Source organism: Eulemur rufifrons, chromosome 5 (assembly GCF_041146395.1).
Source record: "Eulemur rufifrons isolate Redbay chromosome 5, OSU_ERuf_1, whole genome shotgun sequence".
In the NCBI taxonomy this organism is placed as follows: Eukaryota; Metazoa; Chordata; class Mammalia; order Primates; family Lemuridae; genus Eulemur; species Eulemur rufifrons.
In genome coordinates, this window is record NC_090987.1 from 42,595,026 (window position 1) to 42,667,114 (window position 72,089).

At 45.4% G+C, this 72,089-nt stretch overlaps 1 protein-coding gene across 1 annotated transcript; it reads right to left on the reverse strand.

Annotated features, from left to right (window-relative positions):
- Window positions 1-19,000: 19,000 nt before the first annotated feature.
- Window positions 19,001-52,782, reverse strand: COLEC12 (collectin subfamily member 12). Its single transcript, XM_069468200.1, has 8 exons — window positions 52,735-52,782; window positions 45,578-45,676; window positions 43,857-44,903; window positions 31,909-32,397; window positions 30,864-31,000; window positions 29,556-29,665; window positions 20,562-20,707; window positions 19,001-19,314 (listed from the first exon to the last, which is right to left on the reverse strand). Exons 2-8 carry the CDS (start codon window positions 45,663-45,665, stop codon window positions 19,295-19,297), a joined length of 2,037 nt encoding a protein of 678 aa, XP_069324301.1. The 5' UTR covers window positions 45,666-45,676; window positions 52,735-52,782; the 3' UTR covers window positions 19,001-19,294.
- Between the last annotated feature and the right edge of the window lie 19,307 nt (window positions 52,783-72,089).

The following is a 72,089-nucleotide window of genomic DNA, read 5'->3' on the forward strand; positions in this document are numbered from 1 at the left end:
TGTAAAACACCACAAAATTTTGAGGATTAAATAAGGTAATATATGGACATAACTTAGAAAAGTACATATAATTAGATCTCAATGAATGTTTTTACTATTATTATTACTATGGTCTTAGTAGCCATTCAAGCATTCATTTCATTTATGTTTACTTACTACAGACCCTGCAGTGCACAGCAGGGGCCTCATGCAAAGATGAATAAAGCATTTATCTGCTTCCAAGAAGATGGCTAGATGTTCACCAAAAAATCATTTCTTCCTTGTCTTGGGCATGCAGGAAGACTACATTTCTAGCTTGCAGGTGGGGATAGCACATAACTAAGTTCTAGCCAATGGTTGATGAGAAGTTTTACATGTCACTTTTGAGCCAGGCTTTTTTTTTTTTTTTTTTTTTTTGAGACAGAGTCTCACTCTGTTGCCCAGGCTAGAGTGAGTGCCGTGGCGTCAGCCTAGCTCACAGCAACCTCAAACTCCTGAGCTCAAGCGATCCTCCTGTCTCAGCCTCCCGAGTAGCTGGGACTACAGGCATGCACCACCATGCCCGGCTAATTTTTTTTTTCTATATATATTTTTAGCTGTCCATATAATTTCTTTCTATTTTTAGTAGAGATGGGGTCTCGCTCTTTCTCAGGCTGGTCTCGAACTTCTGAGCTCAAACAATCCGCCCACCTCGGCCTCCCAGAGTGCTAGGATTACAGGCGTGAGCCACCGCGCCCGGCCTGAGCCAGGCTTTTTAAGAGGCAAGTGTGCCCTCTTCATATTTATTCTCGTTCTTTTTGTTGTTGTTGTTGTTGTTGTTGTTTAGACAGGGTCTTACTCTGTTGCCCAGGCTAGAGCGCAGTGGCGTCATCATAACTCACTAAAACCTCAAATTCCTGGGCTCATGTGATCCTCCTGCCTCAGCTTCCCAGGTAGCTGGGACTACAGGTGTGAGCCACCATGCCCGGCCACTTGTTCCCATTCTAATGTCTCTTTGCAGAAGATGACAAGGCCCTAGGAAATGGCACAGCCACAAAACAGATAGAGCCTGGGTTCCTGAACTCATCACCATGTGGAATAGAGCTGTCAAACAACTAAGAAGATCACCCTCACACTGAATTATGGGCAAGAAGTAAACTTCTATTTGTCTTTGAGCCCTTATACACTTTTTTGAGAGTCTGTTTGTTGTAGCAACTAGTGTCATCCTAATTCATACATTATTCTGATAACTGTAACCATGATGGAACTCATGAAAAGTGTGGATGCTTTGCAATCAAGTATGCTGTCTAGTTGGACACACACTTTTCGGAGCACAAGGGTGGGGAAGAAACTAGAAAAACAGAATCCTTTTATATCTTGTCTTTTCGTTGAAGCCAGACCCCTTTCCAGGTCTTCCTGATTTCACCATTATGTCTCGCGGGCCAGTGTTTCCTGAACTCTCCTCCATCATTTTCTTTGTTTTTAAGGCTCCCAGGCAGCAGCCTCCTCAGCTCAACCATGAATGGCATGTGCTGAAAGTGCTGATCCCTTTTTAATATCTGGGTCATGCTTTGTGTGTCTTTCTGCATTAGTGTGATTAAGAGCTCTTGCTTTGGTTCCTTTCGCAAATGATCCATTGGTAATTTGTACAGTAGGTCAAAAGGTTGGTTCTACCACAGTTCATAAATAACGTGACTTATTAATCAAAGGAATTTCACAATATACAAGGCCGTATTCTGTTTCTTTCAAAATAAATTTTGTCATTATTTTTCGAAAATGTTTTTAGATTCCAGGTTAATTGCACATCTACTTCCTGAGACGAAATACCTTCCTTTCAATAAGTACTTTTCTGGAGTGCATAGCCTACACTTTTACTGTTATTACATAGCAAGAAGAAGTAGTGGTTCCCATACTGTTTTATCACCATCCTCCAGCCTAAATTATAGATTTGACGGAGATACTTCTTACGACACTCACAAGCACCCAATTAAAAAGTCCGCATCTGCAGCTAGACAGACCTGTGCAGAAGAGGCGCCAGGGAACACTGCTTTGGAAGGTGCTGCTCTGATTCAGGGCAGCTCAGGGAGGCCCGGCGTGGGTCGGTTCCAGCACGGCCCTGCTCCAGATGTCTGGAGGCCGCCCTAAAGGAAGGTGTGGGTGGTGCCCAGTTCTCTCCTTTCTCAGGGCACTGCCAGCCTGCACCCTTGGCTTGAGAGGTGTAATAACACAACTGAAAACAAATCATAGCCCCATTTTTACCTGCAGTTGCCAACTGTCCTGGATTGACCGTTCTCATCCCATAAGCAAGCCCGAATCTCAGAGAAATATAAGCATTTCAGAAATATTTGGAAGTTTTCTTTCTTTCTCTCTTCTTTTCTCTCTCTACCTTTTATATATATATATATATATATATTTTTTGAGATAGAGTCTCACTCTGTTGTCCGGGCTAGAGTGCCGTGGCATCAGCCTAGCTCATAGCAACTTCAAACTCCTGGGCTCAAGCGATCCTCCTGCCTCAGCCTCCCGAGTAGCTGGGACTACAGGCATGCGCCACCATGCCCGGCTTACTTTATTTATATATATATATACATATATATATATATATATGTATTTTTTTTAGTTATCCATATAATTTCTTTCTATTTTTAGTAGAGATGGGGCGACGGTGGGCGGGGGGGGGGGGGGTGTCTCGCTCTTGCTCAGGCTGTTCTTGAACTCCTGAGCTCAAACGATCCGCCTGCCTCGGCCTCCCAGAGTGCTAGGATTACAGGCGTGAGCCACCGCGCCCGGCCTTCTCTCTTTTTTTTAAAACTCCCAAGCTCCTAAACCAAAAGAAGCCAATCCTTCTTAAGTGGCTGTATACAGATTCAAGTCCCTATGTTGATAACATTTGCTATCAGGACTTTACATTTTAAAGTAATATTCTAACTCTGAAAAAAAAACTTACTCTTTTGGCAGGTTTACAGGAAATAAATACTCACCATGTGAGATTTTAGAAAAAAGGAAGGGAAATTAGTCACTCAATACTTTGAAGCATCCAGCAACTTCTAAATCCCTGGAAAAATCAACACAAGGCAGACCTCTTGCAGATTTCTTAACTCTTCTATTCTCCTAGGAATGCCAATCTCTCAGCTGGCTGGAACACGACTTGTGAGCCAGGATTGGTCCAAACCAAATTGTGGTTTTTCGATCTTCTATAGCAGTGGCTTTCAAACTGGCAGTAACAGCCGCAGCCTACAGCGTGCCCCCGAAAACTGGGCAGAGTGAGTCTGGCACTATAGACATTTGTATGACCTATTCTGCGAGGGTGTCATGTTCTGGCCAGTTGCTAGAGTAGTAGTGACCACCCACTGGGCAAGGAACTTACAGGGGAAACTGTGCATTCCCTGCCTAGCCCTACTCTCAGGGTGCGTTGCCAAGAGAATGCATAGACTTAAGTGCCAAAGAGTTTCACTCACATCACATACCTGCCCCGAACCTACCATGGCAGAAAGGCTAACCAGCTACTTACCATTTTTCAGGACAGTGGAAGAGAAAGATCACAGGATCTTGGTGCTGGCAGAAAATGGACAACCACTACACTATAGCCCCTCTCATGATGGTCCTAAGGATAGTGTTGAGGGATAATTCCACAGTGGGCAGAAATGCCAGCAGGACACTTGGTGGCTCACATTATGAAGAAGGAGAAGTGGCCTGAGAACAGATTGGCATGGACTCTGGGCAAGGGTGAATGGCTTGGCTGCTTGGTCAGGGCCCAGAAGGAACCGGATTGGAAGATCTGCGACCGGGAAATCTGGGGAGAGGCATGAGCATAAACCCGTGGCTGTGAACACAACATGTGTGTATCTTTGTGCCTTGGATTAAATTAACACCCACGAGAGAACTCCCACTATGGAGGAAGCTCTCGACAATGAGGTAGACAGGATGTCTCATTTCATGGATACGGACAACTAATGCTGAGCCTTTAATATGACACCATTTTTTGAGGAGACCAGACCGGTCACTTGATGGTAGATTGCTTTCAATTTCAATTTGTCCTTATCAGAACTATTATAATAACCTACGCTGCCCACGTGTCTCTGTTAGCACCACCATCCATGGGCTTACAGGGTACCTGATCTATGGGCATCGTATCCTGTACAACATTGTGGCAGTGGGCACCGGGCTGTGATGTCCTCTGGTCTTATCAGTTACGTGATCATCCGGAAGTAGCTAGTGTAATGGGAGGGTGGAGAGACAGTTTGAAGGCTCAGCTAAGGTGCTCGCTCCGGGGCGATGACCTGTAGGGTTAGGCTGCTGTTCCCCAGCGTGCAGGCTACGCACTGAAACAGTGGCTGGTGCTGTGCTCCCGATGGCTGGAACTCACAGGTGCAGTAGCCAAGGTGGAGAAGCGGGTTTGGATCCTCTCACCATCACGGCTTCTCAAGCTTGCAACTTCAGGTTCTGTTCTATTAATGATCCTGCTTTGTTTCCCACAGGGGAGACCAAGCAGTCACAGAACCTGAAGCTGTGACTACTGCCAGGTCATTTGAGGCTATTCATGTCAGTGGACAAACTGGCAAAGAAAGGAATTTTACTGCATTGATGGACGAGATAGACCCTCATTACCAAGAGGAGCTGGGGCTGCTCCTACAGAATGCAGTGTGACTGGAACCCAGGGGACTTGGTGGGGTGCCTCTTGGTGCTTCCATACTTAGGGGATAGCAGTGAATGGGCAGCTGCAGCAGCAATGGCCACATGAGGCTGATGCCCCTAAGCACTCAGGGTTGGAGTTCTGGGTCTGCTCGCCAGGCGGGCAGCCTCGACTGCCCAGAGTCCTGGCCAGGGGTGAGTGGAGTCAAGAATGGGTGGTGGAGGGAGGAAGTGAAGCCTTTGTCTCAGGAACTGTTTTCCAGAGAACGCAAGAATGGCCCCAACAACTGGCGCAGGATCTGGACCGTGAGAGGGAGGTCCCCTGTTGTTGATGATATGAATCTTTGTTGAGCATATGAATGAGGAACCTTGCCCTGTGCTCTGCTGTAAAGGTGCTCCAGTTAATGCGTGTTTGAGAAGGGCTGAGGGATCTCAGGAGAGTCTGCGTGTTAACATGGCGCTCCCAGCCCCCGTTTCAGAGAGGTTCTCCACGCATCCCTCCCGCAGAATCAGGGGTGTCGTAGGGAAGGCTCCCACGTAGCTTTGGCAGTGCACCAGACCACCTCTCTGCTCGCCTCCCCAAGCCACTGTGTCGCCAGCAGGAACTCATTATTCAGGCAATGCGGAGCGACAGAGAGAAATCCAATCCTCAGGGCTTAACCATTTTCTCTTTCCCCAATAAAAAAGCCAAGTCACACATGGCTACAATTCGGATGCAATGTCCCTTTCACACTTTATTGCGCCACACATAAGCCAGTTGAATGTTTTCGTAAGTGACTGACTGCATTTCATTTTTTAAATTATCCCATGTACCTTATTCCGATAAATTACCCAAATAAGCAGCAAGCGTAATATAATTATAGTGTTGACAGTGGTCTAAGGCTCAGCGAGATGAAAAATTGCTTTTCCTCCACCCCTTCATTTCTCTCTCCTGAGATCAGCTGGTTGGAGAGGAATTCTCAACATATGAGCTATTTTCTTGAAATGTAATCGTCGGCCTGGATGGGCCCAGAAGTGTTTTTGCCTAGGGCCTAATCGCTAAAGCAGAGATTTTGCAGATAGGCTCAGAAAATCTCTCAGCCTTTCACTTGGTTCCCATCCTTTTTGCTTCCTTAGTCTTGACATATTAATGGTCTGGCTCAGTGATTCTCAACTCATACGTTTCCAGGTCATTCTTGAACGCTAGAATTTTCGGTGGCATACCTGAAGGGATCGAAATGCTCAAAACCACAGTAACCGAGTGAGCAATCGCTGCTATTGTGACTGCGTGCAGTCACTGCTGGGGCCTAACACTTTCTCACGGTGTCTAATGAAAGCATCGCCGGTTATTGTCTCATTTAAAAGGGTGGTTTTTCAGGCCTATGCTGTTTGCGAAGATCTTTTTGCTGCCCTGACCTTTCACTCACATGTTTAAATAAGTACAAAATTTGCCTATGGAACTGGCCCAATAAAAATAGACATTTTGCTTTCTTATTTACAGAAAGTTGCACATAGCTCTCGCTATATCGCCTTTCACAAACCATCTCACCTCTGTGTTTCATCTTTTGAACATGTCTGTTAACAGTAAGTATTCAACTTGTACCAAAAATGAAATTTATACCTTGATCAATATTTGGCTGCACGTTGGCCATGGGTTTGTGAGATGCCACAGTGCTACATGTGACCCACCGGTTAAGAACCATAGTTCTCTCCAGTCATGATGATTCCTGTGAAGACAGAAGTAAACGGCTTACAAGTTATGTTTGTTAAGATAAAATTATCCAAAACTTAGGTAAAAAGATGCATGTGCATATCCATGCTATATCCATGCAAATGTCATCCTGCAGTGTTGGTCAACAAGCCCAGCTGAGGACCTTCTGGCCTCCAGGGGAATATAACTGGTAACTATGTCGAGTGTGGCTCGAACTCTGTAAGGTCACTGTTAATGAAGATAACTGGTAAACTGCCAGTGATTTTAGTCCAGGAAAGGGGCATTTGCTTTCTGTTTGGCTAAAAATGTAACTTCAAAGGTTATTCCTCTATTGCCCTGTAGGACAGTTTTGTATCTAATTTACCAGCTGTATTCCAGCAACTTTTATTAAAATAGACTTCGTTTTTTAGAACAGTTTTAGATTTACAGAAAAATCAATAAGATAGTACAGAGGGTTCCCCTATGCCCTGCACCCAGTTTCCCCTATTATTAACATTTATGAGAACTCCACCCCATGACCTAATCACCTCCCAAAGGCCCCACCTCCTGATGCCATCACCTTGGGATCCAGGATGTCACCATATAAATTTTGGGAGGACACACAGACACTCAGACCACAGCACCAGGCAACAACTCTGTGGCCATGTTGGATGTGAGCGTTTTTCATAAGACTTGAATTCTCCTGAACTACTTCTTGGGAAGCAGGTTATGGTCTCACTGGCCCTGGAGGCCTTCTAAGGTCATTTGGGGTTTTTCTCTCCCCTTCTGCCCAAGGTCTTTGATCCATGGAGCGGCCCCTGCGCAGGGCACGTCTTGGAGACCTAAACTTTGGCTATAACCGTGCTGATCCTTCTTTCCACAATCATTGAACTCTTCTTTTTAAGTAGAGAAAAATGTTTTTATATCATCCTATGTTTTTTCCCCCTTTTCTTTAGTTCATGCTGTAAACTCCACTGAGTCCTCCAGGATCCTAGTCTGTTAGAAGTTCAATATTTTTTGCAAAAATTTTCTTTCTGAAGTCCCCTGCCTGCTGCGGCAAAAAAAAAAAAAAAAAAGCAGCTTTGTTTTCAAGCTATTGTCTCCACTCTAGGCTCTAAATAGTCTAATTGGGAACTCACAGGTGAGCAGTGATTTCTTTGATTTCAGCATTTTTGACTTTCCTCTGAGAACAGTATGCATAGAAAACTGCTTTCATTCTGTTTGCTCATTTCTCCCTAGAAATTAGCATTATGAAAAGCTCAAGATCAGATTAAATACAGATGAGTGTAGAATTCTGTTTGTTTTTTTGCCTAAGTGACAAAGGAAAGGGAAAGGGCCCAAGAAAGCAGCGGGAGATGTGGCTTAGATAACATCTCAAACTCTCATCCATGCATCCTCACCTGCAAGCAAACGGGGTCCTGTGAGGCCGGAACGGAGCCTGAGACGGCACTGGGGTGAGGCCTGGGGGCTCGGGACTCCTGCCAGGGCTGCCTGACTCCAAAACAAACACCGGGGCAGCGGGCGGTGGGGGGGTGTTTTAAAAGGAAGGAGTTTTTGGTGTTAGCAGTTTCAAATGCTGCGGAGAGATGCAGAAAGACAAGGATGACGACAGAGGTTTTTGTGATCAGGGGTCTCTGGTAGCTTCTGCCAGGGCTGTGGTTTGCTCCAACACTGGGCTGGGTACAACGCTGGACTTCCTCCTACCAGCACAAGATTGCAGGCTCAGAAAGTCTTGACCCTGCGGCCACATGCACCACTGTGGTGTTGCTGATTGTGAAGAGCTCCCAAGGAGTGGTGTGTCCTAAGAACATTTTATTCTGAGTGTCCATTAGTAGAAGGTTCTAAAGACTAGAACATCAGCAAGGACATACAGTACTTGAGCATTTCATGAGATGCCTGGGTAGTGGAAGGTGCCAATTGGAAGAACATAACAAAAGAAGGTGTTGGAGTGAGTGGATAAAGGGGTTTGAGTGAGGGCATGAGGGTGCCCCCAAATTCCTTAGTGAGAATCATCCACAAAAGAGGAGACCCACAGTTGAAAGGGCTATTGACTCTGGAGACAGGGCCACCCACGAAAGAATTCTTTTTTTGTTTGTTTGTTTAACTTTTGCAAACTTTTCTAAATAAGTGGTGTAAGTTTGCAAGCCCTCTCTAGCTGTGTAAACAGTGCCAAGCATGCAGTCTTTGTTATCCTACCCTGGGAGGGCGGGCCACTGCCTTTGTCTTGGAGCAGCGGTCCCCAACCTTTTTGTCACCAGGGATCGGTTTCATGGAAGACAATTTTTCCATGGTTGGAGGCAGGTGAGGGAGGATGGTTTTGGGGTGATTCAAGTGCATTACACTTATTGTGCAGTCAAACCTCTCTGCTAATGATGATCTGTATTTGCAGCTGCTCCCCAGCACTAGCATCATCGCCTCAGCTCCACCGGCATTAGATTCTCATAAATAGTGCACAACCTAGATCCCTCGCATGCGCAGTTTACAGTAGGGTTTGTGTTCCTATGAGAATCTAATGCCGCCGCTGATCTGACAGGAGGTGGAGCTTATGGGGAGCAGCTGTAAAGACAGATGAAGCTTCACTGGCTCACCAGCCACTGCTCACCTCCTGCTGTGCGGCCCAGTTGGTAACAAGCCACAGTCGGTCCATGGTCCTGGGGTTGGAGACTGCAGCATCAGAGGACAGATTTTATTTTATTTCTTTTTTTCTTTTGTTTCCTGGAACTGTCTCCTAAATGCCTTTGGGTGAAGTATTACCCTCGAAGGTTTTTGGCTGAAGCCTGCCTTTTCTCTCCCTATCCCTTCCCCATCTCTTCTGTCGGTTTTGTGGCTTTGGGGTTTTACTAGATGTGAGTGTTCTGCTGCAGGGCCTATAGGGAGAGGCTGATATCTTGCACAAAGCCTGCGGTCTGCGTTCGTGTTCCTAACCTGAGACAGGTGCATTCTGAGTGGAAACGTGGACCTAGACGGGAAGGAGAGGGGCGCTTCTGGTGGGCGCTAGATGCATAAGGGGTGCTCCTGCATGGGGGCTGAGCTTTAAAGGTGACATCTGGAGGCAACTTGCAGCCAGGAAGGGATGAGTCCAAGAGACCTTTTTGTCCTGGGGTCCTCTCCAGTGGCAAGCTCTGGAATACGGGGTGCCCTCTGCGACTGCTTGCCTTTTCTTGTGCTCCAGCTGTTCGTGCAAAGCCTTCTGCAGACTGCTAACCTTATCTCTGCTGTGCCTCGGAGAATTAGCAGGAAGGGATGCGGTCGCACTCGGGTGTGAGTGTTGAAGGACTGGCGCTGGGCTCCCTGCCTGTGATGACGGCAGGGATCTAACTGAGAACGTGACGCTCAGGGGATTGTGTCAGGCTGTGTGGTCCAGGACATTGTCCCTCAAGTGCTAATCTTGGGGATTGTTTTTTTTACTTACGAGAAGTAGCATTTTCTTACTTAGGAATAACACGTGTAATCCCCGACACTTGGTACGAGATCATTTCTCAGAAACAGCCAGGGGAGCTGGACCCGCAAGGATGAGACTCCAGGGTTCATGCAAACCTTGCGGTGCGGAGGTGGCAGCAGCAGGTCAGCCTGGCTTGCGTTTCCGTGGTGCCAAGTCCCTTCTCACGGGGAAGCTCCTGCGGGGAGGTGCATGTCCGATCCGTGTTTGGACACCACCAAGTACAGGGCTCCTGGCTTCCCCTGCTCTGTCTCTCCAGGGGCCCTTTGCTCCCGGGTGCCCATCAGTGAGCTGAGTTACAGAGGGAGGAAAACTGTCCCCAGCAGGAGAAGGAAAGCAGCAGTCCCGGACATCAGGGCCAGTTGACCAAGGAGCTAGTTCTTACTGCAGACTCCGGAAAATGCAACGCCTGGGACCTTGTTGCCGGGGATGGAAAACGAAAACAGGAAAAGTAATTTCTAGGGCTCTACAGTTTTCAACCATCATATTAATAGGTACAGAGTTGAAAAGTGAGCACAAATGATCTCGAGCAGGTGATTTTTTCACACCCTAAAAAGAGTGTGTGCTGTGGAGTCAGCTCTTCCTAATCAGGCCCAGGAGTCAGGGGAGGACTCGAGTTGATTTCCAGGGCGGTGCTTTTTCCATCGGAAGAAGGACTCTTTCAAATGGACTCTGGGTCAAAAAGTAACACCTGTGTTCCTAGCCGGTCCTCATTCTCTCTCTCTCTCTCTCTCTCTCTCTCTTTTTCTTTTTTGAAGAAACGCCAGGGCCTATATGAAGGTTCTGGTAATTTTTCCTTGTGCCTGTTGATTCAGAACTCTCGGTACCCTTCATCCAGTGAAGTTGTAGGTATAGGGTTGAAACAGGTGAAGTTCCAGTATAAAATGGTTATCTCTTCACAGAGCTTCGATTAAGTGGCATCACATAGGACCTGAAATCCTGTTTTATAAAATGGACCCCGAACTAAACATGTGCAGAAAGAACAGCTTCTTTTCACATGGTATTGTCCAAATGGAGGCACAGCAAATAGTTCTTTAGAAACAAGTTGTTAGCACCATAAAAAACCAGGTAGTAGGAGAGCTACTGCACATATGATGTGGTGATTGCGTATGCTGATTAAGCAAGAGAAAATGATTATTATTATTATTTTGAGTCCCTCACTCTGTTGCCCGGGCTAGAGTGCCGTGGTGTCAGCCTAGCTCACAGCAACCTCAAACTCAAACTCTTGGGCTCAAGCCATCCTCCAGTCTCAGCCTCCCAAGTAGTTGGGACTACAGGTATGCCACCACGCCTGGCTATTTTTTTCTATTTTTAGTTGCCCAGCTAATTTTTTTTTTCTATTTTTAGTAGAGACAGGGTCTCATTCTTGCTCAGGCTGGTCTTGAACTCCTGACCTCAAGCAATCCTCCTGCCTTGGCCTCCCAGAGTGCTAGGATTACAGGAGTGAGCCACCACACCTGGCCGAAAATGATTATTGTATTCATTTTACTGTCTATGAATATGGTTGAAGATTGGAGGTAGGAAATCTTTTTTGGGAGGGGTTGAAATGATAGGTTTTTAAAACATGGTTGCAAGTCCACTGGGGACTCTTGCTTTCCGTGTGTTTGAGCAGGACTTCCCGCAGCATCACACTTCTGTGCCCCGTCCTTTCAGGTCTCAGCAGGTGGGATTTACAGCTGCCAAGTGGGCCTGAATCCAGCCACTCTGTCCCACATCCCTTACGACCTTCAGGCCCCGTTCGTTGGCCTTTTAAAGTTTGGCAGAAGTGCCAGAAAAATGCCACCAGTGATATTTGTGTAGACGCTGAGAAGTGGGCAGAACCGGTGAAGAAACTGCATATGAGAACCTGCCTACCTGTCCATGCACCCATCCATGCATCCGTCTGTCCGTCCTGCTATCCTTCCATCTGTCCGTCATTCATCTGCCCGTTACGTGCCCTAACAAAGAAAGAACATAAATTCCTTTATTTGGAAGATATTTAAGTTCCCTTTATTCATTTTGGATAGAAAAGATTCATATACGTAAAAAGTTAAAGACTAGTGTACTGCATCAAAGTTTTCAAACTTTTTTAAAATGGTGACCCTCAGATGAAATCACATATATGAGATAAATATGTCATCGTTCTGAATAGTGCTCTAGAATTCCACCTGCTCTGCAGATACTCTCCTCCCAACCCCTGTGGCACCTTCTCAGGGTTCTGGGGCCCTGCAGGCACAGTCTGCAGCCTGCTGTGCCTTTGGATGACACAAAACCTTGGCAATGAGGTGTGGGTGCCAGATCTAGGGGAAGCTCACTGGGTCCTGGAGACTTTGGAGGAAATGTCTTGGAAGAGGGAGGCATGAGCTGTGCCTTGAAAGGGGACTTATGTTTGGATTCATGGAGAGGAAGGTGACACACCACGTGGCAGGGTGGAGGCCAGGAATAAGATGAGCAAAGGCCCTGGGGCCAGGGAGGTGGGTGCGGGTGGAGGGGGGTGTCAGGCTCCAAGAAAAGGATGGCACGCTCAGGCTGGGTCATCGAGGAGAGTTTAATGAAGGGGCAACTAACAAGGGTGTGGGCAGAATTTAGGGACAACAATAAAGGGTCGTGCAGAATCCTGGGCTAGTGGCAGCTGTAGGCATTCCTAGGGGCAAGAGGAAGTTGCTCCTCCTGGAGCCAGAGAGCGAGCGAGCTGGACAACCTGCTAGGAGATGTGGGGTTTGGAAGAGGGATGTAACCTCTTCCTGGTGACCTGCAGGGAGGGAGCCAGGGAAATAAATACCCCAACTTCACTGTCTCTCCTGCCAGTGCTTCTCACGGTCCAAACCCAACTGGAAGCCAGAAGCCAAGGGAGCCCATAACGATCTACCTCGCAAAGCCCAGAGAATGGTGGGGCAGGGTGGGGAAAGGACTTGGAGGCACAAATACAAAGTAGCCATGTAGAGAGCTTCTGGGCAGCAGACCCCAGTACTGCTGTGTAACGAACAACCCCTCACCTCCATGGAGTAGACACAGCACTGAGCACTTATTCATTCCCGGTCTGGGGGTTGGCTGGTCCCAGCTGGGCTTGGTGGGGCGGGTCTGCTGCAGGCTCTGAAGGTTGGGCTGGCTCTGCCTCTCAACACAGGTCTGGTTAGGAGACATTTCATTCCCCTCCTAAGCCTACTGCCTGGAACGTGGCTGTGGTGCTGAGCCCTTTCAGACCGTGCAAACCAGCGTGACAGCCAAGGGACGGCAACAAGAGAGTCGGAGTGTGGCTCCCTGGGATGCTTGTGCACCTATAGTTAGGTGCGAGGGAAAGACGCCTCCGTCTTATTTAGGCTGCCATTAGTTAGGGTCTTTATTTCAGTAGCCAAACCTATAATTCATACAGATTGATAGGAACCTCTACTCTGATACCTAAGGAAGGGACGACACACAGAGATGTACAAATTAGGTTGGTTTTTTTTTTTTTTCCCAGCATTTACTGGACTAAAGGAGCAGAGATACCATGATTTTAGTTTGTTCCCATATTACCCCTCTCTGCTATTTTGAAAGGAAGTGTTCTCAGTGAGATAATTGTCAAGGCAGTCTCCCGAAGGACATCAGGACAAGCAATGCCAAGATTTGTTCTTTTTGGGGGCAGAAGTCCTGGGGGAAAAGGAGAGAGGAGGGGAGAAAGCTATTTGCTACTTGTTTGAATACATCTCACAACTTGAAGGAAGAGAGCAGGATTCAAACATGGGCCTGTTTGGCTCCAAAGCCCATGCTTCGTTCATTCTACACTAGTTAGATCAGAGGACTGTGGGAGAGGTCCAGCTACTTGAGAATCTGGGGTGGTTTCTCCAAAGTAGACCTCTTAGGACGTCCATGGCCTTGGAAGGCGAATAGACTCTTCCCCCTTTGCTCATTGACAGGGAAGGGACTGGTCTAGTGCTTCTGTCTGCAGTGTGCAAGCCAGGACTCCTACATGACCTCCCTGGTTCTGTTACAAAGGGAGGCTGTTCTTGGGGCTCATCTGATTTCTTGTGGTTGAGAAGAACAAAATACAATGCATGAAGCCCAGGCAGTCAATAAGGTCCCAGTTAAAGCACAGGAGACAGCATGACAGAGAGGAAGCTAGAAGGCCATGGGTTCAAATCCCAGTTCTTGGGAAAATTATTATATTTAACCAGTCTGATCTTCAATTTCCTGTAAGGAAACTGAAGGAGTTATAGATAATATATGTCAAGTTCCTGATGTACAGCAGGTGCTATAATAGCTACTCTAGAGCCAGCACTTTGTACTTATCTATGCCGTGCCTGGCCCAGCTCCTTGGCTCCAGGGTGTGATTAGTGGGGCACAGGCAATGAGTGACAAAGAATACAGCAAGCCCTGGCAGCAAGTGTTGGAAGACTGGCCAATGGACAATTCTCCAACCCTGGCCAAGACGACTAAATGGAGACCCTTTGGTTAAGCCCAGGTAATGACTTGTCTGGATGAACTGTTGGAAGGAGCCCCAGCCCTGGAAGCTGACTCCTGCCCAAGTTGCTCAGTGATCCCTGCTTTGCAAACCCAAGGCTACTACGTCCTTGGAGGAGGCTGGAAGCTGGGATACAACCCTGGCTATAAAAGGCAGGGCTGGATGGACATACTTCATTCATATACTCACTCACTGAAAAACGCAAAACCCAGGCGAGACCTCTTGAGGAATTAAAATTGGTTTTCTTAAGCCTGCTTTCTCCTGGCCCCTTGCTGGCATGCCACATACTTATTTGAACAAGGGCATGTAGGAGGAGAGGAAGAAGGATGGAAGAGTGGAACAAAATGTTGTCAAAGTCTGCCTTGTGATTTAAAAAATAAATATGCCATGCCATTAAGGCATTCTTCCCAGGAAAATGGAATTATTGTACAGAGAAATAGCTTCTTAGAAAGACTGAAAAGCTTGCCTGTATTTCTAAAATTGTTAAATATGACAGTAAGAAACGAGATGCCCCATGACACTGCCATTTAGAAAGGGTTCTAACACTTTTCCCTGACTCAGGGCCATGTTTTGGTAAAGAGAATGAATCTGGTTTACCATCTGATTCTTTTACTCAATCTTCTATCCATACATGTGTGTGTGTATGTGATATATATATTACACTAACTATTAGCAACATGGATGCCTTCATTTCTTCTGCTTGGCTTCTTTCACCTTTTAGTTCCTTTAAGATATTGCAACTGACCAGCTACATTGACCTTTCTCTCTTCTAAATTCAGTATTTGTTAGGCCTTTCAACTACTCCGTAGATCATTTAGGGCAGTGGAGGAGCTGCCTCCTGTACTACGCAGGGCACTAGGTGCAGAGCTTCCAGCATGCAAGGCTCGGTTCTACCTTCAGGGAGGATTTGCTGGAAAGGATACAGTTGAGAAGTGATGCTTGAGCTGAGTCTTCAAGGAGGTACTTTCTAGGTCAGTAAGGGCAGGGAAGGAAAATCCGAGTGGAGTATGGAGGTAAGAGTGAGCTTGGTGGCAGGTGCAGGTGGCGTGGTTTGGCTGTTCTAGTGCGTGGGTGAGGAAAGGTGGGGTCTCAGCTGGAGGGAAGACTGGAGAAGGGGCTGGGAACCAGGCATCACGGGACTGTCGCCCCTGTAGACATGTCCTGCAGCCAGCTGGAATCCTTTGGAAGATTTTAGGCTGGAGGTAAGGGGTAGGATGGACTCGGATTTGGGGACATAAGAATGGGGAAGCTGATCAGATTTGCATTTTCAAAAGCAACTGTGGGGCAAAGGACATGAACAGAACCTTTTCAAAAGCAGACAGAAGAATGGCCAGCAATAATATAAAAAAGTGCTCAACATCTCTAATCACCAGGGAAATGCAAATCAAAACCAAAATGAGATATCACCTAACTCCAGTGAGAATGGCCTTTATTAAAAAGTCCCAAAACAACAAATGCTGGCGTGGATGTGGAGAGATAGGAACACTCCTACGCTGCTGATGGGACTGCAAATTAGTACAACCCTTGTGGAAAGTAATTTGGAGATATCTCAAAGAACTAAACATAGAAATACCATTTGATCCAGCAATCCCACTACTACCTAAAGGAAAAAAAGACATTCTATAATAAAGACATTTGCACTCGAGTATTTATGGCAGCACAACTCACAATTGCAAAGATGTGGAAACAACCCAAGTGCCCATCATCAATACATGAGTGGATTAATAAAATGTGGTATATGTATACCACAGAGTTCTACTCAGCCACAAAAAACAATGGTGAACTAGCACCTCTTGTATTATCCTGGATAGAGCTTAAGCCCACCCTCCGAAGTGAGGTATCACAAGAATGGAGAAACAAGCACCATACGTACTCGTCATCAAATTGGTACTAACTGATCAACACTAAGGTGCTCACGTGGAAGTAATATTCATTGGGTGCTGGATGGGTGGGAGGGGGTGGAGGGGTGGGCAAATTCACAACTGATGGGTGTGGAGCGCACTGGATGGGGGAAGGGCACACTTGCAGCCCTGGCTTGGGTGAGGCAAAGGCATTATATGTAACCAAAATGTTTGTACCCCCATAAAATTCTGAAATTAAAAAAAAAAAGCAACTGTGACAGGAACGTGAGCCATGGGCAGTTCTTCAAGCTGAGCCTCAGTTTCCTCATTTCTCAAGCAGGGACAATAGGTTTGCATGGAGATAACAGAGATAATGTATGTGAAAGTGGTGTAATATATTTAAAGTATTACTATTATATGACTTTGGGTCATGAATGTTAACTTGCTTACTTTCTCAAGAAGAGATGAGTTAGCTGGGCAAGGTGGCTCACGCCTGTAATCCTACCACTCTGGGAGGCCGAGGCGGGTGGATCGCTCGAGGTCAGGAGTTCAAGACCAGCCTTAGCAAGAGCGAGACCCTATCTCTACTAAAAATAGAAAGAAATTATATGGAAAACTAAAAATATATACAGAAAAAATTAGCTGGGCATGGTGGCACATGCCTGTAGTCCCAGCTACTCGGGAGGCTGAGGCAGGAGGATTGCTTGAGCTCAGGAGTTTGAGGTTGCTGTGAGCTAGGCTGACGCCACGGCACTAGCCAAGGCAACAGAGTGAGATTCTGTCTCAAATAAAAAAAAAAAAAAAAAAGGAGATGAGTTTTGCCCTGTGAGGCAAAATCCACATGCTTGGTATTGTTACCTGATCTACACAGCTGTCCACAGCCTTAAACATGTTGTCTTTTTTTTTTTTTTTAATGGGAGCAGTTATACTATTTGTTGTCTGCTTCAGCTTAAACTTTAACTGATACAAATTGGAAGGATGGGCAGGGGTGAGTTGATGAACATTGATCACAGAAGAGGAAAAGACAGATTTTTTTTTTTTTTTTTGCCTACTTTGCATTCATTCTTTCAAAAGCCATTTAGAGAGAAAAACATTTTCCAGCTTCCCATAGTACACAGCAAGTCAGGTGCCTGAAGCCCTCATTGTACTTTACTAAAACTCTCCTGTCCAAAAGACCATCGGCTGTGATTAGGTGAATAGAAACCTGGCCTGTAATAGCTAAGTATACAGACACGTACAGGAGGCATCTTACAATGCATGATATTCATCCGATTCCGTTCAGTGTGTGATTAAGGACCCTGGTTCCTAAAGAAAATTAAAACATTTCCAAAGCTTGGGTCTGAATCCTATCTCACGACTCAGTGATGTTGTGACCCAGGAAATCACGTCACCTCCCAGAGTCCCAGACCCTGTGAAATGGGGAGTATAGTGAGACCCACTGAAGAGGGCTGTTGGGAGGATTACATGAGACAAGCAGATTGAAGCATTCAGTCTCAGTATCTGATAAATAATAAATTATTATTAGGGCTAGGAGAGGAGCAACCCCAGCTGTGAAAGTTGGCACTAGCTTATTCTGATGATGGAATCAGATCTTTAATTTCAAGACAAATCTTAATTGACACTTGAAAAACAGCAAGAGCATCAAAAAGAGGACTGAAGGAATCTATAAAGGTTCTTGGGGCTGAAGAGGCATTGGAGTCCAGTGCCTGCCTTGTGTCACAGGCCTCAGCAGGGCAGGCCCAGATGACAGGGGGTCCTGCCTGCCTGGCCACGCCACAGACAGGCCGGCAGGGCACAAAGGTGCTGAGGGGATGGCCATTCCTGGGCTGCAGAAACGGCACGGACGGGGTCATGGGCAAAGCAACACAGTCCACGGGGATGCAGGAGTGAACGTCAAACTTTGTCTTTATTCTTTTGCCATTTTATTTGGGACAGGTAGCAGCATTGCCTGGGAAGACCGTTGGGAGGGAGAGAGGAGAGGGAATCTGTCAACGGACATCTTACCTTTGAGCATCAGTTATATTACTATTTAATGCGTAATTTCAGCCCTTTTCATATTTGACTTTTCGATGGCAGGTCGAGGATTAGAAGGAAGACGGGCTCAGCAAAAAGGTTCTTTGAAAGAGTTTAACAAAGCATCCAAAAGTTTATTCTTGCATTTTATCATGTATGTGCCTTTATGTTTTTGAAACCTGACTTAACAAACTTTCCAGGTAGCATATAGCCGGTTCCCATCTTTCTAGCATCTCTGCCTTTGGCTGATGGGATGCCGTGCTTCCCTGACAGTTGACATCAGTTCTGGTGTGGGCCCAATACCAAGCATGGTACAGTCGTATCTCAGCCATGCAAGGGGCCCTTCGAAATAGCCAGATTCAGGTGCTCTGCCCTTCCGAACAGACACCTCCTCACTCCACCCCTGACTCCACCAAAATGAAGTCAAAGCACATTCTGAGTTGACCACTCCCCTGGGCTGGCCCCGCCCACATCAACAGTGCTGGCTGGAGGTGGGCTCAGGGCTCAGCCCACTTCACTGAGCCACGTATGTGCTCAGGCTTGATCGACACTGGCAAAGTCTGCAAGGATATCTCTAGATATTTCACGTGATTGACTCCTTTGAGGAAACGATACATTAAAAATATATATATACACATGTATATTTATTTTTTCAAAACCATGACTGAAAAAATTCTTTGCCACTGAGTAGAATTAAATTTGACAAAAAAAACCCTATGATTTTTATTAGTACCATTATTGTTTTCTTTGGCTCCATGTATTATATTGGTAAAATGACAAAAAAAAAAAAAAGGAAAAAAGGAAAATAATTGTAAAAGGCAAATATTTTGTACAAAAATACAAAGTTTTAAAAGCTCTTTAAGTATATTTCATATTATTACTAAAAGTTGGTCTATATATCTGTATGTCTGCATATTTTTCCTACATTTGGGATTTTAGAAATGTAAGGTACTGTTTACACAGTATATGCTTAAGTTCTTCCTATAGCTCAACAACCAATGATGGTCTTTTCTGATTGGAGCATTCCATACTTTGGAAGATATAATTTGTATAACTGCATGGTTACTGGCTGAGAAAAATCTATGTGATTCAGTCTGTGTGCACACCAAAAGTCAGCATACCACACTGGGGGACCCTTTGAGTTCCCAAGTCCTTGGGTAATGGCAGATGGTAAGAAACACTAAGTTGTCAATTTTTTTCAGTAATTGGTTTTTAGCGCTTTTTTTCCCCAATCTGGTGAGAAGGCGATGCAATCAGAGAGAAGTATCCATGGCCTTTGCGAGCCGTCTGAAAATTTGTTCATGATATTACATCATAGTCCATTACACTGTAGATGATAGTACTAAAAGAGAGGAATAAGGAAGGACATTAGTTTTTCTTAAAGAAAAAAGCGAATGTACAGTTCAAAAAAAGGACACATGTATTTTTATAGGGAAAATTCTAAAATATATCATTCAACAATGCTTATTTTTCAAAACATTTTTCAAAGCAATGTCTAAAAGTTCTTATTCAGATTAAGCAAAAGCTAAGTTTCATTTTGAAGGAGCTTAATCTGGGGAAGTCTAGTCCCTACTCAAATCCAGGATGGCCAAAAAGGGCAAACAAATGACAAGTCGGGTTACTTGTCACCATCTATTAAAATCTCTTGTTTAGGTATCTGTGTTTCTCCCTCAACTGACCCAGCTGTGAGTTCCTTACATGTCTTGAGATTCCCATCTCCAGCACTTGGACCGATGCCCGACACGTCAAAGGTACTCAATAATTGTTTCTGGAATGGATTTAGGGATAATTTGTGCCCCAGTTACTTGAGGTGTTTGTTCACTACCAACTTTTTTTTTTAAATGGCTTTACTGTAATATAATTCACAAAGCATACAATTCACCCATTTAAACTATATAATTCTTTAGTATATTCACAGAGTTTTGTGCAATTTAGAACAATCTAATTTCAAAACATTTTCATCACCTTAAAAAGAAACCCCATACCCATTAGAATTCATTCCCTATTTCCTACCTCCCCCGCCACGAATGTTTAAATCTAATTCTGACGAAGGAAACTAAGATGCCCCGTTCAATAGAGGGTCATGTATTAAATGCAGGTTTAGATAAGTATGTTTTGAAGGCAGGAAAATCTCCAAAGGCTGCTTTGGCTTATGAGCTTATAAGGAGCAGAGACTGTATCCCTCCAGTATGTAGCTCAGCATCTGGCTTATAGTAGATGCTCAATAAATACATGTGGCATCAAATGCCTGGCTGCCTGAATTGGCTGTGTATGGATGTCTATGAGAAAGATAGCACTGGTGCCATATTTTAAAGAACAATTGACTGCCAATTTTATAAGCTACTGACCTGGGCTGGAGTACTTCCTATATGTTAGGCACATTTATTAACTTATTTAAGTCCTCACCACAACCCCATGAAGAAGATACTATTATTCCCCTGAGGTTAATAACTTGCCCAGCTACTAAGCGGCAGAACCAGGACTAGAACGCATCTGCAGAGCCTGCACCCAGAGCCCTAAACTCACCACCTCTCACAAAACTGGAACAAAAGCTCTGCAGTGCCCTTGTAAATCCCATCTACCGCTTACCGGTCTCCCTGTCTTTTTCACAAATGAAGTTATTCACGTCTTCACATTGGAAATCGTTCCACTGCCCGGCATAAATCAACCCAGCGCAGTCTTCTCCGGGCCCGTGGCCGTGACCCCAGTTATCTGGCTGTCCAGCTTTCCAATTTCTTTTAACAAAACAGAAATTGAGTATTATTGGCACAGTAATGCAGAGGTTTTCTTTACTCAAGAGCGGCAGAGAAATGTAAAAAACAAAACTGAAGCATGTTATTTGGCCTGCAATGAAAAGCAGTGTGCGCCCTTATTCAGAATAAACAGCAGCTGTTTTGCAGAGTGGTGCATAATGAAGCATCTGCCTGCAGGCTTGTGATCCCTGCCACGAGGAAACCAACTCATCGGGCTGCTTCATCACAAAGCAGAGGGAGAAAATCCTCCTTTGACATCATTAGATGAATGACTATCTAATGTCTACTGGAATGCTGACTTCTGGGCATGTGTGTGAGTTTATACGCCTTGTAAGGACATGAAATACACACACATACGCACACAGACATATACACACACTTGTGAGGACCCAGAGGGATCTTTGTACATTTTAATATCTTGCCTCTAACAAGTAAGTCTGAGTCAGGAAGAGAAAGTAAGAGACCCTTTATATATTTTTAAGAACCTACAATTACAAACAACTGGTTATGACTGTCTGGCTAAATTGTAGATGGTTGATTGCTCTAGAAGGAAACCGTAATTTAATCTTACTGAAAATGACTCATACATTTCACTGCCTTTTTTGGGAGAGAGGTTCTTAAAAACAAGTTTTCTTTAGGATGAGTTCACTCGGGGCTTGTTAATGTGGATGCCGCTGCTCCAAACAGTACTTTGCCAGGGGTAACAGTTCTTGATTCTGTTTCCATGCAGTGAATTAGATGTGCGTCCAGACTCGGTTCTTGAAGGCTAAACCTTGTGTAGGAAGCAGGTTCATGCACAGAAGCTTGTGGTTACGGCCCGAGAGGATAAGCCTGCCTCGCGCAGGGTCTGAAAGATCATCTGCGGCCGGAGGTGCTTCCCATAAACGATGACTCATTACCCCATCTGCCACGGGGTATCCTTGGGTCACCCGAGGAGAGCGCCCATACTGCCCTATGTCTTTCGACGGTTAAAGACCAGCAAAACTAGAGGGCTGTGGGAAAGGACAGTTGAAGTTTATAGTCAAAGGGTGAGGGAAGCAAGGTAGCACAGACTGCCCCACACCCAATGTGTATTTGGGGATTTTTAGTAAAATGAATAAGAAGGCACGGGGGCTGATGCCTATAACCCCAGCACTTTTGGAGGCCAAGTTGGGAGGATCACTTGAGGCCAGGAGTTTGAGACCAGCCTGGGCAACATAGCCAGACCCTCTCTCTACAAAAAATAAAAAAAATTAGCCAGGCATAGTGGCGAGTGTCTATAGTCCTAGCTATTCGGGAGTCTGAGGTGGGGGGATCGCCTAAGCCCAGGAGTTGGAGGTTACAGTGAGCTATGATAGCACTACTGCACTCCAGCCTGGGCAACAGAGTGAGACCCTGTCTCATTTAAAAAAAAAAAAAAGAATATGAATGGAGAGACCTCAATTAAATAAATCTAGTGATGAAAAAATAGAGGAAACCATCAATTGATGAGAATAAAAATGAGATAATATTTTGAAGGGGGTTAGAAAATATTCACTCACTCACTCACATATACTTGGAGCACCTTATGATCTAGGACCTCTGCAGTCCCCAAGCCCTGTGGGCTGTGGACTGATACCAGTCTGCAGAGCTCTGCCACCTTCCCACCCACTTCCGTGGAAAAAGTGTCTTCCATGAAACTTAGCGGGGGTAGAACACACAGCAGGAGGTGAGCGGCGGGTGAGTGAGTGAAGCGTCATCTGTATTTACAGCTGCTCCCCATTGCTCGCATCACCGCCTGAGCTCAGCCTCCCCCTCTCCTCTTGCCCCACCCACGGAAAAATTGTCTTCCATGAAACCGGTCCCAGTCTAGGTGCTAGCAGTATAGCAGTGCAGAGAACAGAGTCCTAACTCTCATGGAACACACACAACAAACAAGACAGACGAGTTCAAAATCTCAGACTGTCACAGTGATGCCAGATAGAGAAAAAGTAGGAAGGAAAAATACTTTCGCATATGGTTTTCTGTCCACCTTGCAGGACTCCTCTGGAAATGTCGACAATGCCTGAGCATCGTTTGATCTTGTTGATGTATATTTTGTTCACTGCTGCCAGTAATATGAGGGGGCTTGATTCCAATTTTGTTTATAAAATTTGATATCTATGATTCCTGAATGTATAATGATGGAACATTTGATATTCTTGATTTACCATCTAATTGAGAAATTGTATAAATATGACTTCTTAGGGTTTAGAAGGCCTGCTTAATATTTTCCTCTTGCATTTCAAGTCATTTTAAGTTAAGTAAGTAAAGGGACTTATCAGCTAGACAGAAAGATAACCCAGTGACAAGAGAGGAGATTATCACCTTTCTCCATTTGTTTTTCTAGGTCACTGGAATTTTTCACATCATTGCTCAAGGCTTTCCTTGGGACTAAAAGCAGAATGCAGGTCTGTGGCTGTGGGTGACTGGGGGCGGGGGGCGGCGTGAGTGGGAGGTAGGTAGCCAGCCTGGGGCTGGGCTGCAGGGGCAACTCGGCCTGGAGACCGAGGACCCAGAGTCTCAAAGCGTCTCTTTGGCAAAGTAAAATCACAGGGAGTGACTTGTGGCAAAGCCCCTCCGTCTGTGTGCTTATAATCAAACAGCAAAGAACATGTCAGATAAACAGAATATATATATTTTGTAGAAGAATGTCAGCTTAAATAGTGCCTTAACCTCATTCACAAGTAGATCCTGCCAAGAAGAATGGCTGAAGCCTGGGCTGAAAATACCTGAATCCCATATTATAGTACACACATCACAGAGGTGAGTGGGGAGCACCACACACATCCTTGGACATCACACTCTAAGTACACCAGGGACTTTGGGAACTCTTAGACTGACTGCTCCAGTGAGCTGGAAACACACGAGCGCATCAGCCGTGGGTGTGGAGCTCCTCCAGTATTTTGGGTTCATCCTAATGGAGGCAGAGCACATGCTCTCAATCTTGGAGACAGCTCCTTCCAACCTCGCAACTTGGTACTCTCTCATTGACCACACGATTGACCAATGCTTCATGGCCAAGAGACTTCCGCTGGTGAGGCCCTGGCTCAAAACAGAAAAATCTTAGTAGTGAGTATGTCTTGCAGCAAACCTCTCTTCCGCTACAAGGGCCTGTATTGTAGAAGATTCCTCTTGTGGCCTGAAACATAAGTGTGGACCAGTGTGGATTATTACTGAATCAGAGGTTGCCGAAGGTTCTTTTCTGGTCCCCTCCATTCTATGGTCCTATATTCTAAAAACACAAGGTGTAATATATGGAGCAGTCTGCACGGACAGAAAGGCCCCCTTGTTTTATCTTTGTCAAGACGACATCACAGATGATATCAACTGTTACTTGACAGCATTCTCCTGCCAAATGACTTGCTGTGGACAGAACAAAGGTGGTGCCAGTGTGTTTGGGAGATTCTCAGGAAGACTTTCACATCTCTAGTGATCTAAGGTGAGTAACTGCAAGCAGGGTGGGCAAGAGGGCTGTTAAGAAGTCGCCTTAGAGTTTTGCTCTGAGCAAGTGGACAGAGCCTATGTCTCATATGTATCCAATTCCCTGGCCTAGCCGCCTGCCTCCATTCATAGTGACAGTCTGCCAAACAACACACCGACACTTATTCCATCAAGAGTAGAAAGATCACCATTGACATGCTCCTGGTTTCACAGATCCTCCTGATTGCCCATTTTCTACTTCATTGCTCTCTAGTCTTTATTTCTTTCCTCCTACTTACTTAGGGATTATTTGCTCTTCTTTTTCTATCCTGGTAAAGTAAAAGCTTAGATTATTGATTTTCAACCTTTAAAAAATGTTTCTAATATGTCTTTTTTTTTTTTGAGACAGAGTCTTGCTCTGTCACCCTGGCTAGAGTTCAGTGGCATTGTCATAGCTCACTGCAGCCCCAAACTCCTGGGTTCAAGTGATCCTCCTGCCTCAGCCTCCTGAATAGCTCAGACTACACGCACGTGCCACCATGCCCGACTAATTTTTCTATTTTTAGAAGAGATGGGGTCTTGCTCTTGCTCAGGCTGGTCTTGAACTCCTGACCTCACGTGATGGGCCTGGGCCTCCCAGAGTACTAGGATTATAGTTGTGAGCCACTGAGCCCAGCCTAATATATGTCTCTTAAAGCCATAAAATATCCCTCTTTAAACACTCTTTTAGCTGAATCCTACACATTTTGATGTTTTAATTTTCTTTGAAATATTTTCAGATTTCCTTTGTAACATTTTCAGATTTCCTTTGTGATTTCTTTTTTTATCCATGGGTTATTTAGACGTGTATCATTTAATTTCCAAATATTTAGGATTTTACAGATTATCTTTCTGTTACTGATTTTTAATTTAATTGTTTTGGCCAAAGAACATATTCTGTAGAGTTTCAGTTCTTTTAAATTTATCAAGACTTGTTTTATGGTTCAGCATATGGTTTATCTTGGTGCACTTGAACAGCACGTGGATTTGCAGTTGTTGGGTGAAATGTCCCACAAATATCAACCAAGTCAAGTTAGTTGATAATGTCTACTGAATTCCTATTGATTTTTCTAATTACTTGTTCTATCAATGACTGAGCAAGGAATATTGAAATTGCCTTTAAAGCCCTGATCTTTGATGTATCTGCATTTAGGGGTGGTATGTCCTCTCGATGCTAACACGATCCTGGAACCCAGAGTTTTTTACATGAGCCCAACAACAACCTCTTACTCACACTGCCAGCCCCTAACTTTAGAAAAGTTCCCACGGGTGGGCACCCCAGCGGGCACCCCAGGTTAATTCACCAAATGTTATTACTGGTCTGTGGGCAAATGGACCCCACTTTCCAGTCAACAGGCTGGTGCTGGCCAAGAATGAAGTTTCACAGGTCTGTGTGAAATGCAAAGAATAAAGACAACGTGTGTGTTTGTTTTGTGTGTGTGTGTGTGTGTGTGTGTGTGTGTGCGTATGTGTATTATTTTTTTAATGCTGAGATTTGCTGACAAGTGGTTTTTAAAAAACATGTCCTTAATTGGGAAGTAAAATCTTGACAATCTATGTCAGCCCTCCAGTCTTTCTTTTGAAATTGTATTGGTGTGTAGACCCAAAGTATCTGAGGACCTGTCGCAGGCACCGTCCTGAGCCATTGCAGATGGCATCTCATGCCATCCTTTTCCTTAGCTGGTCCCGCCCTGCTTCACTGCAGCCATAGCTGTAAGATTCAGTGAGTCAGACTGCAGGTTTCATGGGACATAAACCCGAGTTCAGTCTGTGTGTGCTCTGAGCCTTGGCATCTATTCCACGTCACTGCGGCTCTCTGTTTGTTGTAGCACTGTTATCTCTCATCCAGGTCTCAGCATGACAAACGAGGTGAGGCCTAAGAGAGAGCCTGTTATCCCTTATCTATTTGCTCTTTAGTGGTAATCACAAAACCCTTAATCAATTTGGAAAGGGCTGTGTGTGCTGGGGAAAAAGGGTAAGGGGGGAAGCTGTGGCACTTAATCCTTCTGTAGAAGAAGGAAGTACGAGGCAGGGGATGGTCCACCTACTTTCATTTTTTGGAAGAGCTTAAGAAAGTTTGGTATTCATTCTTCTTTGAATGTTCGGTAGAATTCAGCTGTGACCCATCTGGTCTTGGGCTTTTCTTTTGGGGAGGGTTTTGATTATTCTCCAATCGCCTTATTTTTTATTGGTCTGTTCAGGTTTTCTATTTCTTCTTGATTCTGTCTTGGAAGGTTGTATGTTTCTAGGATTTTATCCATTCTTCTAGGTTATCCAATTTGTTGGCTTACAATTGTTCGTAATAGTCTCTTAGGATCACCAGCTCCAGAAATCATTGCTGGTGGCAGGGAAAGGAAGGTAAATGGGCCAATGCTTGGGGGCCACAGATGCAAAAAAGTAGAGGGGAAAAGGTGAGTCTGAAGGAGAAGAATTTGGGGTGGCTTATACTCATGGGAAACCCCTGAGAGCCCGAAGCCCAGTCCCCATTCCCAGGCCACGCAGAGAACGTTTTTCTTGTCTTCTTCACAAACCTATTGTGAGACTTGAGTGAGACACTGTGTGTGACATCCCAATCAGGGTACTATAAAACATATACATTCTAGGTAGCATTCATCTGTGATTACTTACTAGCAGGATAATAATTATGACAATAATTGTAGCAATAATACCAATACTAGCAGGTAATATTTCTCAAGCACTTCCCATGTGCCAAGCCCTCTTCTAAATGCTACATATATAAACAATCTCATTTCATAACACTGGCGCAGGTACTTTGGTAAAATTTGTTTTATAAAGGGGGACATGGAGATTTTGCACGGGTGAATAATGCACATGAGGTCTTGCAGCTTTGAGTGTTGTTGGGTCAAGGCCCGGAACCCAGATCTCACTGACACCAGAGCATGTGCTACCCCCTCTCGACTGCACTGGCTCTTTTTCTAGTTTGTGCAATGTTTATTATTACATGTCAAATTAAATTAGCCTTCAGTTATTGAGACCTCATAATACGCCTGCCTAATTTATTCCTGCTTTTAAAATTTGATCCTGGGGATTTTTACGTGCATATGTACTCCTCTGGGTGGAAAATGAGAAGCATGTCTGTGGCTGGGGTGCATAAGCCGAGCCTTTCAGGAGGCTCCAGGGTGGCTGCGGCTGGGGACTGAGTTCCCAGGGAGGTGTCTGGTGACGTTGTCTTTCTCAGGTCTCCTGTACCAGTGCTGGCGCTCTCCTCCCAGACCGCATCATTCTTGCTGGACTGCGTGGAACGTGGAAGAGGAGAAGAGTCTCACCTTGGGAGAGCTGGTGTGAACGGTCCTGTTCCAGCTCAATCCACTCCATAGGGGCCAATCCAGTTTTGTCTTGGGGGAAGGCTTAAGATTGAATTTCTCAGTGAGTCTAACCCAGACCTTTTGTGCATTTACAGCAGTGAGAAAAGTACAGAAGATGGATTTTTGTTTAGTTCCCCTAACTCACTTACAAAAAAAAAAAAAAAAAAGATCCTAACACTCCAGACATTAAAAAAAACAACCCCCCCCCCATCCCCACCTCCAACCCTCCACTGCTGCTATTTTAGACGCCAACTCCACAATAGTTTTGAGTCTCCGAAGTGCATTCCTAGTGCATTCCTGCTGTGCTGGGGGCTTTCCTTGAACCTGCCAGGGGCGCTCCCCAGTGCCAGAGTGTGCCAGGTGTAGCCTCCTCTCCCCCAGGACAGGTGCGGAGGAGCAGACAGGCAAGGACCCCCCACAGCAGATGTGCACTCGCCCCTTGGGGGCAGTCTGAGCCTGCGCTTCAAATCTTCAAACGTTCCACCTCAATGTTTGGCCACTTTTTTTTTTAAAGAGAGATGGCCTCGTTCAGGTGTCCGTCAACATCCTCTAATCCTGCTTCTTGCCTGGAGAAGTACAGAGGAGCGTCTACCCACATACACGCGCATGCAGAGAGATTTTAAAAATTCTGGCCAGGCGCGGTGGCTCATGCCTGTAATCCTAGCGCTCTGGGAGGCCAAGGTGGGAGGATTGCTTGAGCTCAGGAGTTTGGGTCCAGCCTGAGCAAGAGCGAGACCCCGTCTCTACTAAAAATAGAAAAAATTAGCTGGGCAACTAAAAAAAAAAAAAATAGAAACAAAAAATTAGCTGGGTATGATGGTGAGCACCTGTAGTCCCAGCTACTTGGGAGGCTGAGGCAGGAGGATCATTTGAGCCCAAGAGTATGAGGTTGCTGTGAGCTAGGCTGATACCATAGCACTCACTGTAGCCCAGAAGACAGACTGAGATTGTCTCAAAAAAAAAAAAAAAAAAAAAAAAAATTCGATCTGGCCTTTCTATCATCTCTGACTACTCCCCTCTCGTCAACTGTTACGGGTCTGTGTCTCAGACCTGTGAGACGGCCTCAGACCTGAAACACCCTCATTTTCTCCTCTGCCAGGACCGAGCAGCCCCAAAGGCTGGGCCACGGACTCTGTGCCACTCTGGGAAGGTGCTATTGACGCTGTGACACTCTCACACCTGGCGGAGCCTCTGCAGGCCCTGGCTTCTCCGCCTCCAGCAAACTAGACTTACTCAGAGGTGGGTTTTTATAAATCCTGCTCCACTTGGTACAGTTTATTGCATAGTTTCACATCCATTTGAGGCAAGGCCAGAGTAGAGAGAAATAAAATTCTAATGGCTACAATTTAGTGATCTTTAGACTTTGGGTAGGATAGAGGAAGGAGCTGACGCCCCTGGGGTAGGATGAGGCGCTGGAGATTTCCGTGTCCCTACGAGGCCCAAGAAGGTACCGCCAAGTGCTTCTGTTCTTTGACGCTGCTTTTATGGAACTCAGGTCACATCGGACTTAGGGAGAATCTTCAAACCTTTAGGGGACAGTAATCCAAACAACGCAGCCTTTTTGACGGTGCCCAATGTGTAGGAGAATCGTCAATTAGTAGTTTACAGTCATTCTCTGCCCAGAAGCCCTGCCAGGGTCACGGGCGCCCACAGTGCCATCCTGGAGGGAGCTCGCCAGTCCTCCGAAACTTGCCTGGGGTAATCGCTGAATGTGCACGAGGTTGTCTGGGCTCTGTTGTCCTCTGCTGTAGCATTTAGAGAAAGCGCCTTGGCCAGAAGGACCGTGCCTTGTGGTTTTATCAGGCTTGTGATTTTTTTCTTAGAAATGAAAAGAAATTCATTCCACGAAAAGAAGAAAGACAAACCCTACCAGATAGCGTATCAACTGTCAACCACAATTTCCCCGGTGGGAATACACAGCTGGGCACGAGGAGCAGCCTCTGGGACACAAGGTCATTAAGGAAGAAATCGCAGGGAGTTGGACAAGAGGTGAGAACAGAACTGTGAGCATCTGACTACCAATCTGGAAGTTTCTGAGTACTCACTTGTAGTCAGGAGTCGTCCCATCTAGCCACTTCCATTCATTTTCTTTCTCCGAGTCCGTGAGGCCGATCCAGTGGCTGTCTCTGCCTGCCATCTGCTTCTTTATCCATTGCTGGAAAACAAACCGGTGACGGTACATTACTGTTTCTCAGAACAGATGTCTGCGGGACTATTTTTGTTTTTTTAACATTTGGAAAAAAAGAGGAACATTTCAAAGAGGACGTCAGTCAGAACTTGTACGCTGCTTTTGCTGTCTGCTTTTTTTATTGCACTCGTTTTGTTTTGCACTGTTTGGGGGGCTTTGACGTTTTTTCCTCTTACAAGTTTCCAAGTGATGTTACAGGGATGCTCTTCCTCTAAATCACTCAGACAGCTCAACGACTTCCCCTCAGACCCATTTCCCTCCTACCACCCAACCCTCCCACGTGCTAATGACAGTAACAGCCGCGGGGTTGTCGAGCCCCTCAGGTGGTGCACGCAGCGTGTCTCTAAGCCTTTGCAACAACCCACGTGACAAAGATGAGACGTGGCTGATCTGGGTCTGGGCCCGGGGCTGTGTATTCTAAAGCCCACTCTCCTCCGTGTGCTCATTCCAGTCAGTTACTATGGGAAACATCTGGTTTCAAGGTTGTGTCTGCTGCAGATACTTAGGGAAAAGGAAGGAGGTCGCCGGAACAGTGTGGCACCAAAGAAAGAGCATTGGCACTGTTGCTGGAGGGGCCTGGGTTTCAGTCTCAGCTCTGCATTTACTCCATAGACCATGCCGGGCCTTAGTTTTCTTATCTGTGAAATGGGTTATAATAATACCTATGTTCTAGGGTTGCTGTGAGGTTTAAGGGAGAAAATGCCTTGTACAGTGCCTGGCATATAGGTGTGGTCTAAGGTTGCTGTCATTATCATGTGTGGGCTGTGGCCTGTGGGATTTCTCTGTTCTTCTTGACCACACGTCTGGTCCTTTGGACCCCACACCAGCCCCACAGTGCTCACACCTCTGCCTCTGTGTCCTCTGTGTCTCCTGGTGGCAGCCCTTGAGCTTCTCCCCTGCGTTACAACTCTCCTGACAGCCACAAGAGAAGCCACACATCACCAGGCTTGACAAGCACACCTTCCAGGGGGAAGCAGGAAGATATAATTCCAATGCCATGAATGCTTCTGGCCACTGGCTAAAGCCCAAATCTCATAATGTCACCTTCCATGTTTATGTGACTAGGAATTCTTGATATCTTTGAATCCCCAAGAAGTATGCAATTTCCAGATGTAAATTATCCTTAAATTACAGTTTTCACCAACCAAGTATGTGGCAAACATACCTGTTCTTCTCTCGTGTTTATGAAAACGAGATGTGAAGACTTGTCTTCACAGGAAAGTTTTGCATCCTCGAAAATTTCTTTCTCAACCGAAAAATAGTAGCATTTGTCTGTGAAGTTCTTCCAGTGAGGCGGGCAGCCTAGGAATGCAAAAGTTTTAGACACTGATTGAAAAAAAAAAAAAAAAAAACAGAAAGCACTTGCCTTTCTTCAGCTACATGTAAGAGGCCAAAGCTACAGCCCTGCCAGGAGCAGCCCGAGTGTCCCTGTGCGGAGTCCGTGGCTGAAGGTCACGGACATGCTCGGAGCACGGACTGGCCCAGGTGACTGCGGGGCACACAGTGGTCCAAACCAGATAATCTGGAAAATACCTGTGACCGGGTCTTTGTTTCTCTGTGCCTGGATTAGTCCTTACAATGACAGAAATAATGACAAAAAGCAGGGCAGGCGCAGATGTTCAGCGTCACTCTGGAATCATGGGGAGCCCGCAAACAACTGGAAGCGAGAACCCAGAACCCAGACTGGGCTCATGGAACACGAAGGTCACCCAGGTCTTTCCAAGGGAAATCCAGTGGAATGGGTCAGAAGAGAGAATAGGCTTGGTTGCTAATCGAACATTCAAATTTCGCCAAAGGCTTAATTATCAAAAGACTAGAAGGCACCATAAAATTTTGTGAAAAAGAAACTACATCCAGGCACCAACAGCAGAAAGCTCCATCTGCACACTGATGAGGTCACCTGAGGGCACGGTATGCCCCCAGAGAGAATATAAAATGAGGAAAAGACGGGCCAGGGGCAGCCGGCCGCAGCCTTCCATGAAGGAAACATTTTGGGATGCATTTGTCTCCCGAGGGCCTGACTCCTCTAAACAGAAGAGCGCTAGAGAACCCACGGTGTTCAGAAACGTGCCGCTGCGGAGGCAGGTACAGGAGCTGCCCTGGGGCCTTCACTGTCAAATGAATGGTGGGGGTGCGGCCGCTGGGGGCTGGCCCAGCCATGGGCACATACACTGCCTCGTTTCCCCGGAGGGAGGGAGGGTCGGACTTACCATTGGCCTCCGGCGCTGAGGTCGGCTCGTTCTGCAGGGCCAGGGGCACCACTGCCCCCGATGGGCCTGGGGGGCCGGGGGGTCCCTTGGGGCCCGGCATGCCTGGCACCCCAGGCAAGCCCGGCAGCCCCCGGGGTCCAGGCACCCCAGGCTCCCCCACTGTGCCCTGCAGTCCCTGGAAGCCGGGAGGGCCCTGCGGGCCAGGGAGTCCATCCTTGCCTGGTGGGCCTGGGGGGCCTGGGTCCCCACTGGGGCCCTGAGGGCCGGGCTTCCCGGGGGACCCACGGGAGCCTTTGGGGCCCTGCGAGCCTTTGGAGCCTTTGCCGCCGCGCTCTCCAGGGGGGCCGACGGGTCCAATGGGGCCTCTCTCCCCGGCGGGGCCGGGAGGGCCAGGCTCCCCCTTCTCTCCTTTCTGTCCCTTGTTGCCAGTCGGGCCAGGGGGTCCCTGGGATCCTCTGTCACCTTTTGGACCCCTGGGGCCAGGAGGACCTAAAACATAAAAAAAGCAAATGGTATAAACATGAAATCAATTGTGACTGACAGTGTGTAAATAATTTAGCTTCTTCTTTTTTTTTTTTTGAGATAGAGTCTTGCTCTGTTGCCCTGGCTGGAGTGCAGTGGCATCATGATAGCTCACTGGAATCTCAAAGTGCTGGGATAATTTATCTTATAAAAATCTCCAAATAAAAAGTCTACCATACAAAACATACACATTAAGGAATGGTTATTTGTGTACCCTACTACTGTTGGCCGTTGTTATGGGCTGAATTATGCCCTCCCCCAAATTCATGTGCTGAAGTCCTAACCCCCAGAAAGAACCTCAGAATGTGACTGTATTTGGAGACAAGGTCTTTACAGAGGTCATCAAGTTAAAAGGAGGCCATTCGGGTGGGCCCTACTCCAGGATGACTGGTGTCCTCAAAGAAGAGGGGATTAGGGCACAGACACACACGGGGAGGACCCTGTGAGGACACAGGGAGAAGACGGCCAAGTGCAAGCCAGAGAGACGCCTCAGAAGAAACCACCCTGCCAGCACCTCGCTCTCAGCCTTCCAGCCTCCAGGACTGCGGGGAGGTAAATTCCTGTCATTTGGGTCCCAGTCAGTGGTGCTTTGTTACAGCAGCCTGAGCAAACCGATATGACTGTGTGGCCTTTATTTTAAACAAAAAGGTTTCTTCAATCAGTTCACCCTTCCTGCTCCAAGCATTGAGAATGTATCTTAACCGTGTACAACTTCTAGCACCCACTGATGTCCTTCAGGTTGACGCTGGTGACAGCGGGCAGCTCACTAGTCACGGTGACTCACACTATTAATGTGGGTTCTCTGAGTCGATAGGGCCTATTTTGTCACCAGCAGAAAGGTTGTGCAGGCTGGGGTCAGGCTTTCCTCTTGTTTGTTTCCTGTTTTCATTAATTTGACCAATATTTATGAATGACCTCTTACATGGCATGCACTGTGCTAAGGTGTTGTGGGATAAAGAGCTGGATGAGGCCAAAAAATGCCATCAGGTGTTGAGAGGCTCTGACCTACTAATTCTCTGTCACCAAGCTCCGGCCTCTTCCTCTCTGTCACATCCCATCTTGCATTCCCGTCCCCTCCACCAGAGCTGTGGGGACACTGGTGTCCTTAGGGCTGAGTTTCACTCACGCATGGACCAGCTCAGAGGACTGGCAGGTCTCTGCTGGGAGGCTGGCTGGGGCTTCACTGCCCATTGTGGACGGGGGCCCGGACTCTCGGGGCTGTTAGTCTAATAATACAAATGTGGAAAGTGGCCTAGAGAAAAACATTAGCTGGTCCATCTAAATGACAGGGGTGAGAAGGAAGGCAATACCTTCTCATCCCCATCATCCCACAGAGGCCCACTTAACATAGAATTGTTTTGTTTTCTTTACATTCTCAGGGGCAATGGGGAACTTCACACATATATTCCACAACCAGGATTTGTATAGCGAATGACAGTTTTCAAGGTACTTCCATCACACATATTATGTCATCTGACCTTGCCTGTGACATATTATTCCCATGGCACAGATGAGGACATGTAGGCCAGAGACGCCAAGCAGTTTGTTCAAGGCTACTTAGGTACTAGGAACAGATGTACCAAGGAGAATAAGACCTGGACAATCTCAACTGAGTAGCGGAGCTGGGCCATGAATCAGGTCTTCTGACGTTGAAATGAACATGTCTTAGAGTTTCTGAGATCTCACAATTCTATATGAACACGTAAGAGGCCCACCCTGCCCTCCATCCTGTGAAGACACCCTTCTCACCTCTGCAGGGGGATTGCCCTCCACCCCCGCCCCACCCCAGGCCTTGAGGGACATCGCCACACCCTCATTCTATCCATGGCCCCAAGTCCAACCCACCTCTCTCTGTCCTTGGCAGAAACCTGGCTCTGCACTTAGCTTCCTTACTCAAGGCCACCCATGATGTTGCTCACAGATTCATCGGCAAAACCCTCCTCCAAGTTGTAAGAAAAGTTTATCCTAACAGCTAGGACTAGCTTAAACACATTCTTTCTAGGGTTATCTGCTCCATAAATGGGAGGCTTTAGAAGACTTGGGGATGACGCACTCTCTACCGGAACCCATCCCAGTGACCCTGCCCACAGCTCCTGTTGGCTTCTGCCTGTGTCCAGCTCTCCTGGGCTCTGGGTCCTTATTTCCATCCACTAGTTGAATGGTCAGTTTTCCCTGAGATGTTCTGCCAGCACCTCCAACCCAGCGTGTCTACAACTGAACTTCTCATCCCTTTGCTGTCCATTCTCCTTCCATCATCACTCCTCCCACCACGTCGGCACAACCCTCTTTTCCCACCCATTACCCCGCCAGGACCCCAGTGTGGGCTCTCTCCCTCCCACCTCTAAATCTGTCTTTTTTGGTGGAATTTTAGGGTAACTTTTTAAACTGACTTTCCGACCCATGATTCCTCTCCATTCATTCCACCTGCCTTTGTCTTCCTCAAGCCCAGCTCTGATCTCCACTTGCTGGAGAATATTCAGCCCCTACCTGATCAGTTGCTATGGAGGCTCTTCACCACTTGGTCTAATGCATGTTTTATTCCATCCTCCTCTGCACTTTCACACGTTTCTTCTCTTAGAATTTCCTCTGTCTGTATCCTTCTGTAAGATACCTGGCAGCCTCCGAGGTCACTCCAGATGGAAGTTTTCCCTCCTTCTCTATTCTTTTCGTCCTTGTTTATTCTACAGGACCCTTCCCCATCCAGCACCTCACAGGGTCTGGCCCATAGTCATCACTCAGCAAGAACTTACCAAATACATGTGCATCCCTGTTAGAAAGTCCAGCACTCTCATACTAATAACTTGGGCTCCAGAAGAGAGATCAGAAGAGACAGGTTTTGGGAGAGGGGTGACCTGCTCCAGTGACCGTCACCTTATTCCAAGAGGAATAATCTACATATCAGGTGGGCTGTGGCTGCCACTATGGAATAATTCATGAGGGATCTGTCTTTCCTGACTCTACTGACACGAGTTGATGCAATCAGTCTCCTCATCGGCAATGTGACTTTTTTCTGTTTGACCTGGGGAGGCTCACGAAATTGCTCAGGCCAGGTGGCAAAGATAGGGAAGGTGGACTTTGCACGGCCAGATCTACCTCCTTTTAAAAAGTAACTTAGTTCCTTCGTGTAGTTGAGAAATAGCATCCTAGACATTAATACTGGGGAAGGTGGCTGTGCACTGCCCCATAAAGGATGTAGCATTATGGAAAGTTCTAGTGAAAAAATACAATTTAGGCCAAAACAAAAAACCATATTCTAATGTATGTAGAATAACAGCAAAATTAAAGGTAACTTTTCTTTTCAACTATTTCTGTTTAGTTTATGTTCTGGTCAAGTCTTTTAGAAATTTTAATCTTTATTCTTTTCAAAAATTGTTGCCAATAATCAGTGTTTCTCAATCACTCTTATCTGGGGTTGGTACTCTACTCGCAAGCTGAGGGAAGTGAGTTTACCTGCGACCATAAAACAGTGACCGTTCAGGGGCTTGTGTCCCTGTTCCGACATATTGATGGAGAGTTGGATTTCTTCCAGAACACCTTCCTCTGGTTTTTGACAGAGTTCCAAAGACATGCAACTCTCTCGTCCTCCCCTGCCAGGAGTCCAAGACCTCCCTTGCCCGGGGTGACAGCTTTTCATTCATCTTCTTTCTTTCTGGGGTAGTTGATTGTGTCCGGCTATTTCCCTCTGGACTGGAAGTGGTTGTTGAATGTCCCCACCCAGTCCACACGTAAGCCGTGGCCTATCTGAAGAGTGGTAATCAAATGTGGATCCCACAGACAGCACAGAATGCCAGCAGATGCAAATTTCCAGATATTGTAAAGAAAGGGAGTAGATACCGGGAGAAGATGCAAGTTTCTGCTTTTGATAATGATCTAAAATCCTACTTGTGGCTGGGTGTGGTGGCTCACACCTGCAATCCCAGCATTTTGGAAGGCTGAGATGGGAGGATCGCTTGAGGCCAGGGGTTCAAGAACAGCCTGGGCAACAAAGGAAGACCCTGTCTCTCCCAAAATGAATGAATGAATAAAATCCTACTTGTGATGGATTTCCCAGCTGGGTTAGTATAAAAACCAAATTTCTCCATACAAAGTATTAATACTACATCCATCCTAAATAGGTTACCTGTCTCTCTCCTAATGAGATAAAGCTTAGCATTCATGGCTGGGGATAAACCGGCCAGCACGCTGTCACCCATGTCTTCTTTCACAGCTGCCCCAGCTTTGCAAAAACCACCAGGGAGCTGGCACTCTCTGCCCTCAGATGCTGGGTTACGGGAAAATGTGTGTCCTGTAAATAAGGCGGTTCATATAATGTACTTTGCTCATTAAGACAGGCTGGGGGAAAAAAAAAAAGACAGGCTGGCAATTTGCTATTTTTTTGGTTTTTTTTTTCTTTTTAAAAATCATTGAGAAAAAGCTAGAGCCATTTTAAAAGTCAACACTGGATCCTCATAAAAAGTAGATTATTAATGCCAAGGCACATTTTCCTCTGGGACCTCAGGTGCTGGTATTGCTTATTGGCATCTGGATAATCTCAGGCTTTTAGGTCTTACTTGAATCTTTTATTGGACAGCTATGGAAGTGAAAATAAAATGAAATAAAACATAAGCTACCCTTATTGCCTTAAACCCAAAGGAAAAAAAGAAAAATTGTAGCATTAATGAGCTTGCGCAGTAATAACTTGAATTCAGGGTCGAGAAAACAGCGATGCCACATGTGGAGGCGCAAGTGATGTCCCATGTGGAAGGACATTTGAGATTTGCTTTCAAACTGGCTGAAATTGTAAATGTCCAGGCCAAGTAGGTGGCTCGCTGGCTGAGGATTCTGAAATGCCAGGATACCCAAGTGGCTGGTAAAGCTGTCACAAGCCCCAGAAATGCTGAATACGACCGACACCAGAACTCCGGGCAGCCCTGGCTTTGCACTGCCAGCCAAAGCCCCACCCTGTGTTCCCCAGGCCCCCTTGCTCTGGGAGCCTTGAAAACCTGAATTCTCTAAACAAGCAGTTCAAAGAGGACGGAAGGCTGTAAGTCACTGTGCTGTTTCTGCTTTGGCAAACCAAACTGCAGGCCTTGAGAAGTGCCCGGCCCTGTTTCCTACCCAAGATAAGTTTCAAATTTGTTTTCCAACAAAGCTGCTGGTACTTAAGAGAAAGTGGAGAATCCGCTTTAATTCTTACTGCCATCCAGTAAAATGTTAAGGCTTACTGGTGGTAAGATTGGAAGATAGATAAGGCAGGAAAAAAAAACAGTGATAAAAGCTCCTGCCGGATCCCCTGTGAGCTGTCTGTCCCCTGTCCTGCCGGCCTTCCTGTGCATCTTTCAAGGTTCAGCTCAAATGTCAATCCTTGTGGAAGCCTTAACTGGTTGCTCTCCTGTAAATAAACTCCCCGTCATTTCAACCTCCCAAACATATTATCTGTTCACGGTATGAGCAGGGATTTGGGAACTAGACAGACCCAAGCTGGGCACTGTCTGCCACTGACTAGCTGTCTGACCTTTGATAAGTTACTCAGGCTCTCTGTGCCTTAGGTTCCCTCCTTGCAAATGAGGAATGCCAATAATTCCTACCTTAAAGAGATGTACCAATGAAAGCAGACAATTTCTCCAAGTGCTTAGCAGTGTGATCTAGCTGTCAGCAGCACTGGAGTCTGATTCATCTCCACAGCTAGGCACGAGAAAGCCAGCATAAGTACTTTTAGGTCCAAATCAACCTTAACTCCATCTGTACGATTGTATTCTTTGTGTAGACGAAGCTCTGTTTTGTTTTCCACCACAATGTATTGGCTACAGCTACAGCAGACGGGGAATCTTTGCTAGGAACTGAACTTATTCACACTTGGGTGTTATGCTGACCCCGTGCTAGCACTGCACTAAGTACTTTATATTGTCTCTTTGAGTCCTCATAGCTCTAAAGGGTACACACAGATGAGGAAACTGAGGCACATGGAGGATGAGGAATTTGGTATACAAATCCAGGCCTGTCCAATTCCAGAGCTCTTTTTCTTACTCATTAAATCTTATACCTCTCTGGCTGGGCACAGTGGCTGACACCTGTAATCTCAGCACTTTGGGAGGCTGAGGCAGGAGGATTGCTTGAGGCCAGGAATTTGGGACCAGCCTGGATAACACGGCAAGACCCCATCTCTAGAAAAAATAAAAAAAGTAGCCAGGCGTGGAGTTTGAGGCTGCACTGAGCTATGATTGTGCCATTGCACTCTAGCCCCGATGACAGAGCGAGATCTTGTCTCTTAAAAAACAAAAACAAAAAACGTATGCCTCTCTCAAAAGAGCAGAGAGGGAAAACATCTGATTGTACGGGAAGGATGCAACTGACACTCTCCCCAGCTTGCAGAGGAACAGCTTAGGATGTGGAGTAAACTGCCTATCCTGGAGTGTGTGTGAGAAGTCCTCTGTGTACATAATTAGGACAAAAATCTTCACATTGTTTGTAACAAAAAAATAAGGCTTTCTTAACAAGGTTTTTTGGTTGGTGGATATAGAGATGACTGTTGCCAGAATTCAACATGCAACCGAACATCTACTTCCACATTATCACCCGCCCCAGTGCAGTCAGTCCGCTTTGGCTCCCACCTCTGAACAAGGCAAATGTCTCGTGTGGCTGGACTGGACGGTGAGCATGGGGTTCCTAAGCCAACAGGGATTTCCTGGAGAGCATCAGAGGATTCTGAATCTTGCAGAGGCCAGCCCCAAGCAAACTAATCCATCCTGTTTTATCCCCCTTGCCCTCGTCCTCAGAGATGAGATCTGCGAGTACAGAAAGGGGAAGGCGCTAGAGATGGAGAAGTGTGGAAGGAAACACTTGCATTCGGACTGGAGTTCTTCCCCTCAGCCTCTTGTTCTCTTCGAACTCCGCAGGCACCCCTGCTCTGGGGGCAGTTGAATAGACTGAATAGAAAGGGGTAGCTTGGTGGGCTTGGGAAGATTCTTACATGAACTCACAGAAAGTGCAGTGAACAAGACCAGGGATCAATGTGATATGGGAAAGCACAAACCAAGCTCTGAGGTGGTTCAGAGACACTGAGTCAGAAACCGCATTCTAATGGACACTCCCCACTTAGTGTGTCTACTCGGGCGTTTTTCTGAACCTCCCTGGTCTGTATGAACATCCGTTTAGCTGTTCATGCCAACAACTTAGGAGACATCCCGTTCTTCTCTTTCCCTCACTCCCACAGGCGATCTGTCAGAGGGTCCTGCAGATCAGCCCCGTCCAGCCACACCCCCACCCCACAGCCTGTGTTCCATTTCTGTCTACACCACCCCCAACTCCTCCAACACACAGGTACCTCCTGGCCGCCCCTTTGCATCCGGCACACTGGGTAGGGAGTTCCACAGCCCTGGGCACCAAACCTGGATAAGAAGGGGTTGGCACAGCCCCTTGAGTCTGTGCACTGCTCACCTTGGCAGAGGCTCGGCCGGAGGAGGCCAGTCAGGACCTCCTAAAGCAGGAGTCCTTGCTGCCAGGGCAAGGGCAGGGCTGCCCTGGATTCCATGTGCAAGACTCCTCCTGAATGAGGACACCCACCTCTCCCATGTCCACCGCTACCCTTCCATTCCAAGTCCCTGACATCTGGTCCGTGCTCTCACTGCACCCGTCGCCCCTGGCAATCTACTGTCCTCCCAGCACCCAGAATGACCTTGTGAAAATATAAAGCAGATCATCTCACCACCTTGCTTCAAACCTCCCCTTCACGCTTAGGACAAAATCCCAACTCCCTGACCTGCTAGGCTCCTTCTGGGGTGGCCAGGTGCAGGCAGGAGGGCACACACTTTCAGTGACCACCCTTGGCATTGACAGCTTGGGCTTTGGCCCCAGACAGCTGGGCTGAAATTCTGTTTAGCTACTTTTTTTGTGTATAAACTTGAGCAAGTTACTTAATCGTCTCTAAGCCTTAATTTCCTCATCTATAAGCAGGAGATGGTATTATAAGTACCTCCTTCATAGAGTTGTCAGGATTCCCTAGGATGGTTTGCAAAAAGCACTCAGTCACATTCCACATTAGCTGATAAAAAGAATCATAATAGAAACATTAACTAATCTAAACACCAGGGTCTAATCTTCAACTACGAACTTTTCATGTACTTACTTAGCTGTAAAGCCAGGCTGTCTACAAACTAAATCTGTCACAAGTTTCCCTGTAGAAGACAAGCTAACCATTAAGCTAATGGAATAATAAAACTATGAAATTAACAGCTAGAAAATATCCAGAATACCATAATAAGATTGTCTAAAGGATCACAGTTCCAAGAGACATTTAGAAAGTTTGTATTTTATGAGGTTGTCCATCTGCTGCTGTCTGCCCTCCTTCTGAATTTAGATTGAGAAAGAATAGGGAAAAAAATCAAGCATGGAAGAATTTCCTGATCACCTGAAGGCCTATCCTTTATTCAGAGTATGGCTCATACCTACAATATCCCTGACCTGCAATTGTCCGGCCCCTCTAGAGTTGGGCACCTATATCGCTCAGGGAAACCATTATATTTTCAGGTAACTTCCCTTTTTATAAAGAATATTCTATAAAACCAAAATTAATCTTCCTTTAACGAATACCCAGTGGTAAACCACAGACAAAGCAACTTTAAATAGTTGCAGACAGTTGTCCTGTTCCCTGCTAAGCAGGTGCTCTGACGGGTTAAAGCTCCCAGGCCCTCAACCATTGTACATGGTTTCTAGGGCTCATCACTCTGATCCTATTTTTCTGAGCATGCTGGTCTGTGAAAGTCTCTCTTGAAAGGGGCTTTCCAGAATAAACATTATCTTCCAGGGTTGGTCTTGGCATACTGAATGGAGTCAGATGTTACTTCCTTTATTTTGGATGTCAGATTCTTATGAACACACTCAAAGATCACATTTACTTCCCTGGAAGACACATTTAACTGCTTCCAATCAACTAAAACCGTCATGCTTCATGCACGCTGCCTTCGGGCCATGTTCTCCCATCAACATTTGTCTGTTTGGTCTTACCCATTTATGAGCAGGATTTTACATATATGCCCTATCTATTTCATTTGGTTGGCATCTTGTTACTATTGCAGCCTCTCTAGATCATTTTGTATTATGATTCTATCACCCACTCATTAGCGTATAAGGTTTCATGTCACACAAGCTTTGGATTATCAGGTCATCCACATCATCCTGCTGTCACTGAAAAAGCTGTTGAAGAGTCCTGCCATACACCATCTGGACCAGCCTTCAGGTTCACGGGGGCTCATCAACTAACCACTCTCTGTACTTGGTTGTTTGACTAAAGCAGCTCATGCCCTTGTGAATTCCTTCCCTTTGAATGTGGAAGCTATGACTTGCTTCTAACCCATAGACTCTGGCAAAAGGTGATGGGGTGTCCCTCTCTCGATTAGGCTGCAATACTTATGGCTCCATCTTAGCAGACTGGGAAAGACTGAGAAAGACTCCTTCGCTGGCTCTGAAGAAGCTGCAATATTGTGGGATGGCTACATGGCAAGGGCCTGTGTGTGGCTTCTATGAGCTGAGGGTGGTACCCAGCTAATAGCCAGAAGGAGACCAGGAACCTCAATCTCGGTCTTAAGAAGATGAATTCTGCCAAGAACCTGACTGTGGAAACGAATTTTTCCCCACTCGCGCTTCTGATGAAACTGCAGCCCCTCGATGAGTCTGCAGCCTGTAAGACCCTGGTAAGACGCTGCACCTAAACTCCTGACCCACAGAAACTATGAGGTAATAAACGGGTGTTGTGTTAAGCTACTGGGTTTGTGGTAATTTGTTATGCAACATAGAAAACTAATATAAATAATAAATTCCCCAGCACCTACTTCGACTTCTTGTTCTTAAAGGTATTGCTGACAAATGCCTTGGTGAAACCCAGACATGCTGTTGCTCATTCTCCTAGTTTAACCAATTTAAAACTCTTAACATAAGGAAATAAGATTAGGTTCACCTGCCTTCTTAGTGAACTCATTCTGATGACTGCAGATTTCCTGAAAGCTCACAAATGACCCTTCTAATAATCTCTTCTCAAATCTTTCTTGGGCTTGAAGACCAATTTCCCATCTTATTTAGTGTGGGAAAATCCACTTTAGCGTCCTATTTGAAAATCAGCACTGCATTTGCTTGTAGCCCGTCTTGTGATGCCCTAAAATTCCCTTTATTTTAAGCTACCTAAGGACAAGGACCAGCTGGTCGTCATTATATACCCCAGAGTGTGAGCACAGCATCTTCCACACAGTACTTTCAACTTAAAACCTGTGAAAATAGTTGAAGACTGAAAAATGGCTGTAAATATGTGATTGCTGCAAATCCTGAAAAGGAGATGTAAGGCTGGGCACGGTGGCTCAGGCCTGTAATCCCAGCACTTCAGGAGGCCAAGGTGGGATTACTTGAGGCCATGAGTTCAAGATAAGCAAGGGCAACATAGCAAGACCCTATCCCTACAAAAAATAGAAAAGTTCGTTGGGCATGAGCCTCTACTCCCAGCTACTCTGGAGGCTGAGGTGGGAGGACTGCCAGAGCCCAGGAGTTTGAGGTTACAGTGAGCTATGATCATGCCACTGTACTCTAGCCTGGTGACAGCATGTGACCCTGGCTCTAAAAAAAAAAAAAAAAAAAAAAGACAATCAGAGTCAAGGACTTTCAATTTATACGGATGACCTGGATGATAGTAAAACTCAGATTTTATGTGCAAGTCACATTGTTTCCCTCCTCTGTGGTCCTCCAGTTACTATGATGGCCATCCACCCATCTGCTCATGACATTTGGAAATAGGACGCCCTTAATGGTAGCTTTATGACCTAAAAGAATTAATCTTGCTTTCAGAGGAGTCCAATTTATATTGGCATTGAAATAGCTCAGGTATTGAAAAAATCCAAATGAACCAATCTTTCGTTCAACAAATAGGTGGAACACCTTTGAACACTTGCCACAAATTCTTAGTTACACCTCTGTTCAGATGAGTAACTTAATTTCCCATCCCTTGAGTGTGGGGGCTGGACTTAGTGACTTTTTCTAAAGAACAGAATATGATGGAAGTGATGGTGCCAGGCTAGGTTATAAAAGGCATCATAGCTTCCTTCGTGCTCTTTCTCAGATCACTTGCTCTGCAGGCAGCCAGCTGCCATGTTGTGAGGATACTCAAGCAATTTCACATGGTGAAGAACTGAGGCCTCCTGCGAAGAGCCACGTGAATAAGCCACATTGGAAGTATACCCTCCAGCCCTAGTCAAGCCTTCAGATCAGTGCAGCCCTGGCTAGTAACTGGACTATGAACTCATGAGAAATACTGAGTCAGGACCATTTGGCTAAGCCACTGCTGAATTCCTGATTCACAGAAACCAAGAGATAATAAATATTTAATGTTTAAATTGCCAAGTTTTAGCATAATTTGTTACGCAGCAATAGATAACTAATACAAACACAAATTCAGAATTTTGACTTACCTTGTAGTATTGTAAAATTCTTGATGAGCTGACCATGCTTGGAGTCCACGAGCTTCATTTCTTCCATAATCACCGATAAGTTGGCCACTTCAGTGTCTAACCTGGACCTCATCATATCTTGCTGCATTCTGAGAGAAACAGAATCCAAACGGATGTTGGCCAGTGTGTTATTCAAGGAGGTCAGATCATCCGTGTGCTTGGTTAGGGTATCCGTGCAAGTGGTCCTGACTTCATTCAGATTGCTGGTCAGCGTCCGCAGATGGTGGGCTGTGTAACTGATGTTGCTAATGATGTTCACGATATCCGTCTCAAAGAGCTGGAAGCGCTCCTCCAGTTGGCTGAACTTGATGGCCGTTCTATTCTCTGCATCCTTGTGTGAGTCCTGAAGGTCTTTCAGGTTCTGCTCGTTGGCCTGAGAAATAGTGGTGATGTTGTCCATCTGCCCTGTGAATGAGCTGAGCTGGCTGTTCATATCCTCCAGGGTGTCGTTGTTGGCTTTGGCCAAGGCAGAGTTGTTGGCAGCCAGCGTCTGCAAGCTCTGTACTTTCTCCTTCAGCCAATCGGTGTCCTTCTTGGCTTGAAGGAAAACCTGCTGCAGATTTTGGAAGTCGTTCTTGATTCGCTGGATAGCCTGACTTGTGTCATCCACAGACCGTTGCAGATTAGTGATAAGGTTCCTCTGCTGCACCTGGGTCAGGTTCAGGTTGTTGAGGTTCATAATGACCACATTATGGGAATACATTTGATTCTGCAGATTGCCCTGGAGCACGCTGGTATCTTGCTGCAGATTTGTGACGTAGCCATTATACGCCTGGAGGGTTTTGTTTACAGTAGTGATGAGGAAAGAGTTATTCTCCAAAGTTTCTTTCAGTTGACTCTGCCTGTCCACCAGTGCGTCCCCACCCGCCTGTAACTTCTCCAGCGTATCTTTGTTCTTGCTGGTTTTCTCTGTAATCTCACGAAGCTGCTGACGGAGGTCCAGAATGTCTGATCTGAAGGTGGAAAGTTCTGAATTGGTGCTTATAGCTTTCTTTCCAGTTTGGTCCCCTGGAATAAGAAATGTGTGTTACTTAGGTTGGTGGTATGGAGAAGCCTTCAGGGCAAGGTCAAAGATCCCAAAGACCATGCATTGTACTACAGATACAAGATTTGTGGTATTTGCAGATGGCTGTGCGTTGGCAAAGTAGATATGTATCTATTAAAACTCACTGGTTCCTGGGAAATCAGAAAGGGTGCTCAGTACTAGGACCAACAAACTTGGGTGAACACTTTTCTCAAAGATGGGGGGGAATGGACCGAATTCTAGGGCACTGGGCATGGTATCAAGAAGAAAACCTTTTAAATTTACCAAAATTCTTTTTTTAAAAATGAAAACAAAAATCAAGGAAGAGTAAATTCATTTCTACAATTGTTTCATGTAGTTTAAAGTATTTCAAATAGGAATTTATTTGTGACTTTTTTTCAGTCAGGATTGATCTTCAGATTTTATTTGGCCCATAATAGTTTTTTGGGTGGGATCTAACTCCAAAAATTAGTCCTTAACTTTGACGTGTAAAAGTCTGAATTAAATCGTGAGGGAAGGCTCAACACACAACAGAAAAACTGAATGTCCTTCTGGGTGAGTGGGAGTTTACAGCAACATCATTCTGAAAGGCTGTTGTCATTTACCCAAAGTAGAGTCAGGGGGTTCCACTTAAGGGTTCACTGTTACCACAGATTACCTAATTTTTTCAGGTCACTTTCCACTGCTGTGAGCTTGTCATCATAGGTTTGGCGAGATGTCTCCATGCCACCTGTGACATTGTCCATTTTCTCTACAACTAAGATTCAGAAAGTGATGCATTAGTACACATACCTGCTCATATTTTATTTTTTAGTTTCAAAACAAGAGATCATTTCATTACAGAATAAAGGAAACAGATTGAACAAAATGTATAATTGAAATCAAATATGGAAAAAAGGCCATTCTTTTAGAAAAACAAATAACTTACTTGTTACAAAATCCAATGGCATAATTTACTTGGTGGAGAATTGTATGTTTTTAACTGTTCTTATGATTCTGTAATGCCTTGGATGTTTCAAAAATGGTTCAAAACAAATTTTAAAAATTTTCTGCATTTAGAAGTCCTCAACCTGCATTATTTCCTATATTAATTTCCATGAATGAAGGCATAGCACACTTTGATCACGTATAAAACCTTGGCTCTCACCATCCTCCCTACCATTCCTGGCAGGTGGGACTCAATCACCTAGACGGGGAGCCCACTGGCAAAGCACACCTAGCTCAAGTCTGCACACAAAGTCATCATAGAAGGGACGCCAAGGGATGCCAGGAGCATCTGCCACTTTCTGTCATGAGTTCCACCAGGGGGCCCTGAAAATCTGCTATTTGGTAGTGACAACTGAATCTGTACCTTATCAATTCTCAAGTAGATGCCTAAGTGGTGTTTCCAAACAACGATTTACCAAGAAGGTTTTTTTTTTTTTTTTTTTTTAAAGCATTTTCTGGATTGTACACGATGGGGAAAGTTAGTGATGCAGTGCTCCATAAAAGCTTCATTCTCATCCATCCTGAGAAGGCAGTAAATGTCTACGGTTAAGAATTCAAATGTATATTTCTAAAATGTCTAACAAGAGGCTATTTCTCCAGAAGTGACTCCTGTGAGATCCAACTTCTAGCAGCCTGGGATCAAATCTGATTGTCCTTCTTGGTATTGATAAGCTTTACAAAAAAAAAAAAAAAAAGACTTTTTAAAAAGTGTGAATAATGCTTTGTATATTAATTGTGAGTCAATGGATCCAATTTATTTTATTTGTCAAGTGTTGTACCCACGCATGATTGTGTGAGAAGATTCTCCTGGCTCCTATCAGGAAGAAGAAGTAAGTTCCCATGTGTTTGTGTGACCCAAGATGAACCGGCTCTATGGATCTTGGAACTGTCCCTAGAGAAGCTATGTTCTCTCCCAAGCATCTACATCCTGACCGTCATTGAATGTGTGCACTGCACCAAATGTTCTCCCATTTGAGCCTTCCCACGTGCTCTTCTCTGCACCTAGAATCTTCTTCACTGGCCTCTTCACCAAGGTAAGTCCCACTTGCTCTTCAAGACTCTGCTCGTCACTGGGCGGGCGGTCACTGGGACACTCTGCTGAGGTGCATCTTGCAGAATTCTCTTGGCAAGTAGTCCTTTCCCTGCTATGGGACTCACTGAACTGTGTTGTTATAGCTTACTTACTTTGAGACCATTTAGGGCAAGAAAATTTGTATTCAGTTTTATCTCCAGCTCTTAGCTCAGTGTGCAGCACTTAGTAGGTGTCCAAAGAATATTCATTTATTATGGCATTTATTCCAGTAAGTGACAATCTGCGTGCTGGCTGCCAAGGCCTGTGAAACATCAGTTCAGCTGGTCATGCAAACGTACATACTAACCAACCAACACAGGGAGGCCTCAGCATTGGCAATGAGAATGACATTGAATAATTATTATTTTTAAAATTATTAATTTAAAGACACAAAGGTATAGTTACAATAATCTGTACCCTTAGGGTTGTGTGACAGACATGCATACTCCTAAATCCCTGGAAACCCTGAAGAATAAAATATTTTGTATATGTTTTTAGCAAAGCTAAAATTTTTAAAACCTAAAATACAGAATGTTTACAAGTTTAGGTTCAGTTTTGATTCTGAAATCAAAACATATGCCTCAGTCTGTCCTCAAACCACACACAGGATCTTAAGTCCTGCCCTTCTTTCCTGGAAGCCAAAGAAACCTCTAAATATGCTGACACTCAGTCATTTTCTACCCTCTCTAAGTTTTCATCCATTTTCGTTTTAAAAAATACAGAACTGCCATGGACAGATAATTCAGGTTTGCATAGAACAAATACAAAAGGAATACATACATTCATTAAAAAAAAGACCCAAAAGACCTGTTAACTGTGTCTTCTGTGCAGCAAAGAAACTAACTACCCTGCCCACAAGTGCTCATGAACTAGTTAACACGTGCCGGAGTGTGTGTGTGTCTGTTTAAAATTAGGACCTGGATACAAAGCTGCAAACTTTCAGGTTGCAATGCTGGAACTTGCACAACAATACCAGACGGGTGGAGATCTAGACTAACACTTGCTGTGACAGCACACTGCATTTTCACTGGTTTTTATTTTGTTTTGTTTTTCTTCCTTCTCCCTCCTTTGTTCTTAATTTATTAGCACAAATGCTCAATTGGGAACACAGTGGCAGAGCCATCCTGTCTCACCCTGGAACTCCCAGTCTATCAACTGGGACTTGGGTTTGCAGATCATTCCCGTCCGAGGACAATGAACAGGAGACAGCGGAGTTACCAGCAGTCTGGTTCCTCATGGGCTCCCCTTCACTGGAAATTGTTTCTTGACATAGAATTTTTCTTCAGAATACCAGCATTTTGCCCTCTTCAAGTGCCCAAAGTATACTTCTCTAGGCTATTCTGACAATGACACTTTTCCTATAAAAGCTCTTAGCTGTTATCCCTTGGCCTGGGCTACTAACCTCCTCTTCCCTTGTCTCGATTCCACTCGTCCTTTAAGGTCCACTCCATGGCTCAGCGCCCCATTGTACTCAGCCTCGGCTATGATTCCACCCCTTCGCACAGCAGCTCAACCTTTCTTTGACTGATAATAATAGCCTCGATTTATTGAGTACCTGCTCTTTGCCAGATATATTGCACCATCACTGCAGTTAATCCTCACAACTGCAATTTTACACATGAAGAAATGGGGTTTCCACATCCATAAAAGAGATCTTCAGTGACTAAGTGGGAGGATACCAGGCTGGAAAATCTAACCCCAAAATCCATGCTCTTTCTATGACTTCACATTGCCTCTCATTTAGTACTTTTTTCCCCCTAAATCTGGTTTCCTCCAATAATCTCTTGAAAGGAAAGGTTATGTCTCTTTATATTCTCTGTAACGTCATCACCAGATGTTTGCCACTTAGGCGGCATCGTGCTAGACACTGAGGCTATGAGAGACTCAGGCCGTGGTCTCAGCCCTGAGGACAAGGACCAGGAACAGAGCACAGAGCTGCTACCTGGTGCTCACAGGTGTGTGTAGCAGACTGATCACAAGTACTGTGGGATAAACATACCCTCTCACTGGTCCCTGGGACTTCCCGGTAACATCAGTTACACACTTCTGGAATTTAGTAAAGGCATGTCTACCTTGAACAATATTTTAGGTTTTCTTGCAGAAATACAGAAAATCTGGTTGTAGGGTGTTACCCTGGATCCTAAAGGGCTCTACACCGTGATGCGATGTGTACTTTGAAAGCCTATTTGTACAGTTGCGACTGGTACCTTGGCAGAGGGTAGCAGCAAAGTAGCTATTGTATGGCTAGAAATGAAGAGTTAAGGGAGATACTTACTCAGAAAGATTCAGATTTCTGTCTTTTTACCTTATCCTAATTCCCTGACGAAGGCTGCCTGCTGGGCAGGGCAATGGAGTAGGATTTTTCTGCTCAGGGAATATTCTGGAGGAAACATGACCCATTGAACTTAAGCCATGGCTCCTGCTATGGAAGCTCCATCACTAATGATAAAAGCCCAGGGCAGAGGATGTCCCAAGCTGTAACCGTCCCAGAACATGTTTTCTACAAAGTGGCTGATGTGCCTCATGGCCACCGCCACCGTACAGACCCTGTCTGGGCGACTAAGTGATTCTCTGACTTGTTCAGCAAATTCTCTAGAAGGTACTTTGTTATCTTCTAACTTGTAGCTGTATAAGTGACATAAAGGGAGAAGAACAGTTTTGAGGAAAACGATATAAATAAAGGAGTTTCTGTTCATTTCCTTTCAACTTCTCCTTCAGAGAAACATCTTATTGTGCTTCTATCACTAAGTATTCTCTTCTTTCTTTCTTTTCTTAATGGAGAGAGTTTCTCTAGACTTCAAAGGGAGATGTGTGAGGGAGAACAGTCTTATCTTCCTGCCTCTTACAAGGTTGGGTCACTAGAACCTTATCAGCAAGAGAGAGGAGTCACGGTATAAGAAAGAGAAAGCACATCTGGAAAACATCAACATTTTAGTTCATTAACACCGTGTATGGAAACCAAAAGTGCATGTTGTATTATCTTCTCTCTGTCAGCAGAGGGCTGCGGGAGGGGGGCGCTGCAGGAGAGGAAAGAGGGACATCATCTTGCCTCCTTGTACTGGCTCCCGCTTCTCTTCTCCCTTTGTCCTGGGGAGACTGTGCCCGCAGGGCAGGCCAAGCCACCCTCTAACATTTTAGGTTTTAGGGGCAGCAATCCCCTACGTGCAGGTGACTTACAGGTCCAGGGGCATTTACAGTTCGTCTTAGTAGAAGTCATCCCTAATCTACAATCCATGCTCCATCCATCCTCCCATTAATTCATTCAGCAAACTTTCCTGGGCACTTGTTAAATGCCATGCGGCTAGGTGCTAGTGGGAGATATAATAAATAAAAAAGTCTTTTGTCTTCATGGAAATGTATGGTTTGGGTGGTGAGGCGGACAAGCCACCAGCCCTCACGATGCAGCATGACAGCTCGGAGTCAATAAAGGCTGCTGAGAGAGTAAACAGGTGGGGCCTTCGCTCGGCCTTCAGGGCCTTCCTGCAGGACATATGTGCAAGCGGGACACGAAGGGCAAGGCAGTGGCAGAGGACAGGTGTCTAGGCAAATGGACCAGCACACCCAAAACATGTCAGAGCTGCGAAGGACTTTCAAAAGTGGGTAAAAATGGAAGAAATATTTGAACCTTAAACAAACAAACAAAAAAGGCCCTCTTCTTTGGATCTTTCTATATAATTCTGAAGGCATAATGGTCCTGGATCTTATTTCCTAGTGCTGTGGTTCCCAACCCCCGGTACTGGTCCGTGGCCTGCCAGGAACCGGGCCACACAGCCAGAGGCCAGTGGGGGGTGGTGTGGGTGGGGGGGAGCAAGCAAAGTCTCATTTGCACCCAGAGCTGCTCCCCATCACTCCCATCACTGCCTGAGCCCTCCCCGCCCCCCGTCAGATCAGCAGTGGCATCAGACCCTCATAGGAGCACGAACTCCTTTGCAAACTGGGCATGGGAGGGATCCAGGTTGCGTGCTCCCCATGAAAATCCCATGCCTGACGATCTCAGGTGGAACCGAGGCGGTGACACCCCCACCTCCCCACCCTCCCACTCCCATCTGTGGAAAAACTGTTTTCCATGAAACCGGTCTCTAGTGTCAAAAAGGTTGGGGACCACTGTCCTAGCAGAAGTAAAAATTACAAAATGTTATATATTCGCCAAACCATTCTCATCTCTCTTTTAGTAGTAAATGTTATCACATAGTATAGGCCTTAAAGGTACTTATTAAATGGCTGTTTGATTTCAAGCTTCTCCTTTATCTTGGCTCACCAGGAAAAGTCATGGAGAAGTGAGTAATGACCTAAATAATCTACAAAAGGAAGAGAGTCTGAATTACCTGGGACATAGAAAACTGTCCTTTTCCTCCACTGGGTTCCCTCCACCTCTCTGCCCAGCCTTAATCATGATTTAATAACCTTTCTTAATCACGTACTGTTTGCTGCTTCATCTGAAGATGTAAGGCACTGCAGGTTACGTTAACTCACCACAAACAAAGAAAATGACCTGGTAATTTTCCAGATTTCCATTGCCCCAATTCATCAGTCAACACACTCTGTGATTCACATCGTTTACCACATATATGGCCTTAGAGATGCGGGTAAAAGGCCGTGACTATTCTGAGGATTTTTAGCATGTTTTGCCATTGTAGTGGCTAGAGCTATATAAATGCAATTAAGAAGCAAGGAACAGAGAAATATAGCTACTATCTACCGGGACCAACTATAGGGCAGGTAGTTCATTATGTCATCTTTGCTTATCCTAATCACCTTGAAAAGTGGCATTATTATTGCCACTTTACACATAAGAAATCAGAAAATCTAAGAGGTCACGAAGCCACACAGAAGCCACAGCATGATGCTTGGCATGCTAGCAAGCACTTACTAAGCATGCACAGTTGTATTAAAAATGGTAGGATCAGGAATTGAGCTTGGACTGTCTGGCTCCAAAGCCTACTGGGAATTCACTTTGAATCTCTCTCATCCTAGGTCAGGCCTGTGAGCCACGGAACAGAGAAGGGAATGTGTGGAGAATTCTCCACTTGCGAACCTGTCAATTCTGAGGACAGGCAGCTGAGGGAAGACCGTGACGATCCGCAGACTCCACGCTTGCCTCTGTGCGGAAACCAGATGGACGTGTCTGCCCCCTGTGTCTCTGACAGCAGGGCTTCCCAGACTGTTTCTGTAAAAGGGTTTATGTAGTTTGGGATTCTGAGTCATGACACCTTCTACCTGTGGTCTCTGAAAGGGGTGTTGGGGGCGGGGGAACCTCCTTTGTCTGCATGTCTGGAGGAATCAGGTGACAACCCTGCCCCTGCCATGAACCAGACACTTTGAGGAATTAGATGGCCAATCCCTGGGTGAAGTCAGTCTTGTGTTTTGTTGATCCTCCATCATTACGGTTTTCCTGTGTGCTCACTCCAGGGTTTCCATGAAGCCTCATAGAAATAAGATGAAAAAAATAAAAATAAAGGAAGAGGGAGTAGTAGCTTAGAAATAGGTAGGAAAAAGCAGCAAAGAGGAAAAGATCTTTATAACTCTTGGAGGACCATTATTATTGTTGAAATGGATCAAAAGCAGTAACTATTTCTCTCCTTTCATATCCCATAGTTATAAGAAGCTCAAGACAGAGATGGAGTTTATCACGTTGCTAAATTTTGCCTATGAGTTGTATGAGTGAAGTATTTCAGACTTGTAAAGGTGAATTTTTTCATGCTTAACTTAATGGAGGAACACTTACTATTTGGAAGAAAAAAGGAAAGCGTACTTACCTTTATATCCCAAAATGGCTACTGTGATCGTTAGCAAGGCACACAAAATATACAATAATATGATAGAAAACTTCAGCGCCCAGTTATTTTTACATTTGGTACATTGTGTTCCTTCCTGAATACCTGTAAGAAAAGTCAGATTTTAGTAATAGGAAACAAAAACACCATTTCAAAAAGTATCTTTTTGCATTTTTGGTTCAAATACTGTGACTAAGAATAATTTGTACGTATTCCTTAATATACTATAAGAAGCATTTTAAAATTAAATATACCACTTTAGCAACATGAGCACTTTAAGCATTATCATGTTATTTTAGTTGGATTTAATAAGACTTAAAAATAGCACATAACTTTGTCTCATGAAATACAGTCATGTGTCCATTAACAATGCGGTGATACGTTCTGAGAAATGCATCCTTAGGGGATTTTGTTGTTGTGTGAGCATTATAGAGTGCACTTATACAAACCTAGATGGTATAGCCTACTACACACCTAGGCTTATGGTATAGCCTCTTGCTCTCAGGCTACAAACCTGTACAACATGTTACTGTATTGAATGTGCCAGGCAACTGTAACACAATGGTAAGTATTAGTACATCTAAACATAGAAAATGTTCAGTAAAAAAATGTTCAGTAAAAAAAACCACATGACTGTAGTTTCAAATCAAATTCCATTATAACTGCAATTATTATTTCAATAAAAAATCTTTGTATGACAAAAGATTTAGAACACTAAAATTTACTTGTTTCAGACATTATTGGACCTATGGAAATTCAAAGACAACCCCCAAAAATATGATTTGTCCCTTGATGTTTGTTTCAGTGGTGTGTTAGAGCTGGTTTCTACTGGCTTGTGAGAGCCAACCGTTAAATTTGTAAGAATTTTGGGAGCTGGTTGTTAAACTACTGGTAGCCTGAAGTCAGCCCTGGAGGGAGTATTTACACCATGGAAACTGGCAAACACTACAAGTTAGGACAACCGCCTCCCAGACAACTGGTTTACCAGCATGTCACTGGCTGCAATGTACTATATGAACTACAGCAGAAAATACAGGTAATTTATGATTAAGTGCTCAATATATAACCATTTTTGTACATTACATGTATACAAAAAAAAAAGACACTGACCCTTATGTATCACAGTGATTTGAATAATGACTATGAAACAAACAGAAACACCAGACATTTTTGATTAAGAGGAGGTAAATTTTTACTGCTTACAGTTCAACTTTCCGAAAAACATTCAAATCAGCATCATTGCTGCAAATGACTCCAAAAAATAACCCATAAAAGGGGAATTTCCACCTGATTGATTAGAAACACAGAAGACAAAGACCGTGGACATTTTGATGTGAAAATCACATTGCAGGGAGTATCGGGAGACTCCTTGTTTTCCTGCGCTGTTTTCCTATCTGTGTCTTGCTAATAGCGTCTCCCAGGAGCAACAGCACATAAAGGACTGATCTCCCATAATTGTGCTCAATAACTTTTGATGGGTAAGTCATGAGGATTAAGCCACAGTCGAAGTTTCTCTCCTCTGGTTTGTAATTTTACGCATAGTGCCCTTCCTCAGTGAAAAGAGTTCTTCAGCTGTGTTTAATGCAAAATGATGAGAGAAACAGCATATAACAATGACTCGAATTTAGCTTTCAGGGCTCAGCCAATCCCTTTGGCTAAAGACACACGGGGAGGGGGTCTGCTGTGTCTGTTTCATGACTTAGAGCAGCACTTTGCAAACTTTGGGGTGCATCAGAATCACTCCAAGAGCTTGTTAAAACACAGCTTTCTGAACTCAGGAGGTCTGAGAAGGGGCCTGAGAAGGTGCATTTCTCACAAGCTCCCAGGGGATGCTGAAGCGGCTGGTCGAGGGACCACACTTGAGAACGGTGCTTCTCAAACTCTAACGTGCTTACCAATCACATTGTTGAAGGACAGGTTCTGGGTCAGCAGGACGGAGGGAGGAACTACGATTCTGCGTTTCTAACAAGGTCTGCGTGACACCTGGTCTGAGGACCATACTTCGAGGAGCTAGGGTTTAGTTTAGAAGATGGTCATGACGGATCAACCTTGGGTTAACTGATGCTTTGAAGGTAAAGCAATAAAATCTCAATGATCACACAGAGTAAATCAGCTTCTTTGTGTTACAATTTTCTCATTTTTTTTAACTCTTTCCTTTCTGTCCTACTTCTTTAACAGCCACCTGTATGTCTCAGCACCACCTCTTATGTCCCAAGTTGACCTCAGTACTAGCCCTGCCAAACCAGATCTCCAACTCCCACCAAACTTTCCTATTCCACCCAATTTAAATACTACTACCACCCCAATCCCACAGATGGTTAAACTCAAAAGACACCATGAATTCTTCCCTTGTACTTATTCTCCAATTCAATCAGTCACCGTGCCCTGTTAATCTCCTGTGGGCTGTTTATCACGATCGTCATCACCCACGGTTTACTGATGTTCACTGACTGCCTCCACTGTACCAGGTTGCGAGCTAGGCACTCTACACACAGCATCTCCAATCCATAACGAACCCTGCAACCAGGCAAGTCAGTGGGAGCTGAACTGACATCCTATACACGTCACAGCCAGGATTCCGGCCTGTGTCAGCCTCCAAAGGCCATGATTTATCTTTCCACTAGGCCAAGGTCCCCATCTCTGGTCATCCTTTCTCTTCCATTTCCACTGCCACCACCCTATTGTGAGATCTTTTAATTTCAATGGAAGCTTCCTCTTCCATTCCCACTGGAACCTAGCCTCACCCTGTACTAAAATACTGCTGTCCTCATGACATTTGCCAAAAAGGAAAAAGCAAAAACTTTCAATGGCTTACCTTTAACTAAAGGATGAAAACACACACACACACACACACACACACACACACACACACACAGCAGCTCTTAAGCTTTTTATAATCTGGTGGTTTAAAATGAAACAAAGACCCCTTACATTGGCCAGGCGAGGTGGCTCACACCTGTAATCCTAGCATTCTAGGAGGCCAAGGTGGGAGGATTGCTTGAGGTCAAGAGTTTCAGATCAGCCTAAGCAAGAGAGAGACCTCGTCTCTACTAAAAATAGAAAAAATTAGCTGGACACAGTGGTGCACACCTGTAGTCCCAGCTACTCGGGAGGCTGAGGCAAGAGGATCACTTGAGCCCAGGAGTTTGCAGTTGCTGTGAGCTATGATGATACCACTACACTCTAGCCCAGGAGACAGAGTGAGACCGTCTCAAAAAAACAAAAACAAAACCCTTACATTTAGTAAGGGTGAAAATATTTTTTAAATTTGGAGAGCGAAAGTGTAGGTAGACCCACAAACATGACATGTTGAGAAATAATCAACTTGCAGCCGGTACGGTGGCTCACGCCTGTAATCCTAGCACTCTGGGAGGCCGAGGCGGGAGGATCGCTCGGGGTCAAGAGTTCGAGACCAGCCTGAGCAAGAGCGAGACCCCCGTCTCTACTAAAAACAGAAAGAAATTAGCTGGATAACTAAAGATACATAGAAAAAATTAGCCGGGCATGGTGGCGCATGCCTGTAGTCCCAGCTACTTGGGAGGCTGAGACAGAAGGATTGCTTGAGCCCAGGAATTTGAGGTTGCTGTGAGCTAGGCAAATGCCACAGCACTCTAGCCTGGACAACAGAGTGAGACGCTGTCCAAAAAAAAAAAAAAAGAAAAGAAAGAATTGACCTGCTTTGGGGCAACTGTAAAACACAGAAGAGTGATAGACACGGGGATGCCAGACCGACCTCCTGTTGAAGGACTGGGCAACACTCTCATGGGCAATGAGGGGTTTCGTTCCTTTTGGATTTTGGCACTGTGGTCGACAATTTCTTACATTCCACCAAAGAGCCTACGAAGATCTGGTTAGAGCAGAGATGGTGCGAGATAATAGAATCTGGCTAGAAAGTGGTGTAGAGGTCATCTGGTAAGTGTCACTGTGTTACTGACGGGAAAAGCGAGGCCCATGAGGGGAAAACAGGATCAGAAGCCATGTGTCCTGACTCCGGCTCACGTGCCTTTCCCTCCCATCCTTCCCTGGGCATCTTGCTCGTGTGGTATCTGCTCCCAGACAGTTGTCACTGGCTCCCATTCCGAAGAGCGGAGGCACTTCCCCTCCGTGTGTACTGCCCACCGCTGACTGCATCAGCATGTAATCAATATCGGACGGCACTGCCTGCCCTCCTCTTCCACTGCACACACTTTCCCTGTCTTGTTTCCTCCCTCCCCTGACTTATTTTTAATAAGAATTCTGTTTTATCTTTCCTCTCTGCCCTCTACTGGGAGGACATCTGGCCAAACACACAGATGCCTACTACAAAGAGACCCCGCTGGCTCACGTAGCTGGGGGACCCCCGCCCCCTTGAGCCTAGATGGTCACGAAAAAACATTCAAGAGAGATATCCCCCTGTTACCAGCCTTTGTAGTGTTTGTTTTCTTAGCATTACTTTCCAGAGCCTGGGGACTTTGTTCCCATGGGGGATGGGGGTGGCAGGGAAGGAAGGGCAAGGGTACCCATCTGCAGAGTGCTACGGCTAAGAGATTCCAGTTCAGGAGGTGAAGCGGTGTTGCCCCTTGCCCCCAAGAGATCCAGCTTCTCAAAAAACCCGGCCCAAACAGCACATTTGTAATTCAGCAAGCTACAGACAGAAAGGGCTGAAGGGTGCGTCCCTTTCTGCTGGTTTTCCCTCTTGAACTGTCTCTTCCCGAACGCCATTCTTAGCTCATGTTTTGAATGTATTTTCCAGTGTCCGAGTCTGTAACACAAAAGAGTCTGGGGGCCTAGTGAAGCCAGAATCACTGTGGTTAACTCCTTGGTCAGTCCACGGAGGCTGACAGTTTGGTTCCTGGTGCCCAAACTCAAAAGTTCCCCACATCGCCCTGTTTCCAGTAACATGTTTCAAGCAAGAGGAGTAGGGGGTGGGGTGGGGCTGGAGATCCAGGAGCCCTTAGCTGATTGGAAGGAGTAACTGACATGCTCCAGGAATGACAGTGAAGTGGCCAGAAGGATTCACCAGCAAAGGGGATTCCTTTCTGCTGTGGTTCTCCATGAAGAGCCCTCCCAAGTGCTGTGGTTCAGGCTGCAATCTAGTCTGTTTTTCTCATCTTTTTGGAGAAAAAAATGTGTCTCTATTACTATCAAAGTTTTCTTCCATGTATATCACCAAAGGTGGGCTCATCTGTTAAAATCGATCCATGCTGATCAAGCCCTTTCCTTGATAGGAGGCGGCTGGCTCTGTGGGTAGGCATGGGGCACTTCTGGGCTGTCTTAATTATTGCGAGTGTCTATAGCTCTTGATGGTGTTACCATAAAGATCATGTTACCAAAGAGAAGCTTTAACAGGCTGGTAGATTGCACAATCCAGAAAACCACAGGTTTTGATCTGAGATTTGCAATGACCTTTTCATGTGGTTTTTTTATAGTTATTAATCTACTGCCTGGTGGCATATATTCCCATAAACCCGTAAGAATGATTTGGCTCTAACAGTAAAACTGATGATTCAGATAAATTCCTATAATTAAAATGCCCTCAAAAGCAACAAAACAATAAGAGTAACGTCCTGGTTAGTTGCTTGAATGTTATGCAACATCATCAGAACAAAAAAATACATAAACTACTTTATCCCCCAAATAACTAGCATTTCCTTACTATAAAGGCCATGTAAGTAAATGACGGAATATGGATCTAGTTAGTAAAAAAGAAAACCATTTTATTAGTGAGTAATTTAGTTCCCCAAATACGAATCCCAGCCCTGGACACCTTCTTATGCCAAGTTTCCTAAAAGATGTGGAAAACCATGAAAAGGGAATCAGGACAAGAACTGGAAATGAAATTACTTTCAAAATAAGTGAAACCTCACAGCAACCCTGTATTGCTAAAGATGTGTTCAAACCAGAAAAGTTACTTAGAATAGAGTTTTATGAGAGTGTGAACTCTTCAGTGTTCATTCTCAACTTACATTAATATTCTGCACAGTTACTAAGGGTATAGTTTTTTTCCATTAAAATTTTTTCATGTATATAAAAAGGTAGTTAGTCCTTGTTTGGTTTTAATGTTTTTTTTTGTTTTAAAGAATATACATTATTTATTTAAAATGTATAATTTATACTCTGCCTACTAAAAAAGAATTGTTGTAGGCAAAAACCAGATGTAATGGTCCCACTCAGAACATGCCGTGTCTGCCAGAATATATAGTGTCTCAAAAGAACGCCATTATTTTCTCTTTGTGGTTTTTATAAGAAATCCTCTATTATAGGAACTGTCCACAAATGCTTTCAATTCCGAGGAGAGGAATCCTCGCTCACTGGGGAGCTCAACCATCACATCCCTTAGAGTCGCCCCTCCTAGCCGGCCCCCTTCCCCTTGGCTCCATTCCTATTCATTTTGTTCTATGGGCACCGAGTGAACTGTCAACATTTCGGCAAGCCTGACTACTTCATTATCTGGCACTCCCATACAATGTCCTTCTGTGATGAAGCACTGAATCTTTTCATTAAAAGGACTCACGAAAGTGCAGCTCCCGCTTGGGTCATCAGTCTGCTGTATAATTGAGCCAGACGCTTGCATCGACAGGCATTTCAGGAAGACCACTGGACGTTTCTTTCGAGGGGGAGAGTTTGCTGTTGCTGTGAGTTCAAAGAGGAATCGCTGAGGATGAAGGCCCTTACCGAGGCCCTGATACAGGCCAGGCGCCCCCTCCTTGCGACTTACAATCCCTTTAATATCCCTGCAGAGCAGGAATTCTGACCCTCATCTTATAGATTTTTAGGAAAAGTGGGAGGTTAAAGAGGTTGAGTACCAAAGCCATTGAATAGCTGAGCTGGGAGTTGAACCCAGATCTATCTATCTATCTATCTTTCTTTCTTTCTTTTTTTAATTTAACCAGACACTGAGCGAACAACCCAGATCTTTCACTTGTTGCTTCTCCAAGTTTATATATTTCCAGAAGTGAAAAACAAAACAAAGCAAGATGAAAGATGCCCAAAAAGATAACCTGTAGAAGGCTGACGGGTTAGACTTGGAGTAGAAATATTCTGTCAAAATAAAGGAGTGCAGAAACATCCTTTCACATGTCGAGAGGCTTTGCTCAGAAATGAGCAGTAAAATTTTGTCTCCAATAAGTTAACTATGACAGGCCTGAGGACTCTACAGGCTGTAATTTCTCCTTTCCTACTCTGTGGTGACATACTTACGCAGCACGTTAATTCCGCCCTAAATAAATGCTCATTATCTCCATGAGAGGTCAAGATTGGCTTGGCGGTTTGGCTGGTCAGGCTTGTTAGCTCTGCGGGGGAATATCCCCCAAGGGTGATGGAATTTTGGGAGTGGGGTGGGCCAGGAAGAGAAGGTATCTTTATAATTTCAAAGCAGAACTATGGGACGTGCAGAGCCTTGATCAGTTTAAGCTTGAAACCATAACAAGTTGGTTTCCCCTATCGAGTTTTCTTTTAAAGTTCTAGTACACTGAACCGGGGCCTCAAAATTCAGTCTCCAAAGGCCCATTCATCTACAGACCGAAACAATTGCCGGTGGTTCAAGGGTGCAGGAGTCAGGCGAGATAAGATAATGGAAAGGAAGAAGGTGAAAGGAGGGTTTATCAAATAGTGATAAAAATTAATTTATCTCTAGCCTCTTAGCCTCGCTCTTAAAAAAACAATCTATCTGGAGTACACAGGCGAAAAACCGGTTTTGTTTTGTTTTTTTTTTAACCAATACTACCTTGACCCTGTGGTTCAGAAATCCATAGTAATTCTCCAGCTGCTCCAATGCCTTAAAGTCAATTCCAAGATGCTCACCAGCCAGCACCCTCTGACCATGCTGGTCCTCAGAACCTGCAGCCAGAAGCACTGGCTGTCATCCTGGCCAACGTCCATCTTACCAGTGAGGATACTGACGCCCAAGGACCTCCACCGCCCATCACAGTTTACACACCGGTGAGCCCTGGCTTCAGGACGCAGGTTCCTGACTCCCAGCTACAGTTCTTTAGAGCCCAGAGCACTGCCCACACCACCACACTCTTTTCTTGCTACGTCCTGTTTATTCATTTATTTGAGAAACAAGTATGGAACGCCAGGCACTGGGTGTAAGAGTAAACACAAGAGACAAAAATCTCTGTTCTTGTGGAACTTACACTCCAGTGGAGAATATTTTAACATGTCAGAAGGTGATAACCGCTAAGAAAAAAATAAAGCAAGGAATGGGCAAAGGGCATGGAGAGGAGGTGGATGGCAATTTAAAATAGGGTGGCTGGAGCCTGCTTCGAGTGGTGACATCTGAGCAAAAACTTGAAGGAGCTCGAGAGAGAGCCCTGGGCACCTGTGCTAGCTGCACCCCCCACCCCCAGGTCTGCTCCTTTCTTCTTGAGATTTGCCCTTTTTCTCCCTGAAACACTCTTCCCCTCCACTAAGTGACTTCCTTCGAACTTACTCACAGATTCCCTCCTCAATGAATCCTTTCCTAATGAGCCTTGAATACCTCGGCCCCTATGTCGTCCACAACGGCACATCCACACCCATTTGTGTATTTCTCAGATCATTAAATGCCAGCTTCACGGCTACCTCCTCCTACAGGTATGGAAACTTTATTTTTCTGTACCATTGCATTTACGTTTCCCTAAACAAACCAGTACTCTCTAGCACTCTGCCCATCACGGGCTTAACAGATCCCCACCCGGAGTGCAGATGCTGGCAGTGGGAAGGAAGGGTCCCGTCGCTCCCCCCCATCAATCTCCTTCACAAACTGGAGCCCGCTCTCAGGTGCGGGAGATTTCACCATCTTCTCTCCCACCTCTGTGCCCGGTCTTCCAGGCGACTTGCTGATCTCACTGTCCCTCCAGCCAGGGTGCAGACGTGCTGGGAGAGGCCCGTGGCTCAGGGGCCTGACAGTCAAAATGCTGACACTCCTGAGTGCACCTTCCTCCCACACTGTCAAGGCTGATGCCACAGGAAGCCACCGACTCAAACCTCAAAGGAAGAGTTTTCTTTTCTCCGCTGGAGGTGGGGGGTAAGCTGGGGATTACTGACTGAGAGAATGTAAAATGTGCCTTTAAACCCCCTCCCAGGCTGAAATGAGTCCCAAGACTCTAAAGTGGCCGAGCATTTCTACATTTTGTGGCTCTCAGCACTCACAAAACTCAATCTGCTAGGGCAAAGACGAGAAACGCAAGCGCACAATCCAACACTAGCCTTGAGTGTTGCTGCTTTAAAAAGTGTCATTTCCGAGCAGCTGAAGGACTACAGTAATGATGATGGAGAACGGTGCTGAGCAGGACAAGTCTCAGTTAATGACAGGGTGTTTGTTGCTTGTCACTAAAACATTGCTGGGGCATGTGAAAATTATGCTGCAAAACAGGTGCTGGGAAAAAAAAAAGCCTACATCCACTATCTCTCACATCCCTGCTTGATTTTTTTTTTTAAACTAACAAAACTAGTGTTTTGAGGGAAAAGGTCGGGGCGGGGCTTCAATGTAAATGCAAGTATCAATCAGTCTGACAGACATTCCTCATTCCTATATGAATATGTGTTTTTCCTCTCTTCGAGTGAAGACTATAATTGAGGACACTCAGAATTAAGGGAAAAGGGCCAAAACGGAGTGACAGATTTCACTGTCAGTGTTTCAAAACAATCATTCTATTCTGCACCGAATGTAGTAGCCTCAGTTCTGAACCTTAATGAGAACTGAGTCAATCAACTTGAAATGACCCAAATGAGGAAAAGTTGGCAAATAAATAATGAGGGAGATGGGAGGGACCTATTTAACAGACTGCTGGCCGGGAAGGCTGTGTGGGGAGTGTGGCCCCAGACTGAACGAGGAGCATCCCATTTTTCAGCCACACTTGTCATTAAAACCGGACAAAGGACAGAGAGAGGAAGAAATCTTTTTATGAGGCAAACAGCTATGGTTTTAGAGGTCAAAGGAATGAAACGGAAAAACAAAAAGGAAAAACCACTGAACAAAAATGTCAGAAGACACACAACGAATTATGATTGAATGGAAATGGGAAAATGTATGCTTGTTTCATTTTCCATGCTGCTGTAAAGAGTTCATAAATGACAGTTCAATCTAGACAACTGTTTAAAACTGAAACAGATAAAAGCATACATCTGTATATACACACAAAGTTTTTCGGACAGTAGAGGTGTTTTGAGAAAGGATTTCTAAAGCAAAATTCAAATTTACAATTTCCCATAGCTTTATCCAGGGTGTGGCTGGAGCCAGCGTATACCAACCAGTGACACCAGTGACAGCCAACTGTTTTTCTCTCTTTACAACTCCATGTTCAGTGACTTTATATTGGTAGCATGAAATTGGTCAGGCTGGGAGTATTTACACCATGGAAATAAGCAAAAAGCTCCAAATGAGGGGTTTGGCCTTCTGGAGATCTGGTTGTTCAATGTTTGCCAGCAACACACTCAACGTACCGCCACTGATCCATCACATTTAAACAAGTCAAACAGTTGCTCTGTCCATATAGAGTGAGCCCTTGAGAAGTTCAGGGTCATGGGCACAATCAACCTGGACATGGTGATTATACCGAAGCATCACTGCTTCCCTCCCCATCGAGGTTATAGAGATCTTATATGTACTCCTATTGGTGATATTTGTACACATTAGATATTTTGAATTCAAAATTTTCATGGAAACAAGGGAAATTTCAAATTCATAATCTCTGTGGGGGGGGGAGCTAATTTTAGATTCCTAGTGCAACTGACAATGTTTAAGGTTCAATTCCCACATGTCTATTAACTTCATTCCACAGATACAGGTTTGACTTCACTCTGCCCAACTTCCCTAAAAGCACATTTCCTTCTCATGTGGAAAGGTTCAGAAGGACTGGCCTGAGCTGTCACCCACCTGCCATCAGCAAGGCAGAATTGAGAGGCGGCACCCAGGGGAACCCGCCTAAGGACAGGCAGTTGTGGGGGACACATTTGGGTTCAGATGGAGGAATCGCCACAGGGGAAGGGATTTCGAATGACAACCCTCAGTCTGGAAGATATTCTCTTTACCTCCTAAAATGATGCAGGATTAAAATCCTACCTACTAGGCAGAAAAAAAGTCCAAAGAGTCCACAGGACACCAGAACTTCATTCACATGCATGAGATGCACAAATGTTCGTGATCGCAACAAGCAGACCCAGAAACAGAAACAAGAAAACATCAGAAATATGCCAGCTGAGCTGTTCACAGTGGGGGCAGAACGCCTTCTGAACTTCAGCTCTCACAGTGGTGAATCATAAAATTTGACCAGGGGCACATCAACTCCGGAAACAAGAGAATCGTGGAGATCAGAGATGCAGAAAATATAAACACAATTTCATATGATAAGAAAATTCTTAGGGTAAAAATCACTTCATTGTATTTCATGCTCAAAGAAATGAATTTTATTTCCCAAATGGCCAAATGGCTCCTCACTAGGGTTGTAAACTGGTTAAACAGGCTGAAAGAAGAGGATTTGGATGAGGCCTTAACAACACTGTCCAGCCCACACTCAGCTGATGTTCTCCACTGCCCCAGTGCATGTGGAATCTGGAGTTAATATCAGAGGCGCCCACTAGGGATTCACTCATATATTTTATATATAATTTACAGCATATATTTGTTTACATTAGTTCTTAGTAAACTGCATGAAGTTTAGAACATAGTGTGAGTTTACTGCTTACTATTCTTTAAAATATTCTATAGTAAAAGAGTCCCTCCCGTTAAGAAGAGCTCCTTGTCTTGAGAGGGCCACTACGCAATAGGATCCCAGGAATGGGCACGGCTCGACGGACCAAGGCAGCACACCCCTTCTAGAATGGTGCCTGAGCCAGAGCCCGCCATGCCCAGGGTAGCCAGGCCTCTGGGTGGAAAGGCACCCCTACTGCTGGAAAGGCAACTTGAAGCTCCGGTCCTACTGATGACAGGCCAGCAGTGTCATCTTTGCACATACACAGACAGCACTATCAATTACCTTCACAGTATGCAAGGCACTGAAAACGAAGGATTCAGTGAATCAGAAAATGTCCCTTCCTCAATGAAGAATAAAATCAAGTCAGGACTTCTTAGCTTTCACTACTATGCAATGTTCCTTCCTGCCGGAAGGCAGTTGTGTTATTATAGCAAAGCTAATCAAGACAACCAACCGCCTGCAAATACAACCTACCGGTCACCCTGAAACAATTTGTCACTTCCTATAGCACTTAGGGGAAACAACACCTAATAAACAACACCTAGTAAAGCAAAAGAACATATAAAGATCCATTTTTCAAAGGAAAAATCCCGTGTACAACCGTGGTTATGACAGTGCTTATAAAATTAGAAGCTCTAATTTATTAGGGTATACAGAGCCCCAAATGACAGTGTGATTATATGTTTACTAAATTTTATCCACAGGACTGTTGTGTAGAAGTCAATCTTCTTGGTTTTGAGCTTGGTGGAAGATCCATCTGTTTCCACTCCTGCTTTCTTCCCAGACACGCACCACAACTGGGCACAAATCATAGGAGAAAAATGTTTATCCAAGTGGAGCTGGAAAAGACAGGGCTCCAGGAGGGCCCGGGGCCCAGGGAGGGCTCCTTCTTTCAAAGGCTTCTGCTGCACAGGCCTCGGGTAGCATGGACAAGATCACAGAGTAGGGGATAGAAACCATTTTTTTTTTTCAAGGAAGAGCAAAAACTTGTGATTATCTAGACAGGATAGGAGAAAGGGGAGAGCTGCAGCAACAGTGAAATGAAAATAAGCAACAGGCCCTGTGACATAGACTGCAGGAATGTCCCTGTTGTCAGGTAACTTGTGTCCTGACAAGCTGGAGACACTGAGGTGGAGGATCTGTGCTTTAGTCACTAGAAATTAGCGATGACACAGACTGTCTCTGTTAGTGATTAGGAACAGGTTCTCAAGTGAAGCGTGAGACTAATATCTGCATGACAGTCACATAAAATCACTTGGACTCCAGGGCTAAATTAATCAAGTATATCAGGTAATGCAACGAGTGCCGCCGATGTAACCTCCACTGTGGTGATTCTTACTTCTGAAATGGCCAATCTGCTTCCAGTGCTCAGGGTTTATATCTGCACACCTGGTCCACAGAGCAGATGCCTTCACGCGGCACCAAAACTAGGAAGCAAATGCTGCGACCCCACCCACCTGTCCCACATCCCCTACTCAGGGGCGCTAGGCTTGGATAATGAAAGCATTCTTCTTTGGTAAATGCATTTCAGAGTTCTTCCCCAATCTCAACACTCCTACCTCCACCCGCCCTCACGAAACACAAAATAGGCAACAGATTGAAGAGACCAAACTGACTCCATTAATTTTTATTGTACCATCTCACTTCTATTAAGTCAAGCGCCACAGTGATGACATCACTGAATCAAAGTAAATGACCCAAACCCTTGAAGATGGTGCAGAAGTAGGGGCAAGATAGAGCTTCCTGTAACATTTTGGAGGGTACACCTGAAAGAGTGTTATTTACCAACCCTGGATAACGTAATTCACACAAAAGAGAACAATTAGTGATTCGAGGGTGTACCTAGAACATTCTGCCAAGGGGACATTTGATGCTGTGACACACAAAGTGTCATGGTGCCTCGTGAATAGGGGATCCATGTTTAGTCTGATATTCTAGCAAAACAACGCTTCTGGCAGAACAGGTTCAACCTTTCCCCCATCTTCAAAGGAAACTGAGATTACAGCTCTAGCAAAAGACAACGACTCCCTCAGAGAGATCGCTGCATTCAAGTTAGAGGAGGACAGCTCACAGCTCCCCGTGCCCGGGACAAACTGAGACGGTGGTGGTGGTGGCCAGGAACACAGGCTGAATCTGTGGGGAGAGCACTCATGGTTTTCCTCCTTTTCAGTTTCCACCTTGATGAAAAATGAGAAATTTGCATGCAGTTGAAGAAAAACTACGCAGACTTTTGTGTCATAATCTTACTGCTGATCTTATCTACTCATCAAATACAAGCTTGTCCTATTTGATCACATTTCTGACGGTCATACTTTCCTCCCTCCACAGTGGGAGGGGCTCTGTGTGGCTTCTCCCATGATGCTTCCCGTCCCGTTGTGAGCAGCAGACGTCTCCAGTGAAACTAAACAGAGGGGGAGAGAGCCATGTGGACACATGGACACTGATGCAGGCAGGACCAGAACTATTTCCTTAGCCACACTGATGAAGGGTTTTTACCAGTTCCTTAGTGAGGATGAACTGGAACCTGATATCAAAACCCACTGTATGTCCTTTATAGTTTATTGTATATAATTACGTACCATAAACTGTGCGTGGTTTGCATTCCAGGGCATGGGATCAGTCATTCTCAACAAATCCTTCTGTTGATTTCTGTAAGTCTCAGCTAAGAACCCCTTACGGGCTTATCTGAACTGGGCAGAACTGACTGTTGTGACAGAATCCAGGGCCCAGGAGCAGTAGCCCCCCAGAATTCTGCCTGGTGTGCTTCGTGGTACATCTATCTGCAGGTGACCATCAGCTGACAGATATCCTGGGCGCACACCCTGTGCTCAAGACCAAACGATGCCAATAGGTGCCAATGGGAAGTTAGAAACATACATTGCTATTCACTGTACCGCTGTGAAGTTGCTACACTTCCCTGTTAAGTTGTTCTCTTTGTTCCCCTCCCAAGCTTGGGCCTCCTCTTGCATGTAGGCCCTATTCCATGAAGGACCCAGGGGGACTGGGGGCTTCCAAATACCTAAGGCCGAGGTTGTTGTTTTAAGCCACTTGGCTCATGTGCACGTCTGTAAAGCATTGCTAGAATTGGAGGTGTTTCAAAGGCAACGAGGGGCATGTGAGAAAAAACGATCTAATAGAGGGTGAATTCCTGGTGATTTAAAACTGCTGAGCAAGGAGGCAAAACAGACCTTGAGGGACAGCATACCTTGATGTCCTCACAAATACATTCCTTAATTTCTAAGAGACCGTAATTTATCTTTCTATCTTGGGAATGCTATAAGTAATATTTGGCAAATGTAGATATTACGGATTGTTAATATTAGGGAACTAAAAAGTCCCTTTAAACTCTGCATGGAAATCTGTACGTTTTTCACGTTTGCACATAGGTTAATGCGCTAGCACATCCAGTGTTGCAAGGATGGCCTGCGGTTGCAATAAAGCCCTTCAAGGAACAAGCCACATGGCAGTTATGACCTCACCCCAGAAAAGCATTCACGAACATACATCTGGACGTGATTTCAGGAGATCCATGGGCTCCAGAAGCCACCCATGGACCTGAGGCACAAAACTTGTGATGCCTGCCTGGCCTCTCACGGGAAATACGAGGATAGCGTCATTTTTTCCCATCAGAATTTATAGTTGCAAGCAAGTTTTCTGGTTGCCTGTTACACTGGCATACTTCACAGCGTCCACTGAGGGAACAACTGCATTTACAAACATCTCCTCCTCATCCATCAGCCCCGTTCATTCTCATGATTGCCTGGCCCCAACCAATACTCGTCTGCAAGTCCTTGGCCCCAATAACTAACTCAACACAGCAACACATCATACATCACTAGTGTAGACCACAGATGTCTATGCAGACAGTTAAGTAGCATCATCGAGACAATCCAGTGCAGAGAAGAAGCAAAGGACAGAACTGTCCAAAAGAAGGGAGGAGGCTGGGCACAGATACATGGGAAATTGGAGAAAGTTCATCTCTTGTTAAAGTCAACAAGTACAACGTCCACCATGGAGGCCCAGATGTCCCATTAAGAAATGTCCTATTTAGTCTCAAAAAGTTGGCAACCGTCCTTGTGGGAACTGACAGCAGGAGCAGCAGCTGTAGTGAACAGATCAGAAGTGTCCTTCCTCACATCTGGCTTCACTGTGGTCATGTCCCTCCTCTGCTTAAGCCCCTCTGGTAGCTTCTCTTCTCACTGTGAGAAATAGCTGAGGTTCACGAGGCCCTGAACTGTCTGCCCCAACCCTGCCCTCCTCTGGCCCCCTTGCTCCTCCTACTCCAGCCATACTGTACCTTGAACACACTAGACAAGCTGCCGCAGGGCCTTTGCACTTGCTGTTTCTGCTGCCTAGGACTCTCTCCCTGGATACCCTCATGGCTCTCTCCCTCACTTTTTTCAGGTTTTTACTCAAATGTCACCTTCTCAGAGAGGCCTTCCCTGATCATTCTTTTGAAAAATAAAAATTTCCTCCCCACCTTATCCATCTCCCTTTCCTGTTTTATTATTTTATTTATTTTGAGACAGGGTCTCACTATGTTGCCCAGGCTGGAGTACGTGGCTACTTACAGACACAATCATAGCTCACTGCAGTCTTGAACTCCTAGGCTCAAGTGTTCCTCCTGTCTCAGTCTCCTGAGTACCTGGGACCACAGGTGGAAGCCACCATGCCTGATTTTGTTTTATTTTTCTTTATAGCACTTAGCACCATTTAACATACTATCTATTTTATTTATTTTCTGGCCTCCCCAAACAAGAATGTAAGTTCCATGCAGGCAGAGATCTTCGTTGGTTGTACTCCCTATTGCATCCACAGAGGCTAGTACCTGGTGAGAATAGTACCTTTGGCACAAAGTTGTTGAGAAGATTAAATGAGTTAATACATGTAAAACACCTGAACAGCACATGGCATATACTAAGAACTATGCCAATGTTTGCTATCATCTTGATTTTGTTTTGAACTTCATGATAAACCTAATGGGCAGTTATTGTTATATCCATTTTACAGATTAGGAGCCTGAGACTTAGAGTAATTTAGTTGAGGTTTCAGTAGTGGTTGGCAGAGCCAGGATTCACACCCAGATCTGACTCCGTGTTCTGTGCACTCGTTCCCCTTGCTCTGCTCTGGAAGTCCTGGGATGGAGGAGAGGCAGAAATCCATTCATTCTGGAATAAGCTCACAACCTGAGGAGGCTGATCCAGCCCAAGGGACGGGAGGTGGGGAATCCAGTCTCCGGGATCCAGGGAGCATTTACGTACAGACCTTAACACTGCACGAATCTGAAATGGCGTGTGGCATTCTGTTTACTTCCTAACTTCACCAAAAAAATGTAATAGAGCTTGCCAATTAAAAAATGTTTTCATGACCCCAGAAAATCCATGGATTGGAGACATTTACTTTAAACAGTCGTTCCACCATAACAGGAAAAGAGGTAGAGCAGAGGAGTTTATTATAACAGCTGCTTTCATACCCCAAACAAGGTTTGGCTGTTTTTGGCAGGTTGTACTGTAGTAGAGTTGGCAAGAAGCTGACAGACTGTGTGAGTTTCCTTTCAAAAGATCATTTTGCTTCCTTAAAAAACCCATGACTGGACTATCTAGTGTGAACTGCAGATGTTTGTTCCTCCTTTGCTCCTCTGTCCTCCTGGGGGTCCCACCCTACGTAGGCCTAAAAGGGGGCACGAGTTTGTAGAGCAGGAAGAGCTTGGAATTGCAAAGACCCGGGTTAGAATCCAATGTTCCTTTTATTGGCTGCTTAACTCTCCTGCAGTGTCCTCATCTGCAGGGTTATCGGAAGGATTAGAGTAAGGCAGAGAGAGACCCTAGCACTGCCAGGTACAGTCGCAGGCAGCTATGTATGACTATGACAGTCATTACTAAGAACGTAGATGGTTAGGGGCTAGAGTCCCAAGTCCTTCTCAGGGCTCTCCTCAAACATTTCATTTTACAAAACACGTGCAGCAGAGAAAGTAAAGTACCGCTCTTTGCCTTTGGTGCTTTTTAAGAAGTGACTTATCTGTACCCCCTTCCCTTCAAGCCTACAAAGTGGGCTAGAAATAGAACAAGGATAGATGCCAGGGTCCCCTTGCAAGTATCGTTGTTCTTGGGGTCCAAAAAAGGAGGACAGGGAAGGGAGAGAAGGGGACCTGGTGGTGGCCCGGAGGGCAAGGCTTCACTGGGTTTTAAAGTGGAAATCCTACAGGAAGTGAAAGCTCCCGGCTTCTAGGACCCGGGCTGTGCTGGGCTGTGCCTCCTGTAAAACCCAGTGCTCAGCAAGCAGCTGAAACCGTTTCAAGGCTAATGGCTTCCAGATGGCAGAAGAGAAGCAGCAGCATGATGCACTCGACACGTGGGAGCCCAAGCACTCTGATGCCCATTGGTCAGGCTGCTGACGGAAACTCATAAAGAAACCATAAGAATGAGGTCTGCAACCCCCAGCGAGCTTGCATCCCCTGGCTAGATTCAAAAGCCTGTGCTGGAATATGCCAGTGTCTCTGGTAGCACAGAAGCCACTTTTCCTGCCCGCTCCAGCCACACTTGCTCCTCAGCATCCAAGTCAGAGACCCACAGACAGCACAGACCTCGTGGCTCAAAGGAAAGGAGGCTCCCTAAGCATTTGGGAGACGTGTGCTGGGCTGGGGTTTTGGACCCTGCTGTGGCGGAGGGAATCCTTGGCCATTGCTGGCAGCTCTGAAGGCCTATTTTTGATTTCCAAAGCTTTTAATCCTCTGTCTGTCCACAGCCTGAGCTTGGAGTACTTGCTTTCCACAGACAGACAGGGAAGCTGGTGAGCAGCCCAAGAAAGTGAGGGGTGAGGATCCAAAGGGACAGCACTTGCTGGGCACACACACAGCACTCACTCCTGGGCTCCAGCCTGCTGGGGAGTGGGGTTGGGGAAAAGTGGGCGGGTAGGTGGGGCCCGAACTCTTTCCCCACTGACAGGGGTGTGGTTTCATTTAGACATTAAAACATCCCACATCCCAAATACCAACACAACCAAAAGGAGAATCTGGAATTGTGCACATCTTCAGCACTAACCCAACATCTAGGGGTGACACTGCAAATGCTTAACAAATGCTCTGGTACCGATCAGGTAGAAGGGATACCCCATGGTGCTCCCCGGCTGAATATCAGCCCTGCCTGCACCCCAACAGAGACATTTAAAAGACACCCTAGCAGTTACTTGCAGGTGGAATATCCTGGAGTAGCCAAGACACTTTCCATTGTTGACGAGGAGCCTGGCGCTTTTCCTGGAGGGCACCCTGCTCTGTGCTAGCCAGGCTGCACAGAGAGTTGTGAATTAAAAGCAGAAACCATCATAAATAAAAGTAGACAGTCGAATGGCTATTTTAAGTTGCTCCGCTGTTTAGGTAGCGGCAAGGACTGGTGCCAGGGCTTGGAGAATATTCTTCCCTTCTTGTGAAACTGTGTAAAAACTTCAAGTGTGTTGCTTGGTGAATCAAAACAGTCAGATGCAATTGCCACTGGTCTTTCCGCCGACATCGAGTCCCGCAGGGTGTGGCAAGAAAGGGAGACAGAATGGGACAAACAGCAATCCCTGCCCTCCAGGCCCTTACAAGGAGGTCTTTGCAATTGATTTCCTAGCAATTGCTATTAAAACTTGTAGGTAGCTACCTAGCGCCTTACACACACAGTCTGTTTTGCTCTCTCTGGGGAA

Bases quoted from the DNA above. Each gene is read 5' to 3' on its own strand.
- COLEC12 (XM_069468200.1), bottom strand. From the start codon at position 45,665: ATGGACAATGTCACAGGTGGCATGGAGACATCTCGCCAAACCTATGAT. The intron at 44,904-45,577 runs GTAATCTGTGGT...TTCTTATTCCAG, and splicing joins AAGTGACCTGAAAAAATTAG to GGGACCAAACTGGAAAGAAA. The intron at 32,398-43,856 runs GTAAGTCAAAAT...TTTATGTTTTAG, and splicing joins GAATTTTACAATACTACAAG to GTCCTCCTGGCCCCAGGGGT.